The sequence below is a fragment of the Phoxinus phoxinus genome (genome assembly GCF_949152265.1).
Source record: "Phoxinus phoxinus genome assembly, chromosome: 11".
Classification (NCBI taxonomy): Eukaryota; Metazoa; Chordata; class Actinopteri; order Cypriniformes; family Leuciscidae; genus Phoxinus; species Phoxinus phoxinus.
The window spans coordinates 24,253,954-24,314,901 of record NC_136886.1 but is presented as its reverse complement, the minus strand read 5'-3'; the positions used below and the strand labels follow the sequence as shown (position 1 = coordinate 24,314,901).

At 37.0% G+C, this 60,948-nt stretch overlaps 3 protein-coding genes across 18 annotated transcripts in view; 2 read left to right on the top strand and 1 right to left on the bottom strand.

Annotated features, from left to right (window-relative positions):
- Positions 1–282: 282 nt before the first annotated feature.
- Positions 283–38,168, bottom strand: gga1 (golgi-associated, gamma adaptin ear containing, ARF binding protein 1). The gene is made up of 17 exons (XM_079629136.1): positions 38,078–38,168; positions 36,895–36,979; positions 31,841–31,916; positions 30,425–30,523; positions 29,183–29,306; positions 28,835–28,935; positions 28,505–28,585; positions 22,695–22,832; positions 22,473–22,554; positions 22,270–22,380; positions 15,696–15,833; positions 12,873–12,934; positions 8,674–8,855; positions 8,184–8,401; positions 3,346–3,515; positions 3,160–3,270; positions 283–1,546 (listed from the first exon to the last, which is right to left on the bottom strand). The coding sequence occupies exons 1-17, from the start codon at positions 38,118–38,120 to the stop codon at positions 1,436–1,438; spliced, it is 1,932 nt and encodes a 643-aa protein (XP_079485262.1). The 5' UTR covers positions 38,121–38,168; the 3' UTR covers positions 283–1,435.
- A 7,028-nt stretch (positions 38,169–45,196) lies between these two features.
- Positions 45,197–54,563, top strand: rae1 (ribonucleic acid export 1; the record flags this gene model as incomplete). 16 transcript variants are annotated; one of them, XM_079629134.1, is made up of 13 exons in its annotated part: positions 45,197–45,298; positions 45,674–45,805; positions 45,894–45,998; positions 46,189–46,281; positions 46,898–46,984; positions 47,147–47,233; positions 47,646–47,717; positions 47,944–48,051; positions 48,980–49,086; positions 49,177–49,252; positions 49,428–49,622; positions 51,434–51,519; positions 54,176–54,563. In XM_079629134.1, coding segments are annotated over exons 2-13 (1,107 nt in total). In that variant the 5' UTR covers positions 45,197–45,298; positions 45,674–45,715. The 16 variants fall into 16 exon arrangements, with proteins under 16 accessions (XP_079485260.1, XP_079485247.1, XP_079485251.1 ...); XM_079629121.1 differs by having other exon boundaries at positions 45,205–45,294; XM_079629125.1 differs by having other exon boundaries at positions 45,238–45,298; positions 45,700–45,805.
- A 4,088-nt stretch (positions 54,564–58,651) lies between these two features.
- uqcrc1 (ubiquinol-cytochrome c reductase core protein 1) overlaps positions 58,652–60,948 on the top strand; it is a 14,104-nt gene continuing 11,807 nt past the window's right edge. Inside the window, exons 1-3 of the mRNA XM_079627968.1 lie at positions 58,652–58,927; positions 60,422–60,562; positions 60,749–60,835. Of these exons, the coding sequence (XP_079484094.1) occupies positions 58,865–58,927; positions 60,422–60,562; positions 60,749–60,835 (291 nt within the window). The 5' untranslated portion in view covers positions 58,652–58,864. The remainder of the gene's footprint in view (positions 58,928–60,421; positions 60,563–60,748; positions 60,836–60,948) is intronic.

Here is a 60,948-nt window from a genome sequence, read left to right as displayed (position 1 = left end):
AACCAATATATTACCATCCAATTACACAACACACCCAATGCAAACATTCAAGACTGTTGTTTGCACTATTGCATTAATTACTATTTTGTATGATCACACATTACAAACAGCTTTCCACTAGAAAAGCTTCCACTTCTTTTTATATAATCACTTTGTTTTACAGACTTTAATAAACAGTTAAATACAGATCGCTCAATTTTTTTGTGTGATTATTATATACCTTATTCAACCTTTGGTATATATATTCATTTAAAATAATTAAATGAAAACATGCATTTTAAACCCCAGAGAAAAAGAATAACTTTATTTCCCTTAAATACATATTTGCACTACATTCACTTCTCCATATGTTTAATCTCTGTATACGTTTTTGGCAAATGTACATAATAGCAATACCGATATTTACACTTTTTTCAGGTTGGAAGGACATAATCTGGAATGCAGCTGGCTTCATCACAGACCTTTAACTGTAGGGAGACACAAACTACAATAGTTTGAGAACTGATTTAAATTCCAGTCTGCAGAGAATTCAGATACAACAAATTATTTCTGTTAACATCATCGGAGTACAGAATTCTTCTGATAACTTCATTTATCTCATACAAGCATGGCAAGGGTAAAATAGTATTCATTAAACTGTACTGCATAAAAAAAAAAAGACAGACTAACTGTGGAACCGTCAAGGATTCAAAAAACAAGTGTCGACCCGAGGGCCAAATGCTCATGTTATTCTACCAATTAAAAACAAGCATCAAACAAAATGTCTATATTCACATTAACATGAAAAAGAAAATCTGATTAGGCACGTACGGTAAATATAAACAAGACATCAGCGTGAAGTTCGAGCAGTACAGTTTACAGAACAAGGGCAATTTTAGGATTGAGGACAATCATGATTAATTAGATGCAAAAATCACAATGAATGAAGGGCTGTTTGATTTGTAATATAGATCAGTTAAAGTATTTCTTGCTAAGAAACCAATTCAAGTTTGGTGTGTTACCAGTAAAACCACATGCAGCCTGACAATACAATCGAACACACAAAAAAACAGAAATATGATCAAAAATGTGTGCAAGTGCAGAAAACCTATTAAATCAACACCATGAAAATGAAACGATTAGTGGCGAAATTTCACCTGCTCTGTCATTACAGCTGACTGAGACTCCAGCATCTCAATTCACACGTGGAAATAATGTCAGAAATGACCACTAAACTCATCTCTCTAACTTTCAAACATTTAAAGCTTCATACAAAAAGGGCCGAAAGCAACAAGAAAGAAAAAGAAAAAGTTAGCACAACTGGAATTAAAAAAATCAAACAAGTTCATTTATAAAGGCCTCCTCTCAGCACTCATCTGGACACTAAGGAGAGGAGAGAGATATGGTCTGGATATGAAAAGCAGAGGAGCCACTAGCAGGAAATCAGTCTGTTTCTTTAAAGAGTTCCCCAGGACTCTGGTGGAGGGAACTGCTCTACATCTCCGCTCTCATCGTGGGATTCTTCTCCTAAATCAAATGTCAGTTTGTATCTCAATCGCACCTTCTCCTTCAAAAGGAAAAAAAAAGAAAAAAGGCATAGGTTAGAACATGAAGAAATGTCATGTAATCAGAAAATATCGACAAATCAAGGTCACACACATGAGCCATAAACCATAACCAGCACAGTTATTGAGCTTCACTGTCAAATTACATTCACATCATAACCGGTATAAACGTTGGAATAAAGATTTTTTTTAGATGTTTTTTAAAAACCTCACACGCAAGTTTAAAATATTCTAACTATATTCTAATTCCAAAAATATTAAGCAGCAGTTTTCAACATTGATAATACTGTATTAAGTAGAAATGCTTCTTGAGCACCAAATCAGTTTAAGATCGAGACAGAAGAGAGGAGTAACAGCTGCTGGAAATTTAGCTTTGGCATCACAGGAATACATTTTAATTTATTTTCAATTTAAATTGCAATAATATATCACATGACTGTTTTTACTGTATTTTTGATCAAATATATGCAGCCTTGGTATAAGACACTTCTTTCAAAACATTTAAAATCTTAATTATTAAAAACCTTTGATGGGTAGTGTATATATATCTTTTTTATTACTATTGCATAGGGCTGCAACAGTACACATAATTCATATTTCAGTACATACCTCAATATTGGGGTCACAGTTTGGTACAGCAGAGAGAACAAAGAATCTGTCTTGAAATTATTATTCATGTTACAAACGGTGGCACAGCTACAAGTCTTTTCATGGCCAAATCTCAGGTTTAAAATACATTTGATTTAAAAATGTTAAGTTTATCATGTAAATGTTTTTGATTTTTGTCCTCATTTTGTTGTGGGTATGTGAACATGGAAATTACGTGTGGCAACTGTGATGTGTAATTAGTTTGATGACATCAGCTATCCATCCACAGTGTTGCCATGTTCACTTATGACTATGGGCTTGTTTTTTCATAAAGTGGTTTATTTATATGGGCAAGTTGTTGGTTGTTTTCTTTAGGGATCTTACTAAACAGTCTGCACTGCATAAATAATAAATTAAAAATAGATTAATCCTTATTGAAGCTACAAAAGTTCTTTAGTCAAGAGCAGTGAGTGATTTCCTCTGTTACCTTTATTCTTTGATGAACATAAATGACAGACAGAAGGCTATTAGTGGCTGCTGTCACTTTAAGATCTGCCGCACGCAAATCTCACACACGTCACAATTTCTCACAATTATTTACTTTCATTTTAAGACTAACTCATTTAAGACTGCACTTATGAGGACACTCAACAAAACTGACATTTTAGCATAATTGTGTGTTATTGTTCGTACAAACGCGAAAGAAACTCGACATTCACAAACAGCGTGTTTTATTTTGTCTTGAATGGTTTAAAAGCATTTGAGTGTGATCATAAAATGTAAATGCTAGCACAGAGGACGACAGGAAAAACGGATGGTGCGTTAATTGTTCTCTATTCTCGATTTCCAGTAGATTTGGCTATTTGAGCATGTTATCTCTTGTCCCAAGGAATTAACAACATATGGTGCAACATCCATCTAGTGCTCCAAAATGTGTTATTTTGTGTACATACCGAAAGCCCTATTTCTGCATCCAATATACATGTAACTTTTGCATTATATTCTCTGATTCTGTCAGTTTATTTACCTTGTGAGGATTGGCTAAAAGCAGGACCTGTGTTATGGCGGCAGGGGGCAATAAAGGGTTGAAGGCAGGTAAATCTGATCCCGATGGTGGCTGCAACCTCACTCTCATAGTCTGCACATGCATAGAATACAGCTTTAATACGAAATTCATTAGAGATTTACTGAAGACACATGTATAGATAGTTACCTTAGGGACAGCAGACTGGAATCGTACATTTGTGATGGGCACAGGGGCAGACGACAACATGGAGATTATCACCACTAAAACATCTGGCCGGGCTGGTGGAGAGTCTCTTGCAAAATGGAACAAAACTCGCAGGCTGTGTTTGTCAAAGATTGTCACGGGTAACAAGCTACCTGTGAGGTCAGACAGAGAAAAGGAAATCTTTAAATAAATCTTCAATTGAATTGATATTCTAAACAGCAATAAACCAAATGGGTCAACACATCCTCTTTACAACAAAACAACAAAAAGAAAAAGCATCCACAACATCACCACAATTTACACAATACACTACGGACAGCTAAACATTTATTCAAGCTCATGTAATTTCAAACCATATCATTTTATTTCTTCCAAGGAACACATAAGACATCTTTAAAAACTATAGTAGTCACTCTTTTCCATACAATTAGTCCCTATGCGGACTGAGGCTTTCAAACTTCAAAAAGAACACAAAATCACCATAAAAGAAGGCCATATGACTTGTGTGCTGAAGGAATACAACAGCTTTGTGAGGAACTGATATTAATAACATACTGATATTTAAGCGTTTTTTGTTGTTGTTGATCCTTCATAATTGATAATTCTCCTTTATTTCAAGCTGCTGATTGAGCGAACAATAGAACAGTTCGCTCACCTCTACTTCTGTCATGAACACACCACAAAGAGCTAGGGCAGACGTCATGCTTTTCGGTGGATAATGATTGTTCTTTTTTTGTTCCTAACATTAAAATGATTTGTGACTGAGTCACATGATCTGTTTAAGGTTTACTTTACAGAACTGATTACTCAAAAAAAAAATCTGACTCTCAAAATTGTTAACTTTTGAAGTTTATAGTAAAGCAGGACTAGAGAAAAAACAACAACATTAAAATATATTACGATACATTTCGGGCAGGAGGAGAACATTTCTGTCGCTACACTCCATATTCTGCTAATAGCCCCCTTAAAGAATTAGTTCACTTTCGCATAAAAATTTCCTGATAATTTACTCACCCTCATGTCATTCAAGATGTCCATGTCTTTCTTTCTTCAGTCGAAAAGAAATGTAGGTTTTTGAGGAAAACATTCCAGGGTTTTTCTCCATATAATGGACTTCAATGGCACCCAGCCATTCAAATGTTCAAAGAAGGTTCAAATGTCCGTCTCAGTGCAGCTTCAAAGTCTCTACACGATCCCAGCCGAGAAATTAAGGGTCTTATCTTATGGAGCTAATATTCTGACAAAATGATTTGAATTTGAATTGTGTAAATCTGAATTATTTGCAAGTGTAATCTAACAAAATTGAATTTTAGGTGGTAGTTTAAATAGTTCTGAATTTGAATTTTTTTAAACGAATATTGAACATTTGAAATTTAACAAATTGAAATGTTTTTATGGCTGAATTTTATAGACATGTATTTTCAAACAGTAATATTCAGTTTAAAAAAATTCAGATTCAAGTTTTCAAGATGAAGAAATTCAGAACTTCAAATTCAGTTTTCTAAAATTCAATGTCAAAAATTCAAGTTCAAAAATTCAGATCTGACAGAAAGTAGGTCACAGGTCATCCACAGGGAAGAGTAGATGATCTCAGAAAAGTCGAACAGAGCATTTTGGCCAATTGGGGACTGCGGAAGTTTTCCAGCGCGAACGTGGTGGTGGTTCAAGAGGTTGCCACTCTCTGACTCTTGTCATGAATCGCCCGGAGGTCTATTACATGTACGACGCAGTCTAGACCGGACGCGAACGGTGCGACGCGACCCGTGAAATCCCCAACAGCACACGGATTCCCCATCCTATTTCTGACCTAGTCCCAGCTCTTTGCAACAGTCGCTTCAAGCTGTGTTGCGTCGCGCCGCTCGCGTCCTATCTGTGTAACTGAGGTCTAGTAGACAAGGTGGCGTTCTAATCAATTTTACACAAAATGTAGGCTACTTTAAAACAAACACCAGAGACCGCTTAGACAATGTCCCACGTGCTGAGAACGCTAACCTAACATATAAACACAAAATCATTCATGTTTAAGAATCACTTACCTCCGGGCGATTCATGACAAGAGTGGACATTCTAAAACGCTTACGTGAAAAACGCTTAACGTGGCTCACTGTACGAAGACAGTGATATTTAAGGACCAAACTCAGTACAAATCATATTAATAAACCATACTTTGTATAAAAAATCAGATGAGCCCAGAATACCTACGCAACGCGTTTAATTGTGCGTTAAGCATTTCCTTACCATAGAAAACCGTTATAAGAAAACGCTTAACGTGGCTCACTGTACAAAGACAGTGATATAAGGACCGTACACATATTAATAAACCATACTATGTATAAAAAATCAGATGAGCCCAGAATATGAACGCAACGCGTTAAGCATTTCCTTACCATAGAAAACTGATAAGAAAACGCTTAACGTGGCTTACTGTACAAAGACAAGGACCAAACTCAGTAGCCTACGCATCATAATAATAACAATGTATAAAAAATCAGATGAGCCCAGAATATGAACGCAATGCGTTTAATTACGCGTTAAGCAAATTCCTTAATAGAAAACCGATATGAAAACGCTTAACGTGGCTTACTGTACGAAGACAGTGATATTAAAGGACCAAACTCAGTACAAATCATATTAATAAACCACTTTGTAAAAAAAAAAAATCAGATGAGCCCAGAATATGAACGCAACGCGTTTAATTAAGCATGTTCTAATCATAGAAAACCGTTATAAGAAAACGCTTAACGTGGCTTAATAAACCTTAAATGGTCCTTAATAAACCATAGGCCTACTATGTATAAAAAAAAATCAGGTTTAAGGTTTATTAAGCCACGTTAAGTGTTTTCTTATAACGGTTTTCTATGATAAGAACATGCTTAACGCGTAATTAAACGCATTGCGTTCATATTCTGGGCTCATCTGATTTTTTATACATTGTTATTATTATGATGCGTAGGCTACTGAGTTTGGTCCTTGTCTTTGTACAGTAAGCCACGTTAAGCGTTTTCTTATCGGTTTTCTATGGTAAGGAAATGCTTAACGCGTTGCGTTCATATTCTGGGCTCATCTGATTTTTTATACATATATGGTTTATTAATATGATGTGTACGGTCCTTATATCACTGTCTTTGTACAGTAAGCCACGTTAAGCGTTTTCTTATAACGGTTTTCTATGGTAAGGAAATGCTTAGCGCACAATTAAACGCGTTGCGTAGGTATTCTGGGCTCATCTGATTTTTTATACAAAGTATGGTTTATTAATATGATTTGTACTGAGTTTGGTCCTTTAATATCACTGTCTTCGTACAGTAAGCCACGTTAAGCGTTTTTCACGTAAGCGTTTTAGAATGTCCCTCAGAGAGTGGCAACTGGCCAAAATGCTCTGTTCGACTTTTCTGAGATCATCTACTCTTCCCTGTGGATGACCTGTGACCTACTTTCTGTCAGATCTGAATTTTTTAACTTGAATTTTTGACATTGAATTTTAGAAAACTGAATTTGAAGTTCTGAATTTCTTCATCTTGAAAACTTGAATCTGAATTTTTTTAAACTGAATATTACTGTTTGAAAATACATGTCTATAAAATTCAGCCATAAAAACATTTCAATTTGTTAAATTTCAAATGTTCAATATTCGTTTAAAAAAAATTCAAATTCAGAACTATTTAAACTACCACCTAAAATTCAATTTTGTTAGATTACACTTGCAAATAATTCAGATTTACACAATTCAAATTCAAATCATTTTGTCAGAATATTAGCTCCATATTATCTAGCGAAACGATCAGCCATTTTCTACAAAATAAATAAAAATGATATACGTTTTAACCACAAATGCCCGTTGTGTACCATCTCTGAGATGCGCCATGAATTGCGTCATCACATTGGAAAGGTCACGCGTCACGCTATAAATTAAGTTATTTGTCTGTGTACTCCGGTTCAAAAATGTAGTGTAGGGCGAAAAACTCCATCTCATTTTCTCCTCCAACTTCAAAATCATCCGACATCTTCGTTTTCATTTTTTTTATTCGTGACCTTTCCAACGTGATGACGTAATGCATGGCGCATCTGGTACAAGACGGGTATTTGTGGTTAAAAAGTATATACCAATCGTTTCACTAGATAATGACCAATCGTTTTGCTAGATAAGACCCTTATTTCTCGGCTGGGATCGTGTAGAGCCTTTGAAGCTGCACTGAGACTGACATTTGAACCTTCTTCTTGGATGACATGGGGGGGGGGGGAGTAGATTATCAAGAAATTTTTATTTGAAAGTGAACTACGGTAATCCTTTAAAGGAATAGTTCACTTAAAAATGAAAATTATGTCATCATTTACTCACCCTCAAGTTGTTTAAAACCTACATGAATTTCTCTCTTCTGCTGAACACAAAATATGTCTGTACAGACATATTTTGAAGAATGTATGTACAGGTTTGAAACCACTTGAGGGTGAGTAAATGGTGACAGCATTTAAATTTTTAAGTGAACTATTCCTTTAACTCTGTGATATGAATTTATGTGAATTATCTCCGGTCTGTCCTTTACCAAATCTAAGATGTTTATCTGTTTTTTAAATAAGATTTAAGATGCTCAAGACTTTCTACAGTCTTAAATTCTGAAACTAAATTTAAGTAATTTTAAGGCCTTTTAAAGACCTTCAGGAAACCGGTTGTAATTGCATGGAAAAGAACAACCAGCCAAATTGTTCTGATTTTATGTACAAGTTTTGAAATGACATGAGTGATAAAGAGGAAAAGAGGAGAGACAATTCTCATTTTTAGGTAAACTACTACTTTTAAAACAGTCTGCCCTAAGTCTTACTAGGTTTGATAGACTCCAGGGGCACAGTCAGATTCACCAATGAGATGTCATCCTGAGGGGTAGAGGCTGGAGTGATGCCTGCTGTGAGCTGTGAATTCAGCAGAGCTCCTGGTTCAGAGGAAAAGGCCAACACAGGGCTGGGGGTTGTAGCAGAGTTGTTTCCAGACTTGATTTGAAGGTCTCGTAGTGTGGGTTTGGACTGAGACTGAAGCTTGTCCCTGTTGAAAAAGTTGAAATGTATTATATCTGTTGCACTGATATAGCCTGATGTATTTTTAAACCATGAATATTACCAGTAATCTGAAAGTTCTCCATAATCTTTGCATTTATTAACAAGCAAACATTTTCCAATTATACATTTTAAAGGCCTTAAGAGCAACCATTTTTAAGTGAAAGTGATGTGACGTGTATGGGGTCCCATACATTTTACTCAACCGTTTTAATATGTTTCACTAAATTAATGGAAAGATGGAAAGAGGTATACATTTACCATTTGACCTGAAGATTTTCTGGGGGTAGAGACTGCTGCATCAGGGTCTTACCCAACAGGTCTAACTCGTCTAGGGATTTAGTGGATGTCACAGGCACAGTTGCAGGCGTCTTGGTAACACTTGCCACTGGCAACAGCACTGCAGGGACTGGCGCAACGGGAGCGTCCACAGAATCTGATGACTAAACAAAACCTTGAAGTGTTATGGTAAGCAGGGTATATAACAATATAACAAGTCATCAACGGACTAGGGATTTTCATAATCAGATAGTGGTGGGTTGTTCACTATTCACTCTTAAGGTAGGCACTTATAAAACTGCATTCTGTATGTTGTTGCAATGTTAGTGCCAGCAGAGCGCATTTGCTCTCCAGGCAGTCGGCCTTATTGTTAACAGACAAAAAAAAGGCCAATTCACAGCACACTGACAGATACTAGGGGTAGGAAGGGGCAAAAACATCCTGTTGTCATACTGCTGATGTTAAATTAATACTGTGGGCAAACAATTACATATATATATATATATATTAAAGTATTCCAATTTAATAAATAAAAAACCCTGCAAAAGTAAAAAAAAAAAATATTCCAGTATCACTGCACAAAATATTTTAAAGGCACACTATGTAACTACGCCACTAGAGGTTGTTTATTCAAAACAAAGGCGTAAGCTTGATGACACCTTGATTTCGCGAAATCATGGACGTTGTTTTCTTCACCTCTACAGCCGATGAAGAATACGACGGAACTCAGGCAGAAATCATATTCATGGATGAGCGGTATTGTATTAAAGATTTATTAACGTTACGAAAGCTGTTGGAGTGGAACGAGGCCGCTGGAGCGATTGCTAATTAACAAGCACGACACAGCTCGAGAGCAGTGGAGCATTTATTACGCTTCCGCTTCTTCCGGTCATGAGTATGTGGGGTAACACAGCGCTGTTTTATCATATTAGATACATTTGAGTGTGTTGAAAGTTGTTATGATGTTACTCTGTGTGTTCGCTCTCAGCGGCTACTATATGAGACACTTGTTGCACACTGCAGTGAGATAGATCGATATTAGGTATGGTAAATATGGTACTCGCGGTAAATCAAGAAAACAAGATTTAAACAAAAAGACTAACTGTGTTGAGCTGTATAACAATAATTTGTTTTCTGTCGAAGAAAATATCCAACCAGTTGCTCACCTAATAAAACACAATATATTAAAGCGTCTTTTGTGTTTCTATGGTTTCTGCAAAATATAACCAGAAATCAAGGGTAATGCTGGTATGATGTTATTAATAGGCAACGTACGGACACGATGCGTGTTCTGGTTAAAACAGCTGATTTCTCTGAATTTAAACATTCTTAGAAACATTTGAGATAATGTAAGTAGGGCTGTAATCTCCCAGTCGATTAGTCGATTGTTGGTCGATATGTTCTGGATCGACCAAAATTCTGATTGGTCCATTTTTTGCCGCGTTCATTTCATCAGTTTTCCCGCGTTCATTTCATCAGTTTTGCCGCGTTCGTTTCATCAGGTGGAAAGCACTAATTGCTAATGGGGGTGTTTTCAGAGCACCCCTGTTTCACAGGTAACAGTCTGTCATCAGAACACCCCCCTTGTTTTCACTTCTTTTGGATTAGCCCAACCCACCGGAGAAGAGAGACAGATTGAAGAAAGTAGGCTACTAGAAGGTTTGCTGAATATTATTTATTTAATTGTGAGAGCGTTTAATTCATAGTCAGTACTTATCTACCATGTCAACAAAGACATCGGCAGTGTGGCAGCATTTTTTTTTTATAGAAAACGGGAAAAAATTATTGTAGCCTAATGCGCAATGCCCACTGTTTGTATTAGTTTTGAGCCTATGCTTTATTTTCAGTTATGCACTTTATTTCGTTTTTGCACTTGATCTGGTTTGTTTAATAAATATTTTTTTTTTATTAAAATGGACGTGCCTTTTGTGTTTAAGAGTAAAGCTTTAAGTTAATAGTCTATTTGTGTCTCAGCCGCGAAGCTGCGCTCCTGTGTTCAGCCTCACTCTGCGAGCTGCTGCGAGCTGTCAGTTATTATAATACATATGATAAAAACAATTGTCTAAATTATGTTGCATATTCCTCAAAAGTTATTGTGGTGATATCACTAGTTGACAACAGTACTATTTTCGGAAATCATAGGCTATGATATTGCGCAGGTGCGCGTGATGCAACGCTGTCAGAGCCGACAGACTCGTGTCAGACTCATTTCATTGCAAAATAATTAGGTCAAAAACTATTTAATATACTGCAAATAGCCTACTATTTTTTTATGTTTATTTATAATTCATTTAGGCGGACAACAAGGCTACCAAGTACTGCGCACAGTGCGCAGCTAATTAATTTAACGTTTTTTTAAACGTTTCATTTTTAGTCGATTTTTAGTCGAAAATTTCAGGACTTCAGTCGACCAAGATTTCCTTTGGTTGATTACAGCCCTAAATGTAAGTACACAAATCGACAAAATATATAACATTGTTCAAGTGTTTTTTTTATATAAATATTTTGATCCAAAAATCATACACAATTTAGCCTTTAAGGTTAAAACCGTGAGTAAAACAGGCTAGTTGGGTGGTTCCACCAATGAGAGATTACTGACATGTTATAACACCTGCATGTAAGATAAATAATTCCTGGTACTGTTAATAGTATATCTAGGGCTGCACGATTCTTGCTAAAATGTGAATCACGATTTTTCTCCATGGGAATTGAGATCACGATTCTCTTACACGATTCTCATTTTTTTCAACCAAAATGTATTTCACTCAAGTACAAAAAAAAACAAAAAAAACAGGACATTTCATTATAATAAAGTGCAGGTCTGCAGGAGTAACAAACAATCGTCTCTACTCTCTTTTCTTTATTTTAGACCCCTTAAAGAAAATAATTCGTTCATATTATGGGCTCATCTGATTTTTTGTACATAGCCTATTTGTTAGGATTTTAGTATCATAATGATTAGGCTAATAAATGCATGCACAATTAACCGTGAACTTTTTTTTTGAACAAATGCCTTTCAACTTGTGTGTGCAAAATTCAGAATTAAATGAATGTGCAGAAATTTGTACAAATAGAGAGTAGGCTATGTAGGCCTACTATAGGCCTACTGTTGTAGCCATTAAAAAAAGCGCGTTTCATATTTGTTAAAATATTATAATGTTATTTTTTTTTTTTCATTTATGTTGATTTATGAAAAGTGAACAGCACGACCGAGGAAGAATGCGCAATATGAGACATGGAGCGGGTCAGACATGATTTTGACCGTTGAAGTTGAAGTATTTATAGAAAGCCTTTCTTTAAAGTGAATTTCGTTTTGTATAAATTGTATCTTAATTTTAATAAATTTTTCATCAACCAATTGCCTGCATTTAATGAATAGGCCGACGAAACAAATATAACGGAGGCGCCCGCGCGCTCACTTGCGCACGTGAACTAGAGCACATCCTAACTTAACGAAACTCAGTGTATGCCTCACACAGACATGACAAATACATCAAATACACAAAGCTTGAAATGTCTTTAAACGAAATAATTCAAAACGAAAAAAGAAAAAGGCTACTCTCTGATTATGTAATCCATTATTAGGCTTATTTATGTGCATTTCTCTCTATAAGCGCGTTCACACGGAGATGGCGATCGTCAACTTCATCTTGGCAGCCGAGTCGACACTTTTAGAGAAAACACTTGTTTATTAATAAAAATCAATACACGTGTCACCGGATTTACAAATGCACGGACACATATTATTTAGAAATAACGAGATATTGTGTTGAAATAACATTATTATTAATAATAGTACATCATTTAGAATAGGCCTATTTGATTGAATGCTGAATGTTGCGCTTGTTCAATTTAATACAATTAAAACTTTAATTGTGATCATTAACATAACTGAATATTAAATATTTAGTGACCAAGTTTTGCTCAGCTCCCCGTCAATGATCTAGCAGCACCCACTCAGCACATGCTGTCCCTGCAGAGAAGCTACGTAGGCAGTGTAATTTTTTTTTTTTTGTGAATCGCCATCATTAAGAAATGAGATCGCATTTATGTTTGAATCGAGATCGTGATTTTTTTTCGATTAATCGTGCAGCCCTAAGTATATCAATCCATACTGTTTGTTGACCGTCTTACAAACAATTTAAAAACAAATCTTGATAAATTAGTCAACTCATGCCCACCTGAAAAGTATTCCACGTCATAGCATCTCCATATTGGGAAGGTGAATTGACTTCAGTCAAGCCTGAAACAGAGTTACAAACATGAGCATGTTATGCCACACATGGTCTTGTCACTGCACTTACTGTTTACTGTGCAAAGTTTCTGCTGAATTAGCTGTCTACTGAAGCTCAATTTACAAAATTACTTTTAAGGAATGAATGGCCAGTGGCCTGAGATGGCCCCCAAAAACCAGTGCCACCCAAAATAAACTCAGGTATATATTTGTTGATCATTACACACTAAATCTAAAATACATTTATTGGTTTGAACGTGAATATGGCATGCAGTTGCTCCCCAAAAAAATATTTTAATGCAAATTCCTTTAATCAACATTAATAATCATTATTAAAATTATGATTTTTTTTAGAACTTTGCAGTTCTCGAGGCACTTCAAGACCCCTGTGTTATTTCGTTCCATTGATTCCCGTCTAGTTGCATTTTGTTTAATTCAAATTGTGAGTAGATTATATAAAGAAAACAAGCAGAGTGCTCTATTTATTGCTAAAGCTGGTAATCGCTTATTTCAGCGTGAGTTAACCGAGTTTGGCACTCTCGAAAACTCCCGCACAATCAGCAAACCTGACTAAACTGCACAATGAATCTCTTATTTACATCGTATCTATACTTAATTGGTTATAATGAGACAAGGTTTGAAATTGTGACCTTTTTGGTCGCATATGCTCCCTACATTTAGTCAATGCAACCTCAAAATATATTTGGAAGCATTTGTGTGAGTGCAAATAATTCTTGCGGTAAAACCTGTTTTCTAGAGATGGCTTGGGCCCTAATAATCCTTAGGAATACAATAGAGCCTCTTCCCCTTTTGGGGCTTGGGCTCTAAATATTGAATTGGGGGTGGGGGTTTATATGAATGTATCTCTGCAGGGAACTGATTTGAAAAGTGAAACTGAAAAATTTTGATGGCATTTACTTTTACTCTTATCTCTGTATAAAGTAGTATTTATAAGCGCAGCAATGATTTGTGTACAGCAGTACCAAAATAAATGCTATATCGCTGCTGTTCCATAAGTACCACCTACTGTCAGAGAGTGAATTTGCATTTACATTCAGTCCATCTGCTGTTTTTGTTTTGTGCAGGCAGGTGTGACTTATGTAGCATAATTTCACAAATCTAAAACCAGACCATTCTGTTTTTACTTGAAATCCTAGAATTAAATGCCTACAGATGTTTTTATTGTTTAAGACCAGTTTGGCCTGTTATGCAAGGAATAATTGACGACGGGCCGTAGAATTATTAGAAAAATAATGCACAACACCAGAGGTGGTAATACGGTCACGGTTTTACAGCCATTACACCTCAGGTGTGCATTATTTTTCAATAATTCAACGGCCCAGAGTAAATTATTCAGCTTATACTACTATTAACACACCTCAGAACATTGTTCAGATAATGTATTTCAAGACATTTGTCAGGTTTTTGTCCTTAAGTAAAACATTGTGTGTAGGAAAAAAAAATTACTCATCTAATCCCAAGCCTCCGTTGCTAATTCCAAAACTCAATTTTAGAGCTATTAACGGAGGCTTCAGCCACAGATAGCAGACTAATGCAGTTATTAGAGAGCGAGAGAGAGAGTTTTTAAGCGCCGTTATTACATCGCTAGTGAAAAATTTCTTGTAGCTTTTAAGTTGTTAAACAATTTTACGGATAAAATCGTCAGAGCAGAGCTGATAACACGTTTCTGTAGGAGTGTGTGTCCATACTGTATGTGTGCGTTTGAATGGGAGCAGGAGACAGAGATTATGTGCTGTCCGTCCGTACGTAATAAAACGTAATTTTGTGGCAAAAAATTATTTGTCGTTTTTATCCTATTGTTTACTGTGTTTATTTGCTTGGCCAGTGTTGTGGGTTTTTGTACTTTTGCTGTTGTAAGCTGTAAGGACCTTTGAAATAACGGAAATAATTTGGCGAAGTGATATGGAACTGTAATGCGATCAAGACCTGCCTGGAACTACGGTACTTAAACTGTGTGTTTCCCTAAAATAATTGAAGACATTCAACAGCCCCAAAGTATAAAGAGCAAATAAACACATAAATATGCTTAAATAAAGAAAAAACAGGCAACCGGTATCAGAATCAGACCATTTGGTTCTTAAAAATATTTTTTTTAAATAAATGAAATTGTTTATAATATACTGTATATATAAATTGTAGTTGTGGTGCGTGCTCCTTAATTTTCGGTGGGTGCTATAGCACCAGTGCTATCAAGTAAAAAGTTTAATTTCGAGCCCTGTGAGAAAATTTGCACAAGTGTATAACTCGGTCAGTGAGCTTGTGCCTGACAAAGATCGTTTTGAGAGGGTTTCCTCTCTGCAGTGATTCTTCTGCACATCTCTAATTGGCCACAGCGGTCATGCACTTAACAGACATAGCGGTTCTAAACAGCGCAAAACTCTGCAAAAACACATTGTAATTAGTAACCTTAGATGAAATGGGAGTAAATATAAATACAATACTGTAATCAACACTTTTCACAATGAGGTAATCGGAGCAGTATTTTCTGAGACATTTCGTAAAGGATTTCATAACACTGACAATTAAAACAAAACAAAAAAGAGAAAAGAAAACCACTGAATCCAGGACAGGTCATTTTGACATTTTTATGCATCCATTTAGTTTTTTTAGTTGGGTCATGCATTTAGGGTTAAGTCCACTCAATTTTTACACAATCCTTCATATGCCTCAATTCACAATCCATATAATATCAAGAAAATACATGGCATAGTATATCAAGAGAATACAAATGTCATCACAGATGTCTTACCCAGGGACATGAGCTCATCATCTAGAAGGCTGAAGCCAAACTCCTGTGAAGATGGTGTCTGAGAGGGAAATTCAGAGAAAGACTGAGCTGAAAGGGATGTGTCCAGTCCTGTCAGGTCCAACAAAGCGTTACTGCTGCCTATGAACATCAAGAGTATCCAATCACATTTTAGAAAAAACAGGAAATTATGCCCACCTTAGTGAGCATTCTATTACACGATTTCTAAAAACCATAGAACAAGGTTCACAGCAAACGGAGACACTCCATTAAAGTGTAACTGCCGATTTTCAACCTGCTTTGAATTGATACAATATCAGTAGTAAGTGTCAATGAAAAAGGGTCATCCGGCTCTAGGGCTTTTGTGAAAACAGATTATACTTTCGCATTTTTGCAGCCCCTACCACAGACAGTCGGATCAACAGAGGGTTATTAACAGAACATTTATTGTAAGAGTATTGAAAATTATATCATACTCTGTCTCATTAGACAGCATTATAGTAAAAATGGAACACTATGCCAACAGCTTATCTGTACGCGACGACGTTTTGCTTCGGGGGGTTGGGCAGAACTGACAGAATGACATTTCTTTCAGTTTTTTCCCCTCCGTTTGGAATAAAACACTGTGTTCGTAGTCATCCAGTTTGAAATGTTGACTACAAACACTGAGGTTTTTCAGATTTTCCGTTGCAGCATTCCTGGCGCATACCCCGTGATAATGTAAAATACTCAGATTTAACATTATTAGTATAAATTGAAGCTTGAGGGTCAGCATATAATAAACGTATCCATGAAATCAATCCATCCCCAAAACCGAACTCCTCTAATGTCCTAAACAGATAAGACCATTCTATCCTATCAAATGCCTTTTCGGCATCTAACTAGATGATCACCTTAGAGGAGCTATTGTTTTGTCTTGAGTATAAAATATTAAAGGGGTGGTTGAGTATGATTTCACTTTTCTAACTTTAGTTAGTGTGAAATGTTGCTGTTTGAGCATAAACAACATCTGCAAAGTTACAACGCTCAAATTTCAAAGCAAAGGAAGATATTTGCTTTTAAAGTAAAGGACTACAACAAACGGCTGGTAGGGACTACACGACATTCCTCACGGGTTAGTGACATCACCAACCTTAAAATGTACATAAACCCCGCCCCCGGGAACACGCAGTCCATGTTGAGAAGAGGAAAAGTTGTTGTATAAGAGTACATTTGTGAGTCAGCTCAAACTTTAGCATACGTCTTTTCACATGCAATATAAAGTCACTCTGTGTGCATCTCACAACAGTTCCTATACGAGCGATTTATACATTACCATGACAGAATATTCTAATTGAAGATAGTTAACTCCACATCAGCAACATAAATTCATCAACTAACCATTCAGAGACGTCCTGTTGCATTCTACATGTTGTCACTTCTTCTTGAGTCTCTCCATCTTTGTCTGACTCCGTTTTAACATTAAAGGCAGAACAGTTTCTGTCATTTTAGTGTGTCTGCGTGAGGTAATCAGCTCATTTGCATTTAAAGGGCCAGGCACAAAACGGTGCGTTTTTGCAAACCCTCAAAAAGTGACAATTTTAACATACTATATAAAAATATCTGTGGGGTATTTTGTGCTAAAACTTCACACACACACACACACACACACACACACACACACACACACACACACACACACACACACACACACACACACACACACACACACACACACACACACACTCCCACACTCCCACCCACACTCCCACCCACACACACACACACACACACACACACACACACACACACACACACACACACACAGGGGACATCAGAGATTTATTTTACATCTTGTGAAAAGGGTATTTTACCACCCCTTTAAAAAGAGTATGGATATTAGAAAGCGAATACAGTCCTTTTATAAATCCGGTTTGTTCCTCTGAGATAATACTAGGAAGTATTGCCTTTAAACGAGAAGCTAAAAGTTTGGCTGAAATCTTACCATCAGCATTGAGGAGGCTAATAGATCTGAATGAGTTACATAATGTCGGGTCCTTCCCATCTTTAACCCTCTGGGGTCTAAGGTGTTTTTGGGGTCCTTGAGATGTTCTGACATGACCAGACATTTGTGCTTTTTTCAGTTGCTTATAAACTTATTAATGGCAAAGGTGTAATTACACTCTATTCAGCACAAACAGGGCTACCATAATATGTGAGCAACATGTATGTACATGTTTGTATTTTTGAGAGAATATGCATGGTTATTCAAAAAACAAAAATTTAAAGTGTCTGAAATAAGACAACAAAACACATACTAAATACTGTCCACAATACTTTTGACTAATGGATGTTATCGCCTAGAGTTTTTCCTTCAAAATGATCTGAAAATCACCCTGCCTAATCATTCACATAAAACAATACATTGATTTAAATTTTGTAAAACACTTTTTGTTTGGAAAGGCAATATGCGTGGGGGCGTGAAAGATCAGGTTCACACCTGAGAAGACAATGACCTGCATAATGAGCCTTTCATTCAGGACAAAATATATATATATAACCCAAATATAAATGAAAGTCAAAAGCACATTTTTAGTACATAGTCGTACCTGGAAACAAATCCTGTTCAAATAGGCAATATGAGCCATTCTACAGAATTGGTTCAAAGTTAGAGTTGTAAACATCTTGAATTTTTCTTTTCTTTTTATACATGCAAATTGTATAATCTCCAAGGGAAACATTTCTGTATACAACATAATTGTGCAGTTAATTCTCATACTGTATTTTCAGAAAGATTTGGAATACATCCTCTCCAAAATGTGTCACTAATAAAAAACAATAAAAAATAATTTAATGAGAAGGCTTATATTGACCTATTAAGATTTTTTTACATTTACCATGGAAATATATTTTTTGCTATTTTATTAAAAAGTGTTCACATGTAAATCAACAACAATTACAATTTTAACAATATTTCAAGTGTAATCTTTCTTTTTTTAAAGTATACATTTTATCAAACACATTTCAAAGTTAAAGTCCCTGTAAAGGTAATTCTAAAAAAAAATTCTAAACACATTATACATGTTAGAAATGTATTGCTAAAATATATTACAAAGACTGTGAACTGCGAAGTACTGAATTGTGGAGTTAGACCGTTAAACAGTTTTTCACCATTGCTATTTTCCGGATTTTTTGGGCGGGGCTAAAACGGGGGCTCGATGACGCACTGGAGCCCCTGAGCTACTGGACACGCCCCTACTTGATGACGCACTGGAGCCCCTGATGCTGGCCGCGGCGCTCCCTAACAATATAAATATAGCACATTCGCATCAGTTTGCCGCTCAATCGCGAGTTACTGTCAGTCAGTACTATTATTAGTTACTACAGCCTACAGTTTGCTAGTTAGCTATGCCTTCGTCACAGAAATGCGTACTACCTGGATGCGATCATGTACGAAACAGATCGGTGTCCTTATTTAAATTTCCTATAAACGATCACATCAAGAAGAGGTGGATTAATTTTGTGAAGAGCCACCTTGATGGAGAGCTGAGGATCACCACCAAAACCAGCCTCTGTAGTGATCATTTTACACCGGATAGTTTTATAAACTTTCGTCGGAGACAACTGGGATGCTCTGATAATCCGCTGTTACTGGTGAATGTGGCCGAACCGACTATCTCCCGCCTCGGCCTTCATCCTCCCGTCGCGCAGACACCTGGTGCCATCCTCGGCAGTGCGTGCCCACCAATGAGGGTAAGCTGCCTTGTGTGCTTATGTTATAATTATAAACCTAATAAGCTGCTAGGAGCATCCATTCCGGCTGTAGCGGTGACAGTTGAGTGTGGCGACGGCAGCTTCCCCGCGAGTGGGCGTGGTTTCAGCGCAGCCAGCGGACACGCCCCCAGCGTTTGAGAGCAGAGACCACTGCTCATTTTTTCAAGATTTTGATAGCTTATTTTATGTTCTTGCCGGCTTTTTTTATCATTCAAATTTGGCTGGGTGGCTAATAACAAATTTTTCTGTGATTTGACAAACTCAGAACACATACTTAATTTCGACTTTACAGGGACTTTAAAGATTCATTAGTTTGATATAGCCTAACGTTACATTGGAACAAACACTATAACATCTTAGTTGATGAGTTTATTTTTGACAAAATATATTTTTAACATATGAGCAGAAACTGGCTAACAAAAGCTTATTTGATGTCTATTTTACAGTAAAAACTTTATAATCTATCCAAAACTAGTCAACAAAATGTTGTCTTTCATTTTTCGTCAGTAACAACAGCGCGCATCTGTGCCGTTCATTCATCACAAACAGAAACGCGATTCATATTTAAACAGTCTTTTTGCGGTTTACAGACACTATTCCATATCGCGATTATAACAAAGCATATAAGAATAAAAAACGTACTCCTCAGGTGGATCCATTGCTCCTCGAAGTGAAACCAGCACTTCTGAGGTAAGTTTTCCAGGATTATTCCTCACAGCCTCGCAAAATGACATTAATCTGATTAAACTTGGTGTGTTTTATCGAGTTGGTGAGGGCGTTGACACGTTTGCATACTGCCTCAGATAATTTGCGTTTGAATAGCGCGCGCTCTCCGTGGGCGTGTCACATTAACAGAATAATGAGCTGCGAGAACGATACTGAGAATGACTGAGATCTCTCTCTTTTTATATAGATTACATAAACAGAGAATATTTGTTTTAGTTTTGAATTAGATCATTTAAAAGTACACACTTAAATGATTATAAAGATATATTGCTCATGCCTGGGTGAATAGTATTTGCTGCGTTTTGTTTATGTTTAGAGACGTGCACCAGAAAGTTCACGGAGACGGAGAGGCAGAAAGCATACCCTGTTTATTTTCTTTATTTTACAAAAGCACAATTTTTTATTTCGAAGACATTTAACAGTTTATTTTTTAATATTTCTTGAATCTGTATGACCAAAAATGACTGAGTATTTTAAGTCTATTTTGCAGCTATGTAAAATAAAAACTAGCAAAACGCGCCGGCGCATTTGCCGACCCCAGAGGGTTAAAGGGGTCATGACATGGGTTTTTTTATTTTAATATTATGTTCCCTTAGGTGCAAATATAGTATTACTATAGTTTTCATTTACAAAAAACTTTTAAAATGTAGTGATTTATGACCTTTTCCCACCCTGTTTCTCATCCTCTGATTCAAACAGTCTGTTTTGGGGGTGTTTCCCCTTTAAGAGTTCAGTGTTAACGCCCACTGTTATGATTGGCTAACGTCAGTGCCTATGCATCAATTATTAACGCCCCCAGCCAGAACCTGTGCGGATTCAGCGTATTTAAAAAGTAGTTTAAAGTTTTAAATACATTACTTACAGTTTGCGTCGTCGTTGTTGAGCCCAGAATAGTCGACACGGACTTATCTTTGAGCAACAGTTTTCTGGCAAAGCCAGCATCATTTTGGGATTTGTTCTCAAAACAGTCATCCTTCAAATGTATAGAACAAACGCTTAAACTAACACTGCCGTGACTGAGACGTCCGCAAAAAATAAAGTGCATCCATTTTTCCCTGACGACTGGATCTTTCGCAGCGTATTCAAAGATGTTGTTTGTCCACAGCCAGGAACAGCACATCTGTGGCATCGTAATTTCCCTGTACACAGACCCACACTCGCTGTCCACTTGTCGACTGAACACTTGTGAGGCGCGCGGCGCGCGGGCGCGACAACGATACGAAATGAGCGTAGTTGTCTTGCGCTTAAAGCGTAGTTGTCTTGTGCCTGGAGGCGGTCATATGCAAACGCTGGTACGTCACTTCGTACCGTGACGTCACTTCTTACCATGGATCCAGAACAAGCTGTATTTAGAGCTTGATTAAATAAATGATTCGTTTATAATGGGGAGGAAGTCTTAAGCTATGAAACTTGCAGGACGTTTTAATGGTACAAAGACCTCCTATATACTAAAAGATCAAGGCAAATTTGGTTTCTCATGTCATGACCCCTTTAAGCAATAGAGTTATAGATGCTTGGCTCAGTGTTGGGGGCAACATACCTAGCTCTAAAGATTCCTCAAATACAGATAAAAGAAACGGAGCCAATTTAGCATGACATTTATTGTAAAATTCAGAGGGCAGCCTGTATGGGCCAGGGGATTTCTTAGATTGCAATGAATTAATTTACTTAATAATCTTCTCTAAGGTAATGGGTCTATCAAGTTCAGATGCTAAAAGAGAGTCAACCATAGGGAAGTTAACAAGCCCAAGACATTGTTTCATTTCTCCTTTATGGCCCGAAGCTTCAGTTTTGTACAAGGAGGAGTAAAAGTTTTTAAGAGTCGAATTTATCTCCTCAGGATCTGAGGTTAATGCGCCACTGGGCTGCGCAATTTGAGTAATAAAACGGGAAGCCGCTTGTCTGCGCAGCTGGTGGGCCAGGAGTCGACCGAACTTATCCCATATTCTTTGTAATTGCCACGTGTGTGTAACAAAAGTCTCTCTGCCTCAACTGTGGATAACAGATTAAATTCTGCCTGTAAATTAAGCCTTTGTTTATGTAGCTCAGGAGTCGGGTTCCTTTATGATTATTTCTATGGCTGGTGTCAGTGCTGTACCTGGGAGTCTGGCTGTATTGATGGTGTCTCCATTCACCTCTTCCCCTTTCACTAGCTGCCTGTACAGATTGATCACCTGTGTTAAGCTGTCATTCGCCTGTAAGATCTCAGCTGCAGACAAACACATAAGCAAAGAGTGTCAGAAATTGACCCCATTCATCAACTCATAGGCTCTATTTGTGAAATTATTGATTTTGCCTCACCGAGAGCTTCATCGTTGTCCTCAGTATCACTGGCCAGTCTGAACAGAGTGGGTCTCATTTTCTCACAGCGCTGGTATAGATCCTACAACAACACAACAAAGACAAAGATAAATACAAAAAAAAATGACTTCGCTGCTCTGATTGTGTTGAGTGACAGTAGTTCTGAGTCCACTACTGCCATTTAAAGAGTGTGACAGGCTGCTTTGCTGATATGTTACAGACCTTAATGAGCTCCTCATTGCTTTGTGAGCTGCTCTCTTTGCTGTAATCTCCCAGTAGTTGTGAAAGAAGCCCAACACTCTCCTTTACTTCCTGAATAGCATTCACCCTTTTCGACACCTTCTCCATACGCTTCTGATCCTGAAAACACACTGTATGCATTACACAGCAGATCCTAAAGAGCTCATGGAAAAGCTCACAAAAAAGGTACTGTGCAATAAAAAAAAGCAGCAATTACAGACACACTCTTTCAACTTTAAAAAATATATATAAATATCAAAAGTATACTTCAGGTTTTATGCATATGCTAGGGTATGTGTAAAGTGCGCGTGACTCAGATTTCATCATCAGCCTAGTGTGCACAGTCAGATTTAGAATATGAATATGAAAATGCGCCTTGAGTTTTGCACTAATTAGTTAGTTCACAAGGTAGCAACACTGCCCAGGCCTATTGTTTCATAGTCAAAAAAGAAACCGATAAGACAGAAGAGCAACAAACTACTGGAGACAGCAACAACATTAGACACCTGCATTGACGAGTGCTTGGGTTAGGGATTAAAACTTCTGGAGAGAAATAGCGTAGACACTGAACAAGGATGAAACTTTCTAGTGCGCATTGGTCAAGCACATCAAAACTTAAGTATATGTTGAGCTTTAATAAATTACGATCTTTCAAGCAAGTGATTTTATAAAAAATCTGTCAAGAACAAAAATTACGCAAAAAAAAAAAAGATATTTATTGTCATAATTTACTAACAATGATAATTTATCATTTTGAGTTTATTGGCAGTAGCAGTAAGTACAGTTCATGGGCTTTCTCTTACTTTATGAACCAATATTTTTGTTGCTGACCTTCGATTATTAAAATTCCACCATACCAGAAAAACGTAAAAGATGTTTGTGATAGGGACCAAGCAGACACAAGAAGAATCGCACAACATGAAAACACAAGAGCGATGTTGGCTCCAAAAAGAAGTTTATTACAAGCAGATGTGCAAAATGTGCAAATAAATATGGTTAAAGGGGTGGTATAATGCCCCTTTTCACAAGATGTAAAAAAAGTATCTGATGTCCCCTGAGTGTGTATGTGAAATTTTTGCTTAAAATACGCCACAGATATTTTTTTATAGCATGTTAAAATTGTCACTTTTTGAGGGTGAGCAAAAACGTGCTGTTTTTGTGTTCCTTTAAATGCAAATGATGCTGCTCCCGGGACAGTGGGCGGAGTTTTAAGAGCATGTGTGTTAGCTTTTATGTTCAAACCGGAGTCGGACAAAGATGGAGAGACTCAAGAAGAAGTGACAACATGTAGAATGCAACAGGACGTTTCTGAATGGTTAGTTGATGAATTTATGTAGCTGATGAGGAGTTAACTGTCTTCTAGTCATTGATTAGCATATTCTGTCATGATCCTCTATAAATCCTGTTCTGGGGGCGGGGTTTATGTAAATTTTAGGGTTCGTCTTGTCACTAACCCGGGAGGAATCTTGTGTAGTCTAGAGCTTAGATCGGGCCCAAAAAATCAAGCCCGACCCTACCCGAGCCCGTGCACGTTGTGTCCGAGCCCGGCCCGGCCCGACACATTAACTGTAATTATGAGCCCGAGCCCGATTTAAACCCGACCATTTGTTTAATACGTGGGCCGTTATAACTGACGTTGTCAACTACAATTCCGAGTTGTTTGAACTAACGTTACAGAAATCTGTTTAGAATTATCTTAAAGAATAATACAACAAGGACGAAGCATGTAAACTGCGTTGTTTGTTTATTCAGAATGGAATGGATCGCAAGTGGATCCGAATGAAGAAACGGAAAAAAAAAACGTGAACAATGATGAACACAGAAAATGAACAAGAATGAACTTTGGACCTACTACTCTAATATAATTCAACAAGGTTTTAGAATATAGAATATTTTTTAAGCAAAATTGCGTCCACGGTTGCTGGTTTCAGAGCGTCCTCCTCTGCTCTCTCTCGTTCGGCGCGCCTCTCATAGGCGAGCAGCGCACACACAATGCACTCGACAAAGCCAACACATGTTGTCACTGCCCACGACTTGTTTAAATGGTTCCATACCTCCAACTTTCCACCAAACTTGCTCAAAGTTAATTCTCCTGTTTTTATTTATTGTTATTTACATCTTCAAGCTTGCACTTGAGCTACACAATACAGCACAGCAGTCCCGGTGTGATGCGTGCGAGTGAAGGAGACACTGCGCATGACACGTGACGTGCTTTTATCAAGGGCCCGGCCCGACCCGGCCCGAGGACAGTGGCGGGAAATATCGGCCCGACCCGTCGAGTTCGGGCTCGGGCAGAGAATCTAAGCTCTAGTGTAGTCCCTACCAGCCGTTTGTTGTACTTAAAAGAGGCCCCCTGAAATCTAAATTTAAGTTTTTTAGCTTTTAGTATGAATATGTTAGGCTTAAGGTTATGAATAAGCTGGTGTGTTCCAAACCAATTACAAAATTCACATTTAGGAGATATAAGCATTCAAAACTTATAGTCGCTCACTTCCGCTAAAACGGATTTTTATGATGTCACCGCAGACTTCAGCTTCTCATCATATCTTGTGTCCAATCAAATGCTCTCTAGAATGTTAAGCGTCCCGCCCCCTATTCTATAAATACCACCTGGCCAAAGCGACTGTTGACACGTCACAGAGCAATATGGGTTCTTGCCAGGGTCGATATTGTCCCCACCACTTTTTGAAACAACTCGCGGCACAGATGTAAGAAATAAGAGGTGTTCTAGCGCTGTAACGTGTTAAATCAAGCTGCTGAGCATGTTGCCGCTGCTATCAGTTGCATGGATACAGTGTTCTCTTGTGGCTCGCGCACACGGACTCACACGGGTCTTCACATGGACGCGCGCTTTAATCTATCGCGTAACGCCGTTGCAGAGACACTCTATTCGTTCCGGTAAAATCACAAAACAAAATGCACACAAACCTGTCCCTGCTTGATATACAACCACCGATAAACATATTCGGTTTTGTTGAGGGAAAAAAAACTATACGAGTGTGGATTAGAACCCAAAACCTCTGACATGCTTGGCAGAAGATCTAGCACCAGACCATGAAAATACACAAGCTACATCCGCGGATCTATGGATTTATTCACGTGAAAATTCTTGGCACTAACAATATATATTAGCAGATCTCATTAAATGACAAATCAAACACAATATACTATTGAAATAGATTTCTGGACATTGTTATGTTGTTATTAATTAATTACGGTAAAACAAATGCGTTAAAATTAACAACAAATTGAATGCACTTGCCCCGGCCCAGACCTATGTAGGTCATCTTACATTTCATACAGTTGATTGATGATTAATATGATGCAGAGAAACAACACACTGTGTGATGGAGCCTATAGAATGCAGTAAGAATGTCCCTAAAATTCAAGATATGGGGCAAAAATGCCCCCTTTCGAGTTTTTGTGTCAAGCTGTATTTTGTAATAAGCTACATATCACACGAGTAACGAGCGCAATATCACAAAAGTTCTGTTTTTCTGTCTAGAATAGCACAAGTGCAAATGAAATACTGATTTTATACAACAGTTCAATAAATAAGAAAATAAAATTGTGTTACTTTAGACACAATATTGTCTGTTTTGCCAATAAAAATATAAAGACAAAGCAGAACTGTTCGTCTCCGAGCAACACACAGCAGCATTTCATTTCTGAATCCACATTTTGAACGAATTGGGTGGTGAACCAATGATTCAATGGACCATTCATAAAGAGAAGCATTTACTTCATTCCTGAATCAATTAGCTGTTTGAACGAATCGAATGAATGAATGAATGACTTACTCATTAAAGAGTTAGTTCACCCAAAAATGAAAAATCTGTCATTAATTACTCATCCTCATGTCGTTCTAAACCCGTAAGAGCTTCGTTCATCTTCGGAACACAAATGAAGATATTTTTGATGAAATCTGAGAGCTTTCAGTCCCTCCATTGACAGCAACGTCATTGCAACTTTCAAGGCCGAGAAAGGTGGTAAAAACATTGTTAAAATAGTCCCTGTGACTACAGTGGTTCAACCTTAATGTTATGAAGTGATGAGAATAGGGTAGGAATAGGGAGAATTTTGTGCGCAGAAAACCCCTAAAATAACGACTTTATTTAACAATCTCTTCTCTTAAATGTCATTCTCCTGTTAACGTAGTGTAAACAGTGCAGCGCTTCTGGGTTCTACGTCAGAAGCTCGGCTCACTATATTGGCCGGTACTGACGTAGAACCCAGAAGCGCTGCACTGTTTACACTACGTCAACAGCGTAGGAGAATGACATGGAAGAGAAGAGATTGTTGAATAAAGTTGTTATTTTGGGGGGGTTTTGCGCACAAAAAGTATTCTCGTCGCTTCATAATATTAATCACATGGACTATTTTAACAATGTTTTACCATCTTTCTGGGCCTTGAAAGTTGCAATGACGTTGCTGTCAAAGGAGGGCCAGAAAGCTCTCAGATTTCATCAAAAAATATCTTCATTTGTGTTGCGAAGATGGGTTTGAAACGACATGAGGGTGAGTAATTAATAACAGAATATTTATTTTTGGGTGAACTAACCCTTTAAGACTTTTACCGCCACCTTTATTTATAAATATTAATTAAACACAGTCACATTTGGCTTACGTGAATGTAAGAAAAATGTATTCATTTAATTTTATAATTTTATTGGATCCGTACATTTGGTCTTAAACTGATAGCAGCCTAATATTACTGCTCCTGCCTGGGTCATTAATGTTAATCAAACTACAAAATACAAGGAGATCAAAGAAATACCTTTTGTAGCTGTAGCAAAGGTTAATTATATTTAATTTATACAGTGAAGACTATGCAGTGTTATTTTACATTTGATTATTCAATTTCTGTACCCGCATACTGTTAGATTTACCTGAAAAACATAAAGCACTGTTTATTATATTTGTATCTTTGTTCTATTATATTTATCCATGCTTGTAATTTGTTTATTATTTTGCAAATTCACTCGTCTATCCCCAAACATTCTAGAACGGTAATTTTTTTCTCCCAAATAGCCTACAGCTATTCAAATCATCTGGTGATTTTTTTTTCATATCACAATATATCGCTGAAAAAAAGTCGCTTTACATTTTTTTCCAATATCGTGCAGCCCTAGATAAGCCCAAAACATACATTTGCACAAACATTTCCATAAATTAGCTATAATGAGTGTTCCCCTACAGGTTTGTAGGTTTGCCCACTCAGCTAAAAATATAAACTAGCAAACCCCACATAAAATATTCTAAAATGCATAAGAACAGTAAAGAACACAAAAACAGTGATGGAAGACAACTTCAAGGTCTCTCCATCACACACCTCACCCCTTAAAACTGACACTGTAAACACAGTCAGTGCTCTTAACACTATTTATTTGCACATTTTGCACACCCGGTTTGATAAACATCAACTACATTTCCATTTTTTCCATCACAGAGTGATTCTTCTTGTGACCGTTCGGGTCCTGATCACAATGCTACTTATATGTGAGGGTTTTTTTTTTAGTGTGTACTAAAATTAGAATGTTGAACTTGGATTTCCTGCTTCTGTTCTTCTGACAATTGAACTGAAAGGTGAATTCCGCATTGCATCCTCTATTGTATACTCGCATGCATTTTTTTGTTCAGAGTGACAGATATTTCTTTTGCTTTTGGTGTGATTAGACCAATTGTTGGCATTATTGTATTGTTTTTCCACATTGCTGTTCTGGGAAATAGACACTAAGAACCACCTAAAAGTTAATGAAATATCTAAGACATGCAAATACACATCTACTCACCTCCTGAACCATTTCTTTGATGAGTTTGTTTGCTGCCCGCAGGTCCTCAGGATGAGAGCTATTCAGAAGACGGGCCAACATCTATTGAATCAGAGGAAGAAAGTACATGACAGAGAAAATAAAACATTAAGAGAAAATGCACCTGGACTTCTTAAAATACTTCACTGGCTCATAGTTTCCAATCTTAGCAATAGTTTTATGCATGACACATGTATCAGGTTGACCTCCTGAATCCTTCTTAGTTTTCAATCACGGTACACACAGTAGAGTCATATTAGGAAAAAGGAACATGAACCATCAATTTAAACTGCATTAGTGCATCTCAACTACCTTTGATTTCTCCTCATCGTCAAAGATGGCGTTCTTGGGCCTAGGCGGTGGAGGAGGACAGGGCTTGTCATCAGGAAGATCTGGATCCTGTTTAATAATACCTGGAAAGAGATGAAGATCAGTTACATAAACAATGTATTAACAAACACAACCACATCATCAACACTATGAGTCCCACAAGATAACTTTATTGTTTTCCACATATACACGTTTCCTTACCGTAACTTAACAGCACGCATGAAAATACAAATGTCAATATGTCTATTGACCATACAAATATCAGCTGTGAGACGTAGCTAAATATGTACGTCAGTTATGAAAAAATCAGAACCCTGCACATCAGGTTACCTTGTTTCTTAAGCATCTGATAAGCATCAGAAATCTTTGTCTCCTCTGGTAAACTCACAGTCCAGCTGTACATCATTTCTAAAACTTTTTTCTTCACCGGTTCTGGGGCTCGAGAGCCAAGATACTGTAATATAAATAGGGTACAGGGGCAGTTATTGACAAATGCTTTAGGGGCTAGAGTTCGTATGTGCAATCTAACAAATTAGCATAACTGATTAGCTATGCTAATTAGCATCACACTTAAGAAATATTCTGCATTCAATACAAGTTCAACGAATAGTTCAGACATATCACCCCCCTTGCTCTAGTGCTTTCTCTTTGGATTTCATGTTTTTCCAGTTCTTAAGAGTCCCTTATGCAATATATTCAGGTTTGAACAAATAAGGAAGTGCAATAAATGCATAATATTTGCCATCGTTGGACGTAGTGATGTATTCAGAAGATTAGGGGGGAAAACAAATTACCTGGAGTTTTTACCACAAACCCAGTTTACACCACCTCTGGATTTTATGTACTACAAATGAGGGTCAGCTTTTAAAAATGTTTTTTTTTAAATGACTATTAATTCAGTTTTAAACATCTGTAATGTGAAATGGCTTATTCAGGTCAGTACTAAAAAACAACATGCAATTTTTATGATCCCTCTTATTTTGTTAAAATTATTAACATTTTGCATATCCTGCAAGGTATATGGAAACTTACAATTGCACATAAACATTTTTAAATTAAATAAGCCCATGTTATCATTGTGGACCTATATTAATACACATACTCATTATAAGGTGCATTCCTTGCCAATTAATGCTTGGATACCGCCTCCTTCGATTAAAAATAATGGCTAGTGCAGTTGGCTGCGATACACTTAAACCTACTAATTCGTGTTTTCGACTTTATTAAGGATATGCCCTTCTTGTTTTGCACTTTGTGCATGTGTTTTGAATGAATGTTAAATACTGTTAATACTGTAACCTTTATTTTTACTTCTTTTTTTTGGCACCAAAATGAAAAATGTATAGGCCAAATATCTTTAGCTGTCAAATTACAGAACTGCTTAGTACAGATTGTTCATAAGTGCTGTTGTCCATGCTCAGATTCCATCTTAATTGCAGCGGTTAAGGATTCAAAGCATTCAAATGAACAAGTTAAATGTTATGATTTTTTGTGTGTGATTACACTAACATTCTTTGTGTGAATTCAAACTAAGCAACATTGCTCATTTATATACACAGAGACCAAACAAACCTTAGGGGAAACCACTTTGATGAGCTCATTCAGGAAACGGAACTTCCCCACCTCATTATGGAACCTTTTCCCACAGTTCTTCACACAGGTTTCTAGAACCTTAGGACACAAACACACAGTGGCACACATTTAAATAATTTCTAATAGAATAATAATGTAATGTAGATAGATCATCTCTCAATACGATTCTGTATGATTCATTCAGAACATTTACACCCTGAATCAATGATCAGGTGAAATGACAATGAAAACTGTCAACAAACTGTCAACTCAAACTCAGTAACATTTGAATTATGGCAAATTTGTAGATGAGCCAATAATGTGATGATCCCGCCTATTGATGGGAGATCCCATCAATTAATTTATTTAGAAAAAGAAACATAGCAAAGGACGCTACTGCTGTTTGTCAAGGTCAATAAGTCTCTTAAAATATTTATTATAAATTAATATATTTATGAATTAATAGTTCATAATGTGAACAAAATACTTTGCCTTTTACCTTGACAACCATATTTTAAAACATTTTGAAAATAATTATTCAGATGCATTAAAGATTTGAAGAAACATTTTGTTACAAAATGTATTATTTTTACTTGATGGTTAGTTGTTGTTGTTTTTACGTCATGCCAGCTTCTAACGAGAAACATTTATGGTAAAACTATATCAGGTTTTTACTATCTATTTTCACTAAAAACTCTATTTATGTCAGCTTTTTTTATTTTTTTATTCTTCGAAAGTATTAACTGATTAAAAAGTTCTAATCACAATCTAATTACTCATGCTTAAAGGAAAAAGGATTCTGACAAAAAGAACATGATGGTGAATCTTCTCCTAATATTAAAAACTTGATGGTTGGAAGAAATTGAACTTTTCTAAAGGATTCAAAGGAAATATTAGTTTATTGTTCTAGTCATTGTGGATCTAGAATTATTAGAAAAAAAATTAGCCTATAATAGGCTAATATAATATAACCTTGTGGTTGACTCAAAATAAACAGCGTCATCGTGCTGAACACTCTAAATTTCATAATGATCAGTCATTCACAATGCAAGTTATTAACTGCTGAAAATTGATTGGCTCCAGGCGGGCTTTTTTGTTTATTTGTAATATACATTTTTCATGGATTGGTTACCACTTGCCCTTAAGAAGATACATGCCAAATTTAATTTTCCTTAATCAAATGGTTGTTGATTTATGAAGTTTTTATTTGTAGGACACATGTGCTCAAGTTTTTTTATTAAGTTCAGACCGTGCATTCAATTGCAAGTCAATTAGTCAAAATGTGCGATACCAGACAATTTAATTTCTTTGCAATACATTGATAAATCAAAATTCATCAGCAAATAAGCAAAAAAATCAAATACAAATAAAATAGGGTTTCAGCATACTCGGACACACCCTGAATGCCAATCTTACCATGAGTGCCTGCATGGCCTCCCACTCCTGAGGGGACTGAATCTTGTGAGCAAGAAGCCTGGTGGCCAACTGTGGACTACACAATAAAAAGAATAATCTGTAAAACAGGACCCTTGAACATTTACATGTTGAATTCTAACAACAAAAGCAAGATATGTGATCCGCATACATTTTATTTTTATAATCCTAATCAAGTTTGAGCGTATGTATGTGTTTTCCTTAGGTCTCTTTCAGAGGTCGGTCACACACACATTGATAAAAATGGCAGAAGGGTGACAGACTACTTGGCATTCTCTACGTTTCCCTGTCAAGTGAAGCTCACTGAATTAAGGACATGTGTAACTTTACCCTGTGATTGTGTGTTTCTGCCTTGGGTACTGTTATATGACCATGCACAGCCACAATGACAAAAATAATCACATTCAGTATAAACACAAAAGGTCCTACTTCTACTTTCTCATTTTATGAGTAGTTTAAATACAAGTAACCCTACAAGTAACATATATATCATCATGTATAATAATCAGTGCTCACACAACATATGGTTTTGCATCAGCTGAAGAAAAATGAAATGCTTGTCGGTTCTCTAGAAGAGTAATGAGAGCTCGCTCAACTGCCACTAACAGGACAGAAGTTGATTTCTAGTCATTAAAACCAATATCTCTGCAAGGTATAGAGTTCTGTAGAAATGACGTCAAAACCCGAAAGACAAATTCAACAATGCTTCCCTCGAGATTTTCTTTTGGGGGTTTGTGAATGTGATGGCCTGTTGGTCTGGCCTGTTTCCTTGTGTCTGGTTTGTTCTGTGTTGCAGGGGACGTGACTATAGTCAGTGAGATTGGGGACACCTGGGCCCAGGTGTTTCACGCCTTCATAAACCCACCACTCTCCTTGTTACAGGAGAGCCCTCCTCTCTCATGCATTAATTGTTTTGTTCACGCAACACGCAACAGCATACCTTCCATTCATCCAGACATGCACCTCACCCTACTGACTTTTATACTTCATGGTTGTATTAGGTTATGTTAGTTGTTGTATTAGTGTCTTGTTTAGTTAATATCTTCTCCATTTTTGTGGTTTAAAACTGCGTCCTTCCATTTTTTTGTCATGGCTTTAGAGGCAGGTCATGACAGTTTTATAAAAGGGTTTTTCAATTTATGAGTAAAATAGGGAACATAAAATGTGGTAAACATAACTTCACAATACTTAAATTTAGCTCTACGATGTAAATTACACACACCCAAAGCTTGACATTAACACCTGCCAAATACAGGTGGATTTCAGCAGTGGCGTGTAACAGTCACTCCCACTAATCACTGTGGCGGGCTGAATTTTTATATTCAGTTAAATAAATATATGAGCCGTGGGTTTCCAACGCAAGCACCACGCTTTAACTATTTACATGCATGCAGCCAGGTTACGTGTTTCTTCCAGCATCTCAGAGTGGCTCCATTCACTGTAAATGTTGCTTGTTAAAAATGATGTTAATTCAACAAGCGCACATACCTGTATTTACTAATTCGAAGTCTACAGTAGTCGATTGTCGAGTTCACGCGCGTGATCATAGGTAACTAAGCAACAGTGGAGACTCAGACTGTCAGCCGAAGACGGTGATGTGTGGTGTTTTGAGAATATCAGCTCTGATGGATATTTGTAAAAAAAATAGGGCTGTCAAACGATTAAAATATTTAATCGCGATTAATCGCATTAATGTCATAGTTAACTCGTGATTAATCACATTTTTATCTATTCTAAATGTCTCTTGATTTCTTTTTGTCCCATTATTTTTTCTCATTTTAATGCTCTTATCGACATGGAAAAGTGGATCGGCTTGCTTTGTGCAAATGTTTTTTTTATTGAAAACAACATACTGTGTTCAATTTCAAACTAACATTCTCACTTGGAGCAAATAATCTCTCACACAATGTAACACTGTCCATCAATAAAAGGGTGAAAGAAATACTGACGAGGTAACGTTATAGAAACGCATCAGCGGTGTGTGTGCTTGGCCATCAAGTTCAGACTGGACGTGCTGCGATGATAGCTCAGTTCACAACGACAAAACACACAGATCACTTTGGTCTTGTCAATTGAACTATTTGGCAACTTTTTAAAAGTAAACTTTCCATTCAGAATCTTGGCATCCATTTCGGCGTCTCGCGCTCATCATTCATCCACTCAAAACGTAACGTTCAGACGAGAAGCGCCGCGTCGCGCCTCGTATTTAAAATTCGAACACATTATTCTCTATGAGTGTACACACACCGTCGGCGCCATTCAGCGTTTTTATTGCTGGCCATAAACTGAGAAAGTGCGCGTCCGATATGCTAGACGCGCTCAGTTGTCCTAGACACGGCTCGGCACTGCGCTTCTCGTCCACTCTTTGGCGGCTCGCAAACCCAAACAAGTGTGTGCGGCGTGCCTGTTGTTTTGTTTCTGGTCTAGCTAGATCCGGTGTGGTGTTGTAGTTTTAATAACGTTACTAGTTGTTGCAAAAGCATGTGAAAAAAACTACAAAGTTTGCTAGGCGTTAAAGCAGCACTAGGTAACTTTTCAACCTTAATAATATATTTCCAAGTCTCTTGTGATGGTACATCGACTTACACTAGGTTGAATGACACGTCTGCCATAGCCTGACAGGGTCTGTAGCGTTTTTAATCGTACTTTTAAACTTCGGGTTTCGGGTAGTAACCGGCGAACAGAGAGAACTACAAAATTCGACTGCTTTACGGCATATACGTCACTTCCACCACCACCCCCACTTCCTTAAAATCGGACGTGCGAGCCAAACTAGCGTTTGTTTGCCAAATGTTATAGTCATGGCCGAAGCAGACAGAAAAGCAAGAAAGCAAAGTTTTTGTCGGAGGAAAGCAAAAAGAGGAAACGAGAAAGTGATCGCATTAAAGGCAGAACGAGGATCAACATTGGGCCAGCGTTGTCTCGCTGGCGTGAGCTGAAGGAGGAGGAGGACGGAGGAGGAGTGCCCGATGCCACCCGCCCCGGTTTTCCAGGGATTATTCTCTTTTTTGAGCGACAGTCCCAGAAAATTCATATTCTTTCCCGGGACACGAATTGTCCCGTTTTTTTGTGAAAATGTACTTCTAAAGTAAAATTTCCTGGTTTCAAATTAAACCGTTTCCGTCTACTGTTACTGTGTTTTCTTCATAGTTGTGTACAGTACATCCAATCCTGTGACCGTAAACGGGTAAAAACCATGGTAAAAACGGGTAAAACAGTGGATTGGCCAATGCCAGGCGTTTACTTTTATTTGATTGGAAGTTCAACTTATCGCCTAGCAACTGCCTGTGCTGTCGGTCGGTCGGTCGGTCGCGCGCGCATCAACACACATCCAAGATGATACAGTGTGAGTTTAGTTGCTAGCTAGCTTTTTAAAACTGTCTATTTACATCTATTGTGTGAAATGGGGAGAGAGACGGACGAGGAGGATAACCACTGTCTATGAGGATAACACAACAAAGTCACATGAGCCACCAGTGTCAAAGAAAATACTATTTACAACCTACAACTCAGACTCAGACCCCAAAAAATAATAATAATCTTTCACAAATCAAAGGTGGCAACCCTATGCCGATGCGGACTTTCAAATATCAAATGAAAGCCTATGTCTAAACGGCGTGTACAAGTTTGATAGGGGCTACATTCTTGCAAGTAAATATATAAGATGTACAAAATAATATTTTAGGATAGGCTACCTAACATGTCTGTGATATTTGTTTATTTGTAAACAAATAAACAAGCTATAATGCAAATCGATTTGTAAAATTTGCAGATTCATCTATGGTAGCTTGATATTATAATATTGACGATATATGGTTATTATATCTACCAATCAAACATTGCATTGAAGTATCATATAGATTCAGTAAAACGGTAACCAATAGACTAGGCTACTATAATGACGCTGGCTTGTAAACGTGAGCATCACGATCATTTGTCGTTTGAAAAAAAATAAAACCCATGAAATTATATTCATATCATGACATGCTGAAATATATGCCACTGTACCTGGATGAAGACATTTCACACGCGACACAAGCAGAACACCTGCATGTGAACTTTTCCTACAGTGTTCAGGGCTATCATGGTTGTCAACAAATGCACGTGCATGTATGACAGAGTTTACGACAGTAGTAGAGGACAATACTGTTTCCCAACTCTAGGGGGACCCCGAGAGCAAAAAAAAGAAAAGTAACCTAGTGTTACTTTAATCTCACAATAAAAAAATTGACGCCGTTAAAATGGGTTTGCGTTAACGCCGTTAATAACGCGTTTAACGGACAGCCCTAAAAAAAAACATCTTAGTTACCTATGATCACGCGCGTGAACTCGACAGTCGACTACTGTGGACTTCGACCGAAAACAGGAAGTAAATACAGGTATGTGCGCTTGTTGAATTAACATCATTTTTAACATCATAATACAGTCAGATTCACCGTGTTCACTCTGAAGGAATCACTCAACATGGCTGGGCACTTGTAATGACCCATGTCAAGGATGTTAAGAGGATAAAAGCAGATTTAAAACTTGCCCCATTCAAGTCAATAGGGTGCAAATTTTAAAAAGAGGATAACACGACACGGTGTAGGCAACACCGATTTTTGTCGTTGTTCTCTGTATTGACAGCACTCCAAATTTACTAAAAATTGAGTTCAATGTTAAAATTGACCGGAGTTCTCCTTTAAGGCTTACAACGAGTGAAAACTGGCTAGTGAGATATCAACATTACACCCCAGAGGGTGGACCTTGGTTTATGAATTGTTCAACAATACATACACACATTCATAAGTTTCACATACTTGAGGCTTCTGTGAGCACTTTTAACCAGCAAAATATGTACAGGAATGTATCGGGAACATCCACAATGTGTTTTGCGTTTAGAAATGTGAGATGCAAAGACGTCTAACATGTTTACATTAAAAAACAATGTAAATCAGTACAGTAAAATGCAAAAACACATTCCCTGTGAAAGGATCCTTACTGTGCACATTTAAGAGATACATTTAAGTTTAAAAATGATTGAATTGTTGACGCACCCTTCAGGTTCATTGCTGAGCTGGTCACAGAACAGTTGAATACTCTCCCAATCAGTTTCTCGATTTAAAGGGTTGGTCGCTTTGTCTACAGGTGACAGAACAGTTAAGCAAAAAAAAAAAAAAAAGTCAGAAACACACACAAAAAACTACATACAAACCTTTGACAAGCATATATGCATAAAGATCACAAGAACTGACTGTAAAACAACAGTTATAAGACAAAAAAGCAATCAACAATAATAACTGCAGTTTGACCTTGTAAATGTCAGCAGATAGAAGTGAAGTCAAATCACAGGAAGAACAACTTTTGACATTTTTATTAAAGACTACGAGGTCAATAAAAAAAAAATGTGCATGGATCAATCACAATAAGACCAGTGACATAATTAAAGACAATAAATAGAAATCACGTTTGATTTGATGCTATTAAAACTATTAATTAGAAATCGAATAACTTGTGTACAACTTTTGAATGAAAAATAAATAAATAAATACTGAGTGTACATAATCTGTACACTTCAATGTTATTGAAGTAGGGCCCAAGACAATAATTCAAAGGGGTTGGAGGGTAGAAAATGTTGTTGTATATTCTTTTTTAATTAATTGTATTATTATTACCTTAATTGGAGAAAGTTATCTTTATTTGCATCACAAGTGGGCTATATAAAACTGACAAAAGTGTAGGTCGGGTCTGGCCCCTTTAAGGAAACGGCAAATTAATCATCTTTTCTTGACTGACATGTTGGGTGGGAGAACGGAAATAGGGTTTAAATGGGGACTTTACATTATATAGGTATAACAAAATGTTCTGTCATTGAATGTCTTCATTCAACATTTTATTCATCATATCTGCGAGACTCCTCCCTTTTGACTCACGAAGATGTACGTTAGCTAGCAATTTTACAACTCTTCTTTACCTGTCCATCACAGAACGCACACTCCACAACAGGCAAGATATAACGTTACGCACAAGACAATAAAAACAAAAGTGTGTCAGAAACTTAACTAGTATATCGTCGTTAGCAAGCTAATAACTCCGCTGCCAACAACAACATGACACTCCGCATCTGCGTTAAACAAAGCGCCTGCGCCAAGACATCAACTTAGGCTAATACATGTCCTTGATATTCGCACTGTCACATTAGAATGTAATATATTTGTAGTTTAAATGTGTTTGACTTACTGATGCGGGACTCTAAGCTCTGCTCGTCAGGCGGAGCCGCCATCTTCACCCGAGATCACAAGACCCAAATCTCGCGATGAAACACGTGACCTAACAACTAGTACTTCTGCATTTTTAATGAAATGAAACAATACATTACGATTATTTGACCATGATCTTGAAACCACACTTATTTAATATGGTGCATTTAACTACAATTGTACAAATAGATCAACTGATTTTGTCTTTAATTTTCATGATGGCCTTTTGGTAAATTTGGTAGGCTACTGTTCTTGACGGTCAGGCAGTAGGCTAGAATCTACAGCAGCACAGGAAAACGTGTGTGTCACACTACTGCATAGACAGTATATAAACGGTGACACGAGAATGTGGTTTGTCTGTGAAGCTAATTTAGGTTCATATTCCTGGAACTGTGGAATTGTCTGATCTGATTTGAGTCTAATTCGACGGATCTACATTTTTCAGCTTGTGTGACAAAAGATTAGACTGCCTGAGGATGCGATATTTTCCATTCTAAACTAAGAGAAAAGTGAAAAATAAAAATTTAATCTTTTGATTGCAGTTTTTCTGAATTGCTAAAACACTAAACTCCATTGTCTGAACCAAATTCTCAACCAGTTTGTCGATTGAATCACTCTTTCTGTAAAACATTAAAGTTCAGGTAGTCAAGTCAATTCACCTTTATATAGCGCTTTTTACAATAGCCTACAGATTGTATCAAAGCAGCTTCACAGTGATAACATGAAAATAACACAACAAAGTTTGTTTCTAGAAGAAAATTGCGTCATCGTCTACCTTAAGTAATTCAGATCAATATTATTGTTGAATATTAAATGTCCCCAACTAAGCAAGCCCAAAGCCTAGGCAAAAGTGGCAAGGAACCAATCCATCAGGTGACAGAATGGAGAAAAAAACCTTTCTGAAGAAACCAGGCTCAGTCGGGGGCCAGTTCTCCTCTGGCCAACGAACGAACAGTAGCCTATATGATATGATTCAGACAGCATTACAGGTCAGAAGTCAGATTGGATCAGAACATTCAGAGTATTTATCCATTTCCATCTGGTTGGAAGTCAGAGTCATCACGCCGGTATGACAAGTTAGTTGAGGATCAGTGCAGATGACTGTCGTGTCGATGAGGCCTTCACAGGGCTGATGAGGCTGGCACCTCAGGGATGCGTTGTGGATGGGTCCAGGGCAGGCGCAGGTCCACCGTCTGATCTGGATACGGCCTGGATCCGGCTTACTTCAGTAAACCTCGGAATAAACAGAAAGACTAACATTAGCATAGATGCCATTCTTCTTATGATGTTATTAACCTTATAACCTAGATCTTATATGATCTTATAAACATGAACCTCGTCTGAAAGGCAAATGGGGAGGTGTTGCTGTAATTTATAGTAATATTTTTAGAATTACTAAGAAGTCTAGTTTCAAATATAATTCTTTTGAAGTGTTGGTGCTTAATATAACAATATCTAGTGTAAATGATAAATCACGTTTGAGATTTGTGCTGGCTACTGTATACAGCCCCAGATTATCAAACATGACAATCTGGGGCTCAGGTCAGGAAGCAGACATACTGGCTAAACCGACCGTCTGCTAGCTGTCTAACGTCACCCAGGTCAGATAAATCCCATCACATAGAGACTCTTTCACCTAGATATCATCATATAGAGACTGTGTCTGTTCCCCAAATTAGGAAATACCAAAAATTTCCAAACCCATCTAAGGGTAAAAATGTAATTGATGTTCAACACATAAAAAACAGATATAGTACAAATGAACAAATGATAAAGCTTGGGTTGCTGAATATTCAATCCCTTACTCCAAAAGCACTCATTGTTAATGATGTGATTTCAGATTATAACCTAGATGTGCTGTGTTTGACAGAAACCTGGCTAAAACCAAATAATTACATTACTTTAAATGAGTCCACCCCCCAAAATTACGGTTATAAACATGAAACTCGTCTGAAAGGCAAAGGGGGAGGTGTTGCTTTAATTTATAATAATATTTTCAGAATTACTAAGAAGTCTAGTTTAAAATATAATTCTTTTGAAGTGTTGGTGCTTAATATAACAATATCTACTGTAAATGATAAATCACGTTTGACATTTGTGCTGGCTACTGTATACAGGCCACCAGGCCACATACAGACTTTATCAAAGAATTTGCTGACTTTCTATCAGAGTTAGTGCTGGCTGCAGATAAAGCCCTAATTGTCGATAACGAAATTAGATGCATTTGGGATTGGCATTTAAAGACATTCTTAACTATATTGGAGTTAGACAACACGTGTCAGGACCTACTCATTGTCGTAATCATACTCTATATTTAATATTATCACATGAAATAGATGTTGATGCCGTTGAAATTCTGCAGCAGAGCGATGACATCTCAGATCATTATCTAGTCTCGTGTAAACTTAATTTAGCCAAGGCTGCAAAGCCGACTCAGTGTTACAAATATGTTAGACCTATCACTTCTGCCACTAAAGATTGCTTTATTAATAATCTTCCTGATCAATTTCATCATCTCAGCATCCCAGATAGCTTAGACACACTCGATATGGCAACAGAAACCTTAAACCTTATAACCTTAAAGCAGTTTAGACACAGCTTTGCTCCTTTATGCTTAAAGAAGATTAAAGGAAATAGTCCAACGCCGTGGTACAACGAGCACACTCAGGCCCTTAAGAGAGCAGCCAGAAAAATGAAGCGCAACTGGAAGAAAACAAAACTAGAGGTATTTCGCATTGCGTGGAAAGAGAGCACAATCTTATACAGAGAGGCATTAAAAGTTGCCAGATCTGCTTATTCTACAACCCTATTAGAAGAACCCTAGGCATTTATTTGAAACAGTGGCTATAACGGAAAATAAAGCTTCAAGCTCAGACGTTTCCAAGCAGCACAGCAGTAATGACTGGTGTGGCTCTAGCTAAGTATGAACTTCTTTACTTATTACAAGATTGATAATATCAGAAAAAAAATTATAACTATGCAACTGTCTACTACAGTTTTGCATCAGGCAGTGCATTGTAGTCTCCCAGACGAAAAATGATTCATTCATTGCTATGAGAGGAAGAATTTATAAATTTGTTAAATCATCTAAATCGACAACATGTATGTTAGACTCTATACCGACCAAGCTACTGAAAGAGATGCTTCCAGAGGTCATAGATCCTCTTTTTAATATCATTAATTCATCTTTGTCGTTGGGATACGTACCAAAAACTTTTAAGCTGGCTATGATTAAACCGCTTGTTAAAAACAAGCTTGGCCTCAACTTGACCCATACAGAATTAGTCAATACAGGGCAATCTCGAATCTACCTTTTCTGTAAAAAAAAAAAAAAAAAAAAAACCAGTATCTTCACAACTATGCTCCTATTTAGAAAGAAATTATATCTGCGAGGATTTTCAATCAGGATTTAGACTGTAGTCAAGTCAAGTCATCTTCATATAGCGCTTTTAACAATGTAGATTGTTTCAACGCTGCTTTACAGAGATAAACGTATAATTTAAGGTAACATATTGTTTTGGCTTTATAGCGGTTCTTGAATAATGTTATTTTCCAGCTAAAGTTAGTTTTGATTGATTCACTTCCGAAAGGATAATTTGTTATTAAATTAGGGGCCGCTAAGACGACACCGTTCTCTCTACACAGACTTTAAACGCGAACCTGTGATAAACACTGATGACGCTCACATGCGCATCAAGAATGAATTCTTTATTTATGTGCATTTGAATATATGTGCGCATGTTTGTAATTCTCTACAAACCAAGCCTTAAACTACTTGTCCTGCCTATAAATTTGATACAGAATTGTATTTTATTTTATCACTATGGGGAGATACGTGAAATTTCCAGAATGCTTTTTCTGTAGAGTGGTAAAGGGATCCTCCATAGGGAGAGGCTAGTTGGTACTTCAGCACTGCGTTGACATCGGGTCCAGACGAAGATGGATACTTCGTCAGATCTGGATACGGCCTGGATCCGGCAGGCTGCGGGAAAACCTCGGGATAAACAAAGACACTAAAATTAGCGTAGATGTCATTCTTCTTATGATGTAACGAGTACATCAGGATTTAAGGGAAGTGTTTCCAGTTCCGGCTGACCTAATCTATGCAGCCTAACATTAAGTTATAGAAGTCTATAATGCATTATGTGAATGCTAGGTCAAAGAGATGTGTCTTTAATCTAGCTTTGAACTGACAGAGTGTGTCTGCTTCCCGGACAATGGTAGGAAGACTGTTCCAAAGTTTTGGTGCTAAATAGGAAAAGGATCTACCGCCAGCAGTCGATTTTGATATTCTAGGTATTATTAACTGGCCGGAATTTTGAGATCGCAATAGACGCGAAGGACTATAATGCGTTAAGAGCTCGCTCAAGTACTGTGGAGCTAAACCATTTAGTGCTTTGTAAGTAATCAGCAATATTTTAAAATGTCTACGATGTTTAATAGGCAGCCAATGCAGTGTTGACAGAACGGGGCTAATATGGTCATACTTCCTGGTTCTGGTAAGAACTCGAGCTGCTGCGTTTTGAACTAGCTGTAGTTTGTTTGTTAAGCATGCAGGGCAACCACCCAGTAGAGCATTACAATAATCTAGCCTTGAGGTCATGAACGCATGAACTAATTGTTCCGCATTTGTCAATGAGAGCATATGACGTAATTTAGATATATTTTTAAGATGGAAAGATGCGGTTTTACTAGACACGTGACTTTCAAATGAAAGATTGGTATCAAAGAGCACACCCAGGTTCCTAACCGACGACGAAGACAGAGCAGCCATCAAGTTTTAGACAGTACTCTAGGTTATTACGTGTGGACGTTTTTTGTTCAATAATTAGAATCTCTGTTTTTTCTGAATTTAGTAGTAGGAAATTACTAGTCATCCAATTTTTTATATCAGCTATGCATTCTGTTAATTTTGTGAATTGGTAGGTTTCGTTTGGTTTTGAAGAAATATACAGCTGAGTATCGTCGTCATAACAGTGAAAGCTAATTCCATGTTTCCTAATGATATCTCCTAATGGTAGCATGTACAGAGTGAACAGCAGCGGTCCTAGTACTGAGCCTTGTGGTACGCCATACTGAACTTGTGATCGATAAGACATCTCTTCATTTACTGCTACAAACTGACAACGGTCAGATAAGTATGATTTAAACCATGCTAGTGCAATTCCACTAATGCCAACATAATAATCTGTACCATAGTACTGAGACAACTCTCGTTAGAGTCACAAATGATTTGCTCTTATCATCCGATCGTGGTTGTATCTCTATTGGTGTTACTCGATCTTAGTGCTGCATTTTACACTATTGACCACAACATTCTTTTAAATAGACTTGAACATTATCTTGGCATTAGTGGAATTGCACTAGCATGGTTTATCTGACCGTTATCAGTTTGTAGCAATAAATGAAGAGATGTCTTATCGATCACAAGTTCAGTGTGGCGTACCACAAGGCTCAGTACTAGGACTGCTGCTGTTCACTCTGCACATGCTACCATTAGGAGATATCATTAGGAAACATGGAATTACTTCTCCCGATAACTGCGCAGTGGCTTTGGTAGCACGCAAAGCTAAGTCCGTGGTGCTCCTGAGATCGCAGAAGGCCTCGGGATCCGGGCCGGACTCGTCCATCGACTGGAGAAGTTTGGCCTGGTAAACCGAAGCAGCTTGGCCAGAGGCAGCGAAAGTGCGTCCAACGAGGGCTGATGTGTTTCGGTACAGCTTGCTCGGGTGAGTGGCCCTAGCTCTTGAGCTAGCAGCAGTGTTCGGGCAGAGGTGAGCGGCCACGGCCTCTTCGAGGGGCGGCAACGACTCGTAGCCTTTTTCCACCGCGCCGTCCACGGAGGAGAGCATTGCGGATATTGCGCAGCCCGCGCTGAATAGGGAGCGTGCCACGTCTTGGTGAGTTCCTGGTGGACTTCAGGAAAGAACGGTGCGGGGCAGAGAAAGGCTTGTTTCGACGGCGATAGCTTCAAAGTTTTCCGGAGGACACATAGGCGGAGTTTGTTGCTGAAGTTGAGAAAATCTGCTATAATAGCGAATTTCGGGCTCATTTATAGGCTCTGCCTCGCCCTATTGGCGGTCTCTGACGTTTGTCGGTGCACTGTTAGCTAATTGGCGCATACGTTAGAGGCGCCTTCGCCATTGGATGTGCAGTTGCTGCGACACAACCAATGAGTGAGCCAGTCTCTCACTGTGCTCGCTGTGCAGCTGCAATGCGCTTTACATTTTAAGCTTCAATAAATCTGAGGAAATGATTTTCCCCACTGCGTATAGCTACGCAATACGAAGTGACCATTCTTGAAAGGGAACTTTTTTTGATGACAGGCCAATCTGTTTTTTAACGTGAAAGCATTGTAATCTATTACCATTCTCATTCATTAGGTCCAGCATAGACCAAATATTTCTACTTAACAAAAAATGTAAAATATATATGTTATGAGTATTGTAGGGGTGTCAAATTTTGAAAATGATAGTTACACTGGGAGTTTGGGTAAATAGTCACATTTGAGAAGAAAGTTAATTTCACCCAATTTACAAAACAGAGCTGAAGGCAACATACCAAAAGCTATCAGTGTTACATAACATTTGAAGCACTTTTAAGTTTTAACAAAATATGCATACTCGAATTCATTCAAACCACCTTGGTCATTATGATAATTTCCTTGAACTTACCTTTAAATCTTTGGTAATTTAAATATCTAAATATTTCACAGTCTCTTTAACAGTGATATTAAACAAATAAATAACTCAAATAAATTAAAGATTTAAAAAAAAATGTTTTTATTGAAATTCAAATTTACAGACAAAATAGGTATTGAACAAATATTAACTTACAATTCTCAAAGGCCAGACATAATTGCAAAATACAATAAGTAACAGCGATGAAGTCTCAAATCAAATATACTATCAAGAAAGACAACAAAAAATAAATAAGTAAATAAAATAATAATAATAAAATAAGTAAAATAAATAAATGAAAAACACTTATGTAAAAGTAAGTCCTTGCAAGGGGTAAAGGAGCTAAAGTGCACTTAGCTCATTGAAGAAACTGGCTACTGTAGAAGCTTTTTCACTAAAATAAATTTCATGTCGGGGTTGAAGCATAGACTGTAAAAAAATGGGTTGAAGCCAACGGATGACGTCATCAAACCACGTCCAAAATAACTGAGCGACGGAAGTGCCTTCAGCAGAGTGTGTATGTATGTGTGTATCGTTTTTAAAGCGGGAACCGGTTTTATGGGAGTAATCAAATATTTCCGCGGCAGTTAGTGAGTTTAGATGGCTAAGATATGTTGATAGCATATTGCCAATAATTTAGATCTTGCCCAGGCCTATAATTTCATTGTATTTCCTGAAGGCTATTAAAACCCATCGCACGGGTTGTTGTTTAATGCATGTGAACATGATAATTTGCTTTTTATAACCTGGCTATGAGATTAATTTCAGACACTTTCAAAACAGTAGCCGTTTGTTAACGTTACCGTTAAATTGAATTGAATCGGTGTAACGTTAGGTATTGTAGATGATCTTTGTTGTCACGTGTTAATACTCTATCGCATGTTCCGTGTGTATAGGATCTGATTCATTGTTGTTTGATCAGCTCTTGACGGACTGAAATGAGTTTATTCGGGACGAACACGGGTTTTGGGTCCGCGGGAACAGGTGTATTTGGCACCGCCACCACAGATAGTCATAATCCAATGAAGGTGAATACAGAAATATAATATCCGTACAAATATTATATATGTATATTATTATATGTGCATGTTAATTAAATTGAGCTGTCGTTAATAGGATGTTGAAGTAACATCGCCACCCGATGACAGCATAAGCTGCTTGGCATTCAGTCCTCCTACGATGCCTGGAAACTTTCTCGTCGGAGGCTCGTGGGCCAATGACGTAAGCCGTTGTTCTTCTCCTATCCTAAATATACATTTTTCACTTGTGTTTCGTTGTGTCCGTGTTTTTATATTTGTACCACACTGACTGTATCCACTTAGAAATATGTTATTGCATCTCATGTTTGTTGTTGAATAACCCTTCTTTCAGCTTGTCACTGATACATTTGCTTATGTATTGTTTAACTCAGGTGCGGTGCTGGGAGGTTCAAGATAATGGTCAAACTGTCCCTAAAGCCCAGCAGATGCACACAGGCCCAGTTCTGGATGTGTGCTGGAGTGATGTAAGATCATGCGCACACATTTATTGTGTCGGGGTTAGACACATTTATTGTGTCTTCAAGATGTTATTTTAACATCTTGAAGACTTCCAACATTCCAACCATCCAACATTATTCACCATAAAGTCTATTTTAAAGCAAATAAATGGGAATCTTACTCACTGGATCCATTTTTGCAAATGTACAAATTGTTCTTGTGCACAATCTCAGAAACAAGACATGCACTGATTTGCACAAAAACAAACTTCTCGTGCCCGTTGCTCAGATTAGACATTACATTTGACATCAACAACTGCATCTGATCCTAAGCTGCTATGCTTGTTTACTTTATTTCTGGTTTTGGGTCAGAGCTGGCATAGAATCTTACTCAGAATTAGTTTTTTCTCTTAGCTCCTCCTGAAATGCACAAGAATTGTTGTAATCCATTTAGGATTTCCTAAATTGAATGGAGTTTCTCAATGATTTTAAATAAGAAATGGATAGATTGTTGGATTTTTTTTTTTTTTTTTGCTTGCATACAATTTGGTACTCCTGTCAGAAGTCAGAATCTTAACCAGGTAATATACCTGACATGATACATCCTCTTACCCGATTCTGCTTCTGTGTTTTGTATTAACAGGATGGCAGTAAAGTATTTACAGCATCCTGTGACAAAACTGCCAAAATGTGGGATCTGAACAGCAATCAGACCATTCAGATAGCGCAAGTAAGTGGTTCATTTGTTCATTTTATATTCTTAAGCTTCTGTATAATGGGCCAATTAAAGTAAATTATTAGCAAAGCCCATACCATACCTTTTAGTATATGTATTTCAGTTGTGTTGGTTACAGTATGATTAACAGTTTCTACAACCTTTTCCTTTGAGCAGCATGAAGGCCCAATCAAGACAATTCACTGGATAAAAGCACCAAACTACAGCTGTATTATGACTGGCAGCTGGGACAAAACACTGAAGGTGCTGGAACCCATCTTTGATGTCTTTAGGGCTGCACAGTTGAAATATAGTCTAAATCCTCATATGGCCTAGTGCAACTTATTACACCACAAAAAGCATGCCTTCTTCACATTCGCATATTTTATAATTTATGGACCAAGATGTATTTAAAGTACAATCCTTTGGTGGAACATTGTCCAGTGACAGTTCTTTTTGGTCAGTTCTGTTTGTCTTGGTCTGAAGACCAAGGTTTTTTTTTTTCAATCAAATTGGGCTTGCAAGTGTCCTTGGATCTCTTTTAATCCAATGTATCTTAAGTAGTAGTTGTTAAATATGAATTTTATCACAGTTCAGTGTGCAGTATCTGACAAAGTTATTGCAGCCTCAGTCTCATTAGCAACTGTTTCTCTACCTCTCTTTATTTTTTTAACAGTTTTGGGATACACGTTCCCCAAACCCCATGATGTCCCTGCAGATGCCAGAGAGGTGTTACTGTGCAGATGTGGTAAATGAGTGTGATTTGAATTATTTGTTATAGTATCAATTTAGAATGTTATCTGTTTCTTTCACTCTTCCAGTGTAATTGATAGCTTGAGTTCATTTTGTGTGTGTACTTGTCTCGCAAAGTGAACCTCTTTCTATTTTAAAATCTGAGTACATGGTACATAAAATAATTTTTTTCTGAAATGATTTATTGAAAGCGTTTTATGCATATCTCTGTTGTTTTATAGGTATATCCAATGGCTGTTGTTGCTACGGCAGAACGTGGTCTTATTGTTTACCAGTTGGAAAATCAGCCTTCAGAGTTTCGACGTATAGATTCGCCTCTGAAGCATCAGGTCCGTATTAGTTAATTTCGAAACACTCAATTTTGGAAGTAATTGATTAGAAAAATTCTTCTACTATTATCCGTGCAAGCTGCTATCCTTGTTGAAATTTATTACTGTATTTTGTGACAATGTAATGTGAATATACAATGTACACTGCAATAAATCTAAAAAGACGGTACATTGATTAGGTCATATGCCATATCTTTTTTTTTTTTGGCTAACGCGATTTACTTAAGGCAATTCAATTCAAATATAGGCTACTTTAAGGTGTGTGTGTGAGAGAAATGTAACAAATGCACAAAGTCCTGAAATCTATATTTTCTGTAAAGTCAGTGGAATTTTAGTGCTTTCTAACAATATTTAAGAAGTAACTAGGGCTGGGTAAAAAAAACCTTGATCCTTGGAAATGAACAATTACAATAGGGTTTCAAGGCTACGTGCTTGAACCCCTAATAGTAAAAATCCTTACAATATTTAATAGGGTTTTGGCACTTCATGCTTGAACCTCTAAATTAGTGAATAGTTGTAGTACTTACCTTTTGGTTCTCTCATATCTTGTAACCACCTCTTATTTGCCAAGTTTGAATATATGGAGGAATTAATTACATTAGAGGATTGTAAGATTTTTACTTAGTTTAGTTGTTTTAGTTTTGAGTGAGGAATACTATTGTATGGCTTCAGATGACTTTAAATATAGCACATAAGCCTTATGGTCTACTCTACAGTACTTTTATGGTACTTTTTTTTTTTTTGTTCAATTTTGGCCAGTCTCTTCCTTAAGTTCACCAACATCTCTGTAGTTGCCCTGCATAACCTCTCTAAAATGTTATTGTGTTGATTTATTGGCCATTTCACCTATTATATTGTTTCTTTCTTCTCTGCAGAATGCAGAAACTGTTGCAAACAGTGTATTAAACTTGTGTGTTTTGTTTAACAGCACCGCTGTGTGGCTATCTTTAAGGACAAGCAGAGTAAACCTACTGGTTTTGCACTGGGCAGCATTGAGGGCAGAGTTGCCATTCACTACATAAACCCACCTAACCCGTAAGTCTGTATCTAATTTGGTTTATACATTTAACAGCTAATACAGTAACACAGAATATCTTTTTATCTAATATATATCTTTTAACCCAGAGCCAAGGACAATTTCACCTTTAAGTGCCACAGGTCAAATGGAACCAATACTGCAACACCCCAAGATATTTATGCTGTGAGTTTGTGTGTACTTTTTAAAATGCAATCCAAATTTTGCTAGAGTATTCCGTCTAGTCTAAGGCTGGCCAGTGTTGTATCAAAGACAATATTCAAAAAATAATACTTCTTGCCTAATTTGCCTGTTGTTCAGCTAACTGAAAATGGTCATGCTGTTTGTTTCTCTGTTGTAGGTAAATGCGATCTCCTTTCACCCTGTCCATGGCACTCTGGCAACAGTAGGCTCTGATGGGCGCTTCAGTTTCTGGGATAAAGATGCCCGCACTAAGCTGAAGACCTCTGAACAATTAGATCAACCAATAACAGCCTGTTGCTTCAACAACAATGGGAACATATTTGCCTACGCCTCCAGCTATGACTGGTCTAAGGTACGCCGCTGGCAAAACCAGCAATGCATGTTTGAGAGGTGGCGCCCCACCAAATCTCGCGAGAATCACGACTTGCTTTACGGCACAACAATTATGCAGTAGCCTAATGTTTGTATGAAATCGTGAAACATTACCTGGTTAGTAGACATCTTCGGAGTCTATCTGTGCCTGTTTAATGTCCGACGTTTCCATCCTACTGAACAGGTACCGGTATACAGGGGGATGGGATCAGGCCGTGAGTGCATAGACGGCTCTGCGTGGTATTTACGACAGTAACGTTAAATACAAGTACTCCACAGCGACTCTAGGGGTTACTGTTTGACAAAAATGAAAATCCTGCATAGTGTGCCTTTAAGTTTGAATAGAATGAGGCATTTATATAACGCTTTCATATGTACTACTGTACACCCAAAGTGCTTTACAATCATCAGGGGATCTCTCCTCAACCACCACCAGTGTGCAGCATCCACTTGGATGATGTGACGGCAGCCACAGTACAGTTTGCCCCAGATTCTCTTATTATTGCATTGGCGAAAGAACAGTAATGCTAAAGTGATCAGGAAAATAAGGCATTCATGAAAGAGACTGCAAATGATTTGCTATGGGTAGTCTATGGGTTGCCTGAATGAGTAGTTAACACAACACATTCTTGTATTCAAAAATAGCTTGACAGAGTGCAACGGAATCAAACCGAATCCAAGGGTCTTTAGCCACATTGTTAGAATTTGGTCTTTTGACTTGGCACACTGCCCTAATGCAGCTTTCATGGCAGGGCATTAAGTGCAAGGCAGCGTAAGGCACAACACAATGGCCAAGAGATACGTTTTTTTTTTTTTTTTTTTATTAAGTCGACCATTGTACTTGCTCCTCATCTTTTGAAGCATTTTAAGGACTAATCATATACAGAAAGAATTGAGTGATAAAATACAGCTGGACTTGTCAATCTCAGCATTTTGCATCATTGCCTTTATTATTATATTACTATATTAGCGTCCACACCAATGCACAATAATGTTTAGTTTAGATTAGTGTGTGTTACAGGCATGTCATCTGGGGGTATTCCAGATAGCAGGTTATGCGACATTCCCGGTTAAGTTTGCAGAGAACCTTAATTTATATTCCAGCGTTAGTTTACTTATAACATCTTCTTTATTTTACTCCATAATTTATTTATTATATTATCATCTCACACTTCAATGTCCATTCAAAATGTTTTTGAATGAAAATGGGACAATGTTTATATAATGTATAATAAAATAGACATGTGATACATTTCACAACAAATGTGGAAGTAAAATGGTTAAACATAAAAAATAATTTTATACAGCCATATCTTTGCAAGCACATACTATATAGATTTAGTTCAATCAATGTTACTTTTTTAAATTGATATGTATATTTTATATATTTAGCATTCAACAAACAATATAATTCGTTGATTTCGTTCACTGTAATGAAAAAAAAACAGTTTTAAGATGAAAAAAAAAGTTAAAAAAAAAAGATTGCACGTCCGCCCAGTAGGTGGCAATATGCAATAAGAATGCCAATCGCCATTAAATGGATAGTTCACCCAAAAATGAAAATTGTCATTTACTCACCTTCAAGTTTTATTTCCATACAATGGAAGTCAATGGGGCCTGTTTGGTTGCCTGTGAACGAATGAATTTATGATTTGGTGTTGTCTTTGTTACTTAGATACAGTTACGATAAAGGATGAAAACATAAAAACTAAAGTTCTATGTCTTTCTACTGAACTCGAGTGACAACCAGTGCGACCTCTGTTCACCCCCCCCTTCTGTTTTGTTTAACAGGGACACGAATATTACAATCCCCAGAAAAAGAATTACATCTTCTTGAGGAATGCGGCTGAGGAACTGAAGCCTAGGAACAAGAAATGGTGAGAGCGGGATGTCCATTACTGTGGAGACTTTCTTTCACTGGGCAAGGGCCGGTGTGCTTTCTAACTTGCACAGACTTTGTTGCAGTTGTGATGCTTTCCGAGTTCTATGGTATCTCATGATGGATAAATAAGTTTCTGAAGGAGCACAATCATTTTTAAAATGGTATACAGAAAGGAGATTTTACTTAAGTTCAAAATTAAATGTTCAGGATTGAAGTGTATTACGCATGGAGTATAATAGTGAATCATTTGTTTACTATTGGAAAGCCACTATATAAATCAAAACCATGTTAGGAAAGTAACTATTTACTAGGAATTAATCTTTTTGTTTTGCTGTCATATTCATAAATCTAGCTGTGATGTTTCCATTCTATTTCATAATTCAGTTTATTTTAGTTGTTCTCAAGCAGAATGCCAGGGCTGAAATAAAAGAAGCTAGAAATTAGGATATACAGCATGCGCTAACATAAAATTTATTTTAGCTGTCCACTCAATTGTTTTTATACAGAAGAATATACTGTTCTTGAAACTTCTGGTGCCTGATGTTTAAACATTGCACACAGAATGGGCTTTGAAAATTGTGTATGGAATTTCTCATGCATATACTGGGATAACATTTTTTTTAAAACAACTTGCCACTTGGGCACTGTTTACATGCACTTTGAACTGTGTATTAACTCGGTTACTGGAGTCACTTATTAGCATACATAACAGTAAAAAAGTAATGCATTGAAGAGAATGATTCAGTCCTTCCACTTTTAATTTAATGCTTCAATTATTATGCATGGAGTTGAGCACTTAAAGCTGATTTGATCATCTAGTACTTTAATCTTATGTAAATAATTGAAAAGTCATTAGCTACAACATGCAAAGATTTGTAATGGTTGCTTTATTTTTGAATGATTTTTCTCCTTGTCTTCTGTAGAGAAATGTGTTATTAATGACTTAGGCTTCATTGCTTAGTTTTTCTGGAAAAAGTTTTCAATCGCAAAAAATGTCATTACATCAATCTGTGTTGCACTTTTAACTTGATCAAGATTAGATGGCTTTGCAAGACAGACCGTATAATGACATGCTGCCGCACGTTTGGGAGTCAATCAGACCATTGGTCTTAAAGGATAATTCCGGTATTTAACACCTTGAGTCTATATTGTAGTTTGTTTTGGATGAACAAGAGTGGTGTACAACATTTTTTTGACAATGGTTCCTCTCTCGAGTTTTTGACTGTTTTATTCGTCATTTTGTAAAATCCCATTGAATTCTGTTGAAGGAAGTGCTTGTTAATATGAATGCGCTACCGGAAAGAGGGCTGTTTACATTTGGTCGATGTAGTCTTTTTGCTCGCTTCCGTTTCTCATAAGGCTAGCGAGCAGAGCAACTGTGCTCCGGGAGAGTAAGCGAAATAAACAATATTTTTTTTAGGAACTTTACCGCAGTTTTTGACCGCACAAATTCTAACCATATTGAAAGACGTGACCACTAACCAGTGCAATATGAAGTTGAACTCGACTGTGACCGTGAGTGTCCCGCGAGACATAAACATCGGTTATCCCCATCAAGTGGTCGGGAGTGTGCTAACGCTTCAGATTCAAATATTGAGCGGAAGTTACACGGTTGTGAAGTGTCTGAAAAAATAGTTCCACTATAGCAAAATAAACGGATTGGAATCATATATTGCGACGATATATTGTTTATAATCATCAACGAACACCACTAACCACTCGGTGAGTTTAACAGTTTTGTAATCGAACATTATTGGCTGTTTTAATGACATTTTCGGACATGCCCATTGACTCCAATGTTAAATGGGTCCATGGCCAATTCTATTATAGTCAAAAACTCGAGAGAGGAACCATTGTCAAAAAAAATTTGTCCACCACTCTTGTTCATCCAAAACAAACTACAATATAGACTCAAGGTGTTAAATACCGGAATTATCCTTTAAGAAAAGTCTTCTGTTGGCTGTCTGGATTGGTCTGATGACTCTGTACAGCCACACACAGTTATGCTGTTTTGTGGTCGCATGTACAGATCTGTTCAGTGCATTGATCTGAAAAATACTAAATAAATACTAAATACTAAAAAAATACTAATACTACTAAATACTAAAAAGTCAGCAGTGTTTAGGCTCAAGTAGGATGCAAAGGAAACTGTATTAGTTGTAGCATTTATACTATAGTACTTTGCATGTTTTCATTTTTTTTTAAGTTGTCCATTTTATTATGTTAAACATTTGTTTCCAGCTAAAGTTATATTGAAATATATTTTTACTTGAATACAATACCAAGGTGGTGATTTAAGAAAATGACATTGACAAAGTCTGTCTGCGTTCCTTTTCCTTGTGCTGATAAATTTACTATTATCAGGTGTTTGTATGACTGTGTGTGGATATTATATGTAGAGGAGGATATATATGAATTTTTGTCTCTGATCTACTTATTAGATACATCTCTTAATACAAGAGAAAGATCTGTAAAACTTGGAGCCATTGGATTGGCCTGTCAGTGAATAAAGATGTAATAATTAAGCATTATGCGTCTCTTGACCATGTGAAAACTTTACTTTTGTTCATGGGGAACAGAAAACCACAAATAAATCTGATTTGAAAAGCAGAATGCTGTATTGACTGACGCCTGCCCCTCCTTGTCTTTAGATTCGTCAAGCTTCGCATCACATCTTGGAAGACCTGCATTAGTGTGTAAATATGGGAGAGAGACCTCAATTTGGCTAACACCTGGACCAAAGGCATGGCAATGCGTAATTTTTATGGACCAATCGGAAGGGCGCCAACTGCTCATAAGCAATGGTGATGTGAGCAGTTGCTTTTGATACGATTAAGGAAGCCATGCTTTAGCATTTCTGGTGTAATTGATGTACCTTTTTTTTCTTCTTCTTCATGAAGTTCTTCATTACTTGCAGCTCTTATTTCTTGATACTGCCTTGCAAAGGAAATGCATTTTCACCTTTTGCTTTTCTTTCTCTTCTTGTTGTGTAATCGCATTATGTAACCAATAATAAATCTATCTCAAGCTTTCTCTGCATTTTGCCATTGCACTTGTCTTATTGTCTTGCAGGTGTGAAAAAGATGCAGACTTTCATAAATATAATTTTTTAGTTTTGCATAAACTTACTTTTGAAGCAGTAATGTAAATTGTAAACGATTCAACTATTAAAACTTGTTAGTCAATTGGTGCAACCAACATACTGGGGGAAAAACATCTTAGAATTCCCCGACACCCTCATGACTGTCAAGGTCTGTTAAAGTGCTGCTGTTATGCTACTTAAAACATTTCTAATTTTGTTTGGGATGCCTCTTACAATAGATTTACATGCATCGAAGGTAAAAAAAAAACTATGTATTGCACATCACCTAATTTCTCAAATAGTCGTAAAACGGTTTGTTCAAAGAATCAGTCTCTCCAAACCCCTCCTTTCCCCCAGCCTACTCTGTTGTGATTGGTCTACCTCTTTCAGCATGTGTTGGAAAATATTCACCTGTGGTGCTACCTCAGCTCTTGCATACACAGTGATATGAACAGTAATGATGGCAACGTTTTCTTCCTTTTCAATTCCAGTGCGAGTCCTCATCCTTTTAAAGCGCATGCAAAGTTACACATAAACAACACGGACCAAGCTCTTCCAGTCCTCAGCTACAGCTACAGTGTTTGAGGGCGAGTCAAAGTAGATGTTGTTCGTGGGCAACCAATGAAGACCATAGGCTGGCATTATGCAAATGTCTTACATTGTTACGTAGATATGTAACACAGTAAGACCGGAATTGCTGATGACTGAAACTGGGCGGTGCTTGTTAGTTCCCAGCATGCTTTGCATATAGTTGAATTAAGAGAGAATAAATGTTAAAATTAAGTGTTATTTTATGTTTTTTTGAGAAAATGAGAAAAGGGGAAGACTTGATAGTGTGTAATTGTGTTTAATGTTCAATTACATTGGAATTATTAGAACCATTTAAATTACAGTGGGTTACCATTGTGGAGAAGAGTGGAGCATTTTGTTTGTCTGTGACTGATTTAGTTAATTTTAACTGCTTTGGTTGAAGGAGCATGTAAATCTTAGCAAGTAATATGTTAATATGTGCTACTGCTAACAAATAGCTAGCTGTAGTCTATTAATTTAATTATGTGTCACTAAAATAAAAAATACCTGAATCATGTCAGGAAACTTTAATATTAGTTGGGCTGACACTATTAAATTAAGCTGTGCCCAATCATAGTAAATAAGTTGGATCAACCTTAATAAATTAAGTTGACCCAACATAAGTACATTAAATTGGAATAACATAATTGCATAATGCTGAAATAAAGCAAGTTAATCATGTGGAAAACCTTTCCATGATTTTATTATGTTCATTCAACGAGTTATTTTTTTGAGTGTACTGTGAATTCGGACATATTACTTTTGTCACAAGCTATGCACTTATACACTATGTACTAATGCACTATATACTCAGATGTGTAGTGTATGAATTTTAAAAGGTTATTTTGTCATTGAGCATGGGAGTCTGATAGCCCCCGCTACTTAATTAATACTGTGACAGTTGAGTGCATGAGGTGTTCAATATTCCACACTTTGTTTTTTTTTGTTTAACTAAATGTGGGGTTACTTCCCTGGGGTGTCCAAATGGGTGGTTTGTGAGGAACCCACCTTGTTTCAACACTGTTATATCTGTTGCTGTGCAGAAAGTGCCCATCTTGATTCAAGAGGCTTTGTTCTTTCTTGCCAAGGAGGAAGATGATTATGCAGAAATACTTTTTGTCACACATCCTATAAAATACAGGGAAATGACAATGGACTTCATGGATTCATATTTTCATGTTGAAATTGCTTGTTTCTGCTAAATGTGCAAGTTCTGAGTCTTGTCTTACAGTTTTCTTACCTACTCTCACTTTTAAGTCCATGGAGATGACAATGGCTCTACTGAGAGTGGACAAGTGATGTTTGTGTCTCGACATCTTGCCTCTCAGACACACATTAAGATCACCTTGTTTTAGCCAGGCCTCAGGCTGCAACTTTGTTTTTACTAGGACCTTTAGGAATTGGGATCAAGTGTCCTGGCACAAAGTTGTCATGACAAGACAACTAGGGAACTTATGCAACAGGCAACAAATATACTGTACCTGGCATGCCATATGGCACATAAATTGCCTAAAATTTCTGGCTGTATTCATGGCTCTCAAGGCCTTCTGCTACAACTTATGCACGGCTGGTGGAAATGGCCTCGGGTCTATACACAAAATCTTTACATGAAACATCGGAGCAAGTTCCTAAAAAAAAAAACACCTTTTGTGCAAATAACCTTTTGCACCTGGGCTACATGTATGACTAAATTTAAAGGCAAATAATAACATCATGATCTTCTTGCAAGAAAGTGTGTAAATTTGCCTATACAACATAAAATGGTTTTGAAATAAAAAAAACTGGAATTAGTAAAGCTTTTGAGTAAAAAGACAAATAAAGGTTATACACCAGAATCAGAAGATGATATTTATAGAGATTTTCTAAAAGCACATTGATGAACAGAGAATTAAAAAAAGTTAGCTTTTCTAAGGTGAGGCTTTTTATTTCGTAAAATAAAAAACTGACATATAGCCTGATAACATCTCATCTGACTGCAGATTCTGAATCAGGACAACGTGGTTTTCCCAGGCACTCTTTACTGCATCTGACAGAAGTATAAATATTTTTTAAGCACGTCTTTCAAAATAAATGTCCTGCATCATAAAAGCATAGGCTGCATCCGAAAGTAGGTGGGAAACAGTAGGTGACAAAAGAAGTAGGCTATGTCCGAATTTACAGTACTCATAAAAGAGTAGGCAAAAAGTAACATTATTACCTACTTCCAGTGAGATTCTGAAGTCTGCATAAGATGGACACTTTACTATCCCATGAGGACACAGGAGAGGATTTATGAATGGCAGTGAAGCGACCTAACTAACGCTGTTAGGTCACACGATAATGACAACATTTATTTATTTATTTATTTAATTTATTCGGGACATGCGATTTCGGACGCAGCCACTGAGTTATGTTTGTTGTGGTTTCTTTGGACTGCACACTCCGTGAACCACACAAAAGAGTTGAGAAACACTGGTTTATTGGGTATCGGTGAAAGAATATCACCCTGTAAAAGACAGGGAATTCATGCTGGGAATATGAATATTCACAAATAGCCAGTTTCGGATTAGATGCCAATAATGAATTCATGAATTCAAATTCATATGAAATTAGTCGGACAGTGGCAATATCAACTATACCTACTTGGTTATTCCCAATGCCATTGGTCGGTCTGCACTTGCTGGAAGAAATAAATGACAGAGAATGATCTCATAAGATTTGTTGGTGAAACAATGTTTAAATCAAGAGTGGGCCTATTGTAATGAAATATATACAGACAGCTCAAAAGATCCTGAATCTGGGCATACACCTGCAGCAGAAGTCATTTCACTACCAGACTTTAAAATAGGTAAAAGAACATTCCAATTTCTTATTTGTTTACTCCTCATAATTGATTGCTGTTCAATTGGTTCATTTGCCACAAGTTGTTATTTGCTCTTGATTCTTTATCAAGCCTTATCTGACTCAAGACAGGATATTCTCAAAGACCCTGTTCAGATTTCAACATCAATGAATAAAAGTAATCTTTTGTGGATTCCAGCTCACGTGGGGGATTGTGGGAAATGAAATGGCGGATGAGTTGGCAAAAAGGTTTCAAAGTATTCAATAATAAATGTAAAAAAAGAGGGAAAGCTGGAATGAAGGGGTTAATTAAACATATAATTAAGCATACATGACAAGAGTTGTGGACACAGGAAGGGAACGGAAGACTATGAAGACACCTATGAAATAAATAAGGAAATGTACGAGAAGTTTGTGGCAAAAGAAGGGATGATTTAATAATGCCATGACTCCATATTGGACACACAGCTTTGAATCAATCACTTTTTAAAACTAGTTAACAATACAGGATTGTGGAGTAAATGTGCATTACCAGAATCAGCCGAAAAGGTTTTTCTCAAATATGCTGGTAATAACGAAGAAAGATCTCAGCTCATAGAAGAGGTTAAGGCTGTAATAAAAAGGCTGACATTTAAGAACTTAATTAAAAATTTACCACAGCTTTATTTGAAATTTTTTAGAAACAAGTTTAATTAGAATTGTTTTTGTTTTCCTTTCTTTCCCTTCTACATCAACGCTTCACACTCCACCCCAGTAGGTGGCGGAAGTTCAACAAAGCTGGTTTGCCAACCGCCATTAAATCGAAAAGAAGAAAAAAAGAAGAAGAAGAAGAACATTTCGCACGGAGGTGGTGCACACTGTGGACAAGATGGTTGCCTCTATGTGGCGGATCAGCGGGGCAGTGAATCGAGCTCTTGTTAAAGCTGGCAACGTGAGTATTTCATGACTTTTCAATTGAATACTGGCTTTAGGAATTTCAAACATTACATTTAAGTACGCGCATATTACCCAGTCAATCTCCATGATCACAGTGGCTGTCATTGGCCTTGTCAATGCCAGAGAGCTAACTTAGCTGATAGCTCGGTTACACTGAAGGTTAGATCTCTGCCTAGTGTGTGAGAGCTTCGAGGATCAAGACACAAAGTTGTAATAGTTCTGTAAGCAAGTCACTTTGTAATTCTAGAAAGTTAGATATTGCACTTTGTTTCTTTTTCTTCTTGGTTAGGGAACATGAACTTTTACCTGACAAGGTCATTGAAACTTACGTCATCCTGATATAGAATCTTTTATCGTTTTATATTGTTAAACTGTATTCATTAGCTGTATAACTTATTAATTTGGTTACAGTTCCCTTTCGTCAATTTTAATCAAATAACAAAAATACGTAAGATGGAGCGCTGTCTCCTCAATGCAGCATCACACAATTGCCACAAAACGGCATACAATCTGGTTTGACGAAGAGCTAATTTATTTGGACTGTTAATAAAGAACAATATGTGAGTCAGTGACCTATACGAGTGTCAATAGAAGAAAACTGTTAAAAAAAATGATTAATTTGCTTTTCATTTTGGTTTCACATAAATATATTTATAGACATAAAAGAGCTAAACCGTATGAGAGGTAAGGTGTATGAGGTAGGCTAAACAAAAAAAAAAAGGATATAAATAAATCTGTTGCAAGAGCCCTATGAATCTCTTGATTTTCTCCATAAATTCTTAAATATCTTTTCAAGATTTCTTTTTCTCTCACTTTCACTTCTATTCCCTGTTTACTGTAATGGTTCTAAAGTGGTGAAGTGCAATCAGAAAAACATGTATGAGCACAGAAACAGCCGAATCAAATACATAAATCTTAAACATGACCATAGTATAACGTTCATATTCAGGGCACATCTATATACAATATACTTAATTTAAAAATACTTGAGTTTAATTTATATAACTTTTTCTCTCTCCTTGTGCATGATTTATGTATTTTATATGACAATAAAATAATACAAATGTTCAGAAGTAGAGAAGCGTAGCTATTTTTATTTTATCTTATTTGAAACTTTAAGTCATTGTTACATTTATAATAAAGACCTGTCTTATTTTACATTAAGTGAAACATTTTCTTTCATTTTTCATTTTAGAAGCTAACGGCTGATTTATCTTTTATCGACTTGTTTTCTTATAAAATCCTGAATTGCTTGGATGCATTACTACTCACTGAAAAGTGTAAAAACTAAACTAATCTCTAGCTATTGGCCAAATCAAACACTTTATTCTAATCTTGTTTTATCGGTCAACCTTGTGGTTGGTCAACCAACGGTACATTGTATTAATCTGTGAATTATTATTATTATTATATCTTTTTTTTCTTGCTTTTTAAAATTGATACAAGAATGTGCACCATATTCTTATGTCTATCTTTCTTTTTATTTTAGCCTCTTCTGCTGTCTCTGAGAAGAGGACATGCCTCTGTATCATATGCTCAGAGCCTGCTCGGAGTTTCAGAAACTCGCCTCACTACCTTAAGCAATGGCTTGAGGGTTGCCTCTGAAGAGACCAACCAGGCCACATGCACGGTGACTTACTTTTTTATAGTCTGTGTGTTCATAAAAATAACAGGAATTTAAAAAGCCTAAGTAGTAACTGTCCTTTAACTTTTCCATTTACAAATTAACATGTTTAACTAAAATGAAATCAACCTCAAAAGTACTGAGCACTGTTAACTTAATCCTTTGTGCTTTTCATTTGTCTGGCTTTTGCAGGTTGGCCTTTGGATTGGTTGTGGGAGCAGATATGAGTCTGAGAAGAATAATGGTGCTGGATTTTTCCTGGAGCATATGGCATTTAAAGTATATATGATACCTTTACTCGTTCTCTCTAAATGAATGTTGTTACTAGGGTATTGCTGCTTCACAATACGTGTTGCGTGTCAGAATTATATCACTGCATAATGCATTATAAT

What these genes read in the sequence shown, in the direction of transcription:
- gga1 (XM_079629136.1), bottom strand. Translation starts at nt 38,120, where the DNA reads ATGGCGGCTCCGCCTGACGAGCAGAGCTTAGAGTCCCGCATCA. An exon ending in GCAATGAGGAGCTCATTAAG is followed by an intron (nt 22,555 to 22,694) that starts GTCTGTAACATA and finishes GTGTTGTTGTAG; the next exon opens with GATCTATACCAGCGCTGTGA. An exon ending in CCTGGAGTCTATCAAACCTA is followed by an intron (nt 3,516 to 8,183) that starts GTAAGACTTAGG and finishes CTGACCTCACAG; the next exon opens with GTAGCTTGTTACCCGTGACA.